This window comes from Engraulis encrasicolus, chromosome 18, assembly GCF_034702125.1.
Source record: "Engraulis encrasicolus isolate BLACKSEA-1 chromosome 18, IST_EnEncr_1.0, whole genome shotgun sequence".
Classification (NCBI taxonomy): domain Eukaryota; kingdom Metazoa; phylum Chordata; class Actinopteri; order Clupeiformes; family Engraulidae; genus Engraulis; species Engraulis encrasicolus.
The window spans coordinates 27,614,504-27,686,592 of NC_085874.1; the positions used below are offsets into that span (position 1 = coordinate 27,614,504).

At 41.4% G+C, this 72,089-nt stretch overlaps 3 protein-coding genes and 2 long non-coding RNA genes across 9 annotated transcripts in view; 2 read left to right on the forward strand and 3 right to left on the reverse strand.

Annotated features, from left to right (window-relative positions):
• The window catches only part of wtap (WT1 associated protein), a 13,610-nt gene extending 11,858 nt beyond the window's left edge, over positions 1 to 1,752 (forward strand). For all 4 annotated transcript variants that reach the window (XM_063223369.1, XM_063223368.1, XM_063223365.1 and 1 more), the window contains exon 8: positions 379 to 1,752. In XM_063223369.1, the coding sequence (XP_063079439.1) occupies positions 379 to 1,160 (782 nt within the window). In that variant the 3' untranslated portion in view covers positions 1,161 to 1,752. The remainder of the gene's footprint in view (positions 1 to 378) is intronic.
• Positions 1,753 to 8,664: 6,912 nt separating this feature from the next.
• Positions 8,665 to 56,064, reverse strand: LOC134469227 (NXPE family member 3-like). Its single transcript, XM_063223373.1, has 8 exons — positions 55,909 to 56,064; positions 49,109 to 49,182; positions 46,976 to 47,353; positions 30,884 to 31,299; positions 29,417 to 29,490; positions 22,551 to 22,754; positions 14,865 to 15,202; positions 8,665 to 9,721 (listed from the first exon to the last, which is right to left on the reverse strand). Exons 1-8 carry the CDS (start codon positions 55,967 to 55,969, stop codon positions 9,527 to 9,529), a joined length of 1,740 nt encoding a protein of 579 aa, XP_063079443.1. The 5' UTR covers positions 55,970 to 56,064; the 3' UTR covers positions 8,665 to 9,526.
• LOC134469229 (uncharacterized) lies at positions 34,720 to 36,895 on the reverse strand. Its single transcript, XR_010038948.1, has 3 exons — positions 36,555 to 36,895; positions 36,122 to 36,196; positions 34,720 to 35,042 (listed from the first exon to the last, which is right to left on the reverse strand). It is a non-coding gene; the product is annotated as an uncharacterized LOC134469229 (long non-coding RNA).
• Positions 37,233 to 41,808, forward strand: LOC134469228 (uncharacterized). Of its 2 annotated transcripts, none has more exons than XR_010038946.1 (6): positions 37,233 to 37,599; positions 38,384 to 38,508; positions 38,613 to 38,701; positions 38,950 to 39,066; positions 40,116 to 40,204; positions 41,688 to 41,808. It is a non-coding gene; the product is annotated as an uncharacterized LOC134469228 (long non-coding RNA). The 2 variants fall into 2 exon arrangements; XR_010038947.1 differs by having other exon boundaries at positions 40,121 to 40,204.
• A 14,945-nt stretch (positions 56,065 to 71,009) lies between the features above and the next one.
• LOC134468546 (mannose-binding protein C-like) overlaps positions 71,010 to 72,089 on the reverse strand; it is a 3,211-nt gene continuing 2,131 nt past the window's right edge. The window contains exon 4 of the mRNA XM_063222454.1: positions 71,010 to 71,672. Within this exon, the coding sequence (XP_063078524.1) occupies positions 71,284 to 71,672 (389 nt within the window). The 3' untranslated portion in view covers positions 71,010 to 71,283. The remainder of the gene's footprint in view (positions 71,673 to 72,089) is intronic.

The window sequence follows — 72,089 nt, forward strand, 5'->3', positions numbered from 1 at the left end:
ATCAGTATGTACAGGGCTAAAGCATGTCAACTACATGTAAAAGTGTGTTTCGTATCTGCTTCACCCTCCCATCCAAGCAAGAAATAAGTTTACCGCACACTTTCTTGACTTTATGCTCGTTTATTTAGAGCGCTCTAGATAAACGAGCATAAAGTCAAGAAAGTGTGTGGTAAACTTCTTCCTTTTGAAGTATTGAACACTCCTGCGTTTACCAGCACCTAGAAGCTGTGCAACTGTGGAACTTTGAACTGTTGAATATACATTTTGAAAGTGTTAATGTTTTGGGTGTTGATATTTATCTGTGTTTCTTTCCTCCGTGTGTTGCTTCCTTCCTGCCCTCTCTGCCTCCCGTCCCTTCCACACGCCTGCGGTGCGCAGAGCTTAACGACTTCATCATCCAGCTGGACGAGGAGGTGGAGGGCATGCAGAGCACCATCCTGACGCTCCAGCAGCAGCTGAAAGAGACGCGACAGCAGCTGTCCCAGCAGCCGCAGGGCCAGAGCAGCGCCACCGCCACCACCGGCGGGCCCAGCAGAACTGCACCCCCTTCCCCCTCCACCTCCTCCGATCCCGGCAGCCAAACTGAGCTGGCGAGCGGCGGCGGGGGAAAAGATTGCGGCAGGGTGTCCAACGGGCCGGCCAATGGGAGCGGAGGAGGAGGAGGCCAGCGAGGCGGTGCGTCCTCAGGAGCGGCGGCGCTGTACAGAGAAGGCGGCAGCAGCAGCGTGGATGAAGACTTCCCTCCCTCACCATCGGCCATGTCCAGCCCGCCGCCGGGCGAGTGCTCCAAACTGTCCAACCACTCGGAGGAGGCGGCGTCGGCGGGCTCGGGTTCGGGGGCCGGCCAGGTTGCCGGGGGTGACAGGCTGGAGCGGCAGCTGAGCGTGGGCTATGAGAGCGTGGACTCCCCGACGGGCAGCGAGGCCTCGGCCGCCCTGCACTCCAACGATACAGACTCCAACGCCGACACGCACGAGGCCCCTGCCGCTGTCGCCAAGGGCAGCAGGACTGCTGGGCCGCGCCACGCTGCCGCCTCCTCCTCGGCCTCCGCCGCTGCCGCGCACAACGGCCTGGACTCCATGGCAACCGCCGCCACGGCTGCCGGCAGCGCCACACCTACCACCACCACCTCCTGCTCCTCAACAGGCTCTGTTTTGTAGTGTTAACTCGCTTGTCATTGGTGTTCCCCCCTTTTTTATACTTTACACGTTAAAATCAACCCACGTTGGCATCAGTGTCAAAAGAGATGCCCAACATTCATGCTTTTTCTTCCCTCTTCTGTGGCTTCTCAACTCTTCTTCATTTCTTTTGCTTCTGTTGATGACAGCTGTGGAAGGATAGTTCAGTTGGTGTAAGCAAGTGCTTTGATTTTAAAAAAACGTTTTCTTTCTTCCTTTCTCTTATCTGATGTCGTCGCAAAGATGGTTGATCACCACTGGTTTTTACTGGCGTCGTGTCATCCACTCATTAAGAAGTGATGCCACTTCATATTATTCCACTGTAAGGTTAAAAGTCATGAGGCCACTGGGTCTAGTGTGCAGTCGTGCTGTTCTGGTTCTGTCTGTTTCTAGCAGTCGGCTCTTAACTCTTTCTTCATGACGTTCCCCATAATGCCAGAGACTATTTTGTTTGACGTGTTTTATTTGTTTTTGTTTTTTGTTTTTTTGTTCAAAGACATGCTAAATTCAGTTTATTCTGATTTCAATCCTTTTCATGTACTGACCAAATATCAATAAATAATTTTAATAGGAAGCCAGAGTTGCTCATTCTATCATAGATCACCTTGAACTATCAACATTATCATACATTGCTGAATATCATTGTGTATTACCAAAAATCTGCGTTGGTCTATTCCAGTGGTGTAGTCTACTTTTTTATGGTGGGTATACAGTATATTTGAGCATTTTTTGAAGTGGGTATACTGTATATATTTGTGCTATTCAAAACAATGGATAAATCAAGATCAATCAATTTTAAGTGGGTATACTGAAATCCCTGACATTTAGAAGTGGGCGTACTCCGTATAGTTGTTTCCTGACTCCTCTTCAGCGAAATTTCAATGTACACCACCAGATGGTGCCATTTCATACAAAACGGTTGAATAGCTGCCAACAGGTTTTTTGCTCTGGTTTTCTACTGTAGACCATAAAACCTACCCCCTGACTAAATCCCAGCACCCCGTGCAATCTATGGGATATTCTCCTGAAGTTTTTGATCCCTACAGAGCGTTATGGTTATGCAGCCACCCCTTGGCTCCATTCTGAATTTCAGGACCCATTTTATTTTTTACAAAAGTTAGTTTAAAGGCAAACTTTTGGGCAGTGGTGGCTACTACAGCAATGGACCACACATGGACACACAATGACACAATCCACCAGCTGCATTCTATTATATATACCGGTATTGTAGCCTATATTGCCAGAGTGCGATTTGTCGGAAAACCAGAAGGAGGGATATGTTTCAGATTGTAAGCAATATCAATGGAATTACATTGAACTGTGATGAAAAAGTGGCGATATCAAGACCAGAAGGGGGGGACAATCCCCCCCATCCCCCCCTACAAATCGCACCCTGTATATAGCACCTGTGGCAGCCTATAGCACCAACCACAATCTCTCTCTCTCTCTCTCTCTCTCTCTCTCTCTCTCTCTCTCTCTCTCTCTCTCTCTCTCTCTCTCTCTCCCCCCCCCAAAAAAAACCTGTTCCATGGGAGCTACTATTGCAATTCATTCAGTGAAAGCATGCACCCCAAGGTAGGCCAATCATAATTTGCACACTCATTGTGGATTAACTGATCATTTGGGCTGCCTCGTGTAACCATCCACACAACTACGGCAGGTGAATAGTATAGGCTATTGTGACTCCAATCACGATGACGGTGCACCAGGTTGACAAGATATTCATCGTTCAAAAACAAACACAGTACCATGCTATGAATCATTATCACAGAGGGAATGTCAGCAAGTGTCCTTATTATTATTATTAATAATAATAATAATACATTTTTATTTTAAGTGCCTTTCAAGATACCTAAGGTCACTTTACATAAAAACAGAAGAAAAAGAAAAGAACAGTAGAAAAAGTAACAACAGCATCAATTAAATTATACATCACAACTAAAAAATAGAATAATTAAAACATAAAATAAAAATAGTTGTACAAGAATAAAGTAGTATACATAGGCTATGTATATCAAATAAAATGAAAATAAAGTAATAATTAAAGGAAGTGGAAGTGCATGTCTGTGGTGTAATGAATATGCAGTGAGTGAAGAGGTGCGTCTTAAGTTTAGATTTAAAACTGGACAGTGTAGAGCATTGACGAACTGACTACGGGAGCACATTCCATAGTTTGGGGCCAGCAACACTGAATGCCCTGTCGCCCATGGTGCGCAGCTGTGTGGAGGGGATGGTAAGGAGGAGTGTGTCAGTGGAGCATAATGTGCAGGCGGGATTGTATGGGGTGAGGATACTTGTTATGTAGGAGGTGAGAAGAATTTTGAACAGAATTGCATGAGATCCGCATAGCGTGCCAGGTGAGGCCACCTCACCTGTCAAATGTATATCAACAGGCAAAGATCATAGGAACAGCATGCCATAAATCAGTCGCAAAATGACCTCAGGCCAGGTAGGCTATGTGAGAGGAAAATACAGTACCATAAGTGGCATATATTGTGTTCTGTGTACACGCTATTCTGTAGGTTTAATTAAGGGTTACTACAATCAGGGATGGGCAAAGATACAGTTACATGTATTTTCAATACAAATACAAAATACTCAGCAAAAAATGTTACATATAAGATACAAAATACATAACTGTAACAGTATCTAATATTGAAATACAATATTTTGTATTTTCAACAACACAAAATACACAACAAATACAACAAAAGCCATTGTGTACTAAAACTACCAATTTGACTTACACAATGAAATTAATTGAATAATTAAATTCTGAGAAATTAAATGATGATTAGAAAACAAACAAAAGCTCAAACAAGAAAGAAAGAGGCCCTGCTGTAGGCCAAGTAATCATCCCAGTGGGGAAAACACAAGACCAAAAAGTTGAATAATACTATATAAGGGAGATATACTGTAGGCTGTGTCATCATAACTAATTTTTCAAACAGCTTCGCATTCCAACGTTGGCGATGAGGCCGGTTTATGAGGCCTGCAAATAAGAACATCTCTCAACTGGTCACCCTTCACTCTTGACACAACGTTTAGGGGACTGTTTTTCATTCACCATCCCAATTGCAAATGAGACAAAGACTTTACAATTAACCCTTATGTTGTGTTCGGGTCATTTTTGACCCGTTTTCAAGTTTTAGTGTGGAAAAAACACACTTTCCTTTATTTTCTTGGAATAAGGCTTCATCTAATCCTCAGTCACAATCATTTCAATACAAAAAATTTTAAAGGTCCAAAAAAAAAAAAAGTTACATCTGTGGTGTTCGGGGTCAAAATTGACCCGGCATAGATTTTTGGTTGTTGTATGCATTTCTGAAAAGCTGTTGGTTGCCCTTTGCCCATACACTACAATACGTCATATCTCCTGTTGTGAAAGGAGTACAGATGTATTTCTGGTGTCTACTCATATGTTTTCACGGTCAGGGAATCCATTTCTGCATTATATAATGAGATTTTTTGCACATTTGTTTGCAAAATACATTTTTGCACATTATTTTTTCCAAAAAATGTATCAAAAATTCATAATGGCACCCAAACATGTAGAACTGGTCTTATACTTTATATAAAGTTGATGTGGCAATGACATAATGGTCCATGTTCATGGCATAGGGGATTTAGATGAATAGTGTGACTTTTTTCATGTTCATTGAGGTGTTCATTTCCAATATCTTTGCATTATATTGGCGGAATAGCTGTGATTGACAGAATTGTTATTTTGTGTATTTACCACACTAAAATCATATAAATATTGAAAAACACCAAGTCAACATGTTTAAACACTGATTTTATGCACTGAAAAACTAATTAAGTTGACATTTGGTCTTTATCCTGCTATAAATCTCTTTGGGTTGGTTTGGATCCGAACACCACAAATGCCACTATTGATGATATTTTTTAATATTAGAGAGAAACTAATAAAATAAATTTGGGGGTTGTTGTACTCTCATATCAACTGTAATACAAGGACAACATAATCACTAATTTTATCACTTTATGAGGTATTAATAGTGAATGTATGCAGATTTTGATAGTTTTGGTCATCAAAAACGATTTGCATAATGTAAGATAAAAGACCTGTAAAGTCAAAAAGATGAATCCATAAAGTAATATTCATGGATATGAATACATACCAAGTTAACCATGAGATGAAAAACAAAATTTGATGATAACTAGTGTGTTTAGGTATTTTATGGCTGAGTTTTGTTATCACGGGTCAAAAATGACCCGAACACCACAAGTGTATGCAGCTTATGAACACAACACAAGGGTTAAGCTGTTATGAGATATTTAAATGTAATGCTGTTGTCAGTGATGTCATCCCGACATATTACTTCCTGGTACGAGGCCACAAGCAGAAGTGGAGGAAGCAAGGTTGCATATTGGAACGCACTTTATACAGCTAGTTTTAAAACAATATGCACAGGTAATATCTCAATTCTACACAAAAGGCCCTAAATGGCAAACTGAAAGCAAGTTTGAATGACATGGGGAAAACATTAACACCTCATTGAGGAATGAATTAAATGATTAGCCAATCACCTTGAAACAAATTGAACTTCCTGTTCAGTCAAGGCTTAAGAAATCCAAGGCTGAATCTCAAATGGTGCACCTGTGCACTTTAGTGTTCATGTTTCAGTGCGTATGCCGTATTAGTTACGCACTGAAACATAGTGCCCGAAGTGCACAAGTGCGCCATTTGAGATCCAGCCCAAGCATGTACCTCCCATTCAGATAGGGGCATTCATATACTTTTTAACCTACAGCACCATCATGTGTTCATATTGTGTATCAAGGATTCAAGGATTCAAGGATATTTATTTGTCATGTACATAGAGACACTTTCGTGTCACTTGTAATGAAATGCATGGCCGTTGCAAAACAAGTGTGCAGAAGAAGGGTGAAGAAGAAATAAAATAAAAATAAAAATAAAAGGTGTGTGTGTGTGTGTGTGTGTGTGTGTGTGTGTGTGTGTGTGTGTGTGTGTGTGTGTGTGTGTGTGTGTGTGTGTGTGTGGTGTGTGTGTGTGTGTGTTCAATCAAAGTAATTAGGAGGAATTCAGTAAGCAAATGGCATGAGGAAAAAAGCTCTTTCTCAGTCTTTCAGTTCTAGCTCTGTGACAGCACAGTCGCCTTCCAGATCTCATTTTTTTAAATAGTCCATATCCTGGGTGTGACTGGTCTTTGAGAATGTTATGGGCCCTAGATAGCACTCTCTTTGTGTATATGTCTTTCACAGCAGGCAGAGGTTGACGAATACAGCGCTCAGCAGAGCGCACTATCCTTTGTAGTTCTTTCTGTTCACGCACTGTGGCGTTTCCGTACCAGGTGATGATGGACCCTGTTAAGATGCTCTCCACTACTGAGGAGTAAAAGGCTTTTAGGATGGGTGTGGAAACTTTGAACTTTTTCAACAGGCGCAGAAAGTACAGTCTCTGCCTGGATTTCTTAATGATGTTGTGTGTGTTGTTTGTCCATGTTAAGTCATTTGTGATGTGAACACCAAGGTATTTAAAGTACTCTACCCTCTCAACTGCAATGTTGATAGTAATAACATTCTTTAGTGTAATAACATTCTTTAGAACAAAGTATTTGTATTTGTAGTTTTGTGAAATACACAAAATACTGGAGGAAAGTATTTTCATACAAAATACAAATACATGTTATTCACTTATATGAAATAAAAATACAAAATAGTATTTTGTATTTCAAAATGTATTTCAATTAGATGTAATAGCAATACTGCCCATCCCTGACTACAATGTACTGTATTTCAGGAGACTGACTAATGAGGCCATGCATGAAGAGAAACCCGTTCCTGAAGAAAGAGATGGTAATCTGGACCTCTGTTTTGAACCACACCCATGTACAGGGGTTAGACAAAATAATGGAAACACCTGTCATTTTAGTGTGGGAAGTTTCATGGCTCATGTCGACCAGCCTGTCGGCCTATCTTCTTTAACTGCACATTGCACCAGTAAGGTGAAGTGAGAAGGTTCAATTAGCAGGGCACAGAGCACAGTTTTGCTCAACATTTTGCAAGGCACACAACATTATGGGTGAGGTATCAGAGTTCAAAAAGGAGAAATTCTTGGTGCGCGTGCAATTGTTCCATCTTTGACCGAGACGTCAAGTCTTTGTGATTTATCAAAAGCCACAGTGTCCAAGGTACGTGTAATGTCTGCATACCACCAAGAAGGATGAACCACATCCAAAGGGACTAACTGTGGATGCAAGATAAAGCTGACATTACACACATAATTGAAATTATATTAACCATACAGTACACGCTTAAATACATTTAGCCAAAGTTAGATCACCCACACACACACACACACACACACACTCACAAAGTGTCCAGGCATCTCAAAAAGTCACTGTGTGTGGTCCAGAAAAGCTGTGGATTCACAAGTTGCCCAATATGTGTTGCTACTCCCCCCTGCACACACACTGTCAGTGCAATAAGTATCCTAGCTAAAGCAGATATGTTGTTCCTGTTTTTTGGGGTACTTCACCTTTGCAGCACAAACTTGTTTTAATGCCTTATGCTCTGCCTTGGAGAGTGGCAAAATATGGGGCTCTGAACAACTCCTCACTGACTACAAACCAAGATTATTCATTACTATGAATAAGGAGAAAGGTACTGTAGTTATCTGGAAGATTGGACAATGTTTCTCTACAGCCAGAAATGGAAAGCCATAGGAATGGTCCTTGTGAAAGATAAATGTGGTTTGTTAAAAAATGTTAAAAGGCTGAGTAAAGGATGGTAAGAATGGTAACAGGACCCCATTTACTATAAGAACATTACAGAGCTGATAGTGCTGCCTTCTTCATGGTTCCTTCAGTGTATACCGGTACTTTTCACAATCTAAATGCTCATTCAATGGGTGATGCATACAAGGCTTTCCTGTACAATCTTCAGAAATAAGCTGTATGAATAGTGCAAAAAGCACATCTGCTAATTGCTAACAAAAATAAAATAAAATAAACACTTTGGGAAATTATACTGTGGTCAGATGAGACTGAGCTAGAGTTATTTAACCATAACAATGGGAGGTGAAATGACCATACCAATCTTGAAATTGTATGAATGGATTTGAATCAGCTAGACAACTAACCTGACTGAATTGGATGTGTTCTGAATAGAATAGTTGGCAACAATTCAGTTGTACTAGACAGGACTTGTCTGCTTGCTTTCAGTGTTCAAAATGATTCAATCTCCACTGATATTAGAAGTTTTTTGCCAGTTTGACTTTTTATTTCTGGTAGTTTGTAATCAGATCAATTAAGGAAACTAGACAAATGTAACTTAACAACAATTCAACAATTACAACAATATCGATGATTAAAAGGTATTGCAGCAGGCCTGAGAAGCAACTGCCTCTCATTTGCTTTAGGTCATTGATGAGAAAGGAGGGTCAATAAATAGTTGTTATATCCAGCGTTTCACATACTTAACATACTGTGTTCAATACACCATGAAATCATACATTCTTTTTGCAGTTTTAGTTTGAGCAGAGTATTTGTGTATTGTTGTGAATTAGGTGAAGATTAGAAAACATGTCCAATATGTCCAATTCAAGTAGAAATCCGATTTCCTAAGGGTTCACACACTTTTTCTACCCACGGTATATTTTGGCTCTTTCAAAAAGTGGCTGATATGCAAATAGTACTCCCTATCTCTGTCTGTCTTTTCCTCTTTCACACACGCACACACACACGCACACCCACACACACACACACACACGTACGCTATGCAGAATCCCAGTTTCCCCTGAAGCAATAAAAAAGTATTTTTAAAAAGTTTGCTTTTGGCTTTGGCAGTGGCTCCAACAGCTAAGGCACTGACTGTGCTGTTACCGAGGGCCAATTCCCACCTGAGGTCATTTCTTGATCCTCCCCCATCTCTCTCTTTCACCCGTCTCCTGTCAAACTCCTAACTTTCCTTTCAAAATTAAGGCAGAAAAGCACAATAATCCTGTTTTTTTTAGTTTGCATAATGTTTGTTGGATGTGGAGTAGACCATTTGTGTGCAAATGGGTCAGTTGTCCCGGAATTGGGCTGTCATTACATTGTATGCATTGGGTGAGTTGGGGCCCTTTCAGATGGCTTTGTCCTGGGCCCGGTCAAAGCTGTCAGCCAGTGGCTGTGATGGCTGTGTCTCCACTTGGTTCAGTAAAGAAAAAAAACATGCACATCCGTCTCAAAAGTATTCTGGGTCCAGGACCAGCAAAGTGACATGAAAATTGAAAATAAAGTCCGCGCACCAGACTCAAATGAAAGCAATGAATAGAAACGGGAGCCTGGTGTGCGGACATTCTTTTCAATTTTCATGTGTCTTCACCTGGGGCACATAAAAGAGAGGAGGATGTCCACTTCGTTCTTGATGATGACCGGGGCTGGATGGATGCCCTCCGGGTTGGAGTGGCAAGCCGTCATTTGCCACACGTCAAGAATGTACACCCCCACGTCGCGGAACGCTTCCCGCAGAATCCCATCCAGCTGCATGGAGAACCAATCGCTGCCGTAGATATCCTGTGCAAATCACACATACACACACACACACAGGTTGCACAGGGTCAGGGCTCGAGCTGTGGGGGGATGCCATCCCCCCTACAATGAAAGTGGTCAAAAACCATCCCCCCTCAATAGAAATGGTAAAAAATCATCCCCCTCTAAAACCATTGATCTATAGTCATTTATAGGCTATACATTCACATATTGCGTTAAAATTGTAGTTTTAACAACTGTATTTTCAAAATTTTCCGAACACCCAATAATCAGCATCCATCCCTGACCATCCCCCCCGGTTTGATTTTAGAACTTGACCACTGCACAGGGTTACATGTTATGTGTAGTTAACAGTGTTTTGTGTGTGTGTGTGTGTGTGTGTGTGTGTGTGTGTGTGTGTGTGTGTGTGTGTGTGTGTGTGTGTGTGTGTGTGTGTGTGTGTGTGTGTGTGTGTGTGTGTGTGTGTGTGTGTGTGTGTGTGTGTGTGTGTGTGTGTGTGTGTGTTTGCTCAACAGTCAACACTGTACATGACTGTGTGCTTCCTTTGGAAACGACACATATCACATGGAAAGCGTATTGTAAAATCATACACAAGTTTTAAAGTTTTCAAATAATTCTAAAAGATTTTTATATGACAGTGAAAACACATCTACTCCTGACAGTGAAAACAAATGTACTCCTGAAAGTGGCCCATTTTGGTATTGTCTCGTACAGAATTTTTTTAGGTGAAACTAGTATGAATTAAGTACAAATTGTATATGGCCTTTACAGATAATGTGTATGCCACAATTACTTTCTTTGTATGCTTCATAAAGGATATAATTAGCCAAACAAACATTTTATGAAGCATACAAAGACAAGGATTGCATCATACACATTATCTGTCAATGCCATGCACTTTATTCATTTACCTAATAGTTCTGTATGAGAGCCTGTGAAATGGTCTGGATCGATGACCCTAGGTAATAGGCAACTAATCCTGTGTGAAAGCCACCTTATGTAAACAGGTCTGGTTAAGTGCATGGAACGCACATTATACCTAAGCTCTCCGCGCTTGCAAACAATCTTTAACGTATTGTTGCCTAAAGCACTTGCAAAAAACATCGACGTTTAGGTCGTGGTACAGTCAAACAATGGTGAAAAACGTTTAGGTCGTGGTACAGTCAAACAATGGTGAAAAACATTGATGGGACTCGCCCCGTTGGCTATCTGACCCTACATGATACCTACAGTATTATGCAAAGTGCTCCGGTCATTCTGAAGCAAGTATGCACACTCCATAACACATGTTGCATGAGTTATTTAACCCCTGAGCAAACACACACACACACACACACACACACACACACACACACACACACACACACACACACACACACACACACACACACACACACACACACACACACACACACACACCTATGTTATAAACTATAAAGCAAGGGAAATAGGTAAAAATCTTGGGGTCCTCATTGACAGTGACCTAAACTTCAACAGTCACATGAAAGCTATTACTAAGTCTGCATTTTATCACATAAAAAACGTATCTAAATGTAGGGGCCTGATGTCTAAACATGATCTGGAGAAGCTAATACATGCCTTAATTACTAGTAAGGTTGATTACTGTAACAGTCTTTTTACTGGCCTCCCCAATAAGACCATTAAACAGCTTCAATTGGTACAAAATGCAGCTGCAAGGGTTCTTACAAAGACAAGGAAGTTCGACCACATTACTCCAATTTTAAGATCGCTGCATTGGCTCCCAGTAAGCTACAGAATTGATTTTAAGGCAATGCTACTTGTGTTTAAATCATTAAATGGAATGGGACCCACATATCTACTGGATATGTTTCAGCTGTATGCACCGACCAGGTCACTAAGGTCAACGGAGAAGAATTTGCTGGTGATTCCAAAAGTCAAAACAAAGTGTGGAGAGGCAGCCTTTAGCTTCTATGCTTCAAAGCTTTGGAACCAGCTTCCAGATGACGTAAAAAATGCACCCACTATTGATAGCTTTAAATCTAGACTCAAGACAAAGCTGTTCTCAGATGCTTTCCCCTAGTTTAAATTACATATCATTCTTTTTTATTATTATTTTTATGTTTTTCAAGGTTTTATGTTTATTTATGTTTTATTTTATTATTATTTTTACCTTATATTTTATCTTAATGTTTTAAATGTTTTTTGACTCTAATTCATTTCCTTCTTTCTTCCCTGTTTCCTTTCATTTACATTTGTTAACTTTGTGAAGCACATTGAGTTGCACCTGTGTATGAAATGTGCTACATAAATAAACTTGCCTTGCCTTACTGTCACCAAAATTGTAATGTCTTAAGACATAGACATTACAATTTTGGTGACAGTAAGGCAAGGTCTTGTCATGTAGCCTAAATCTCTCTCTCCCTCCCTCCCTCCCTCCCTCCCTCCGTGACTGAAGTGGCTCTGCTGGAGAGCACGTTCAGCAGTTGAACATGCATTAAGCAGTTGAACGTGCTCTCTCTCTCTCTCTCTCTCTCTCTCTCTCTCTCTCTCTCTCTCTCTCTCTCTCTCTCTCTCTCTCTCTCTCTCTCTCTCTCTCTCTCTCTCTCTCTCTCTTTCTTTCTCTCTTTCTCTCTTTCTCTCTCTCTCTCTCTCTCTCTCTGTCGTTAACCTGTCCACAGTTGGTCTTTATTTACATTCCTCCCTGGCACTATATTGCAACCGCCAATACTAATATTTTAATATTTTATTTCAACAGTGTTTCTATTATTTATTTTAATTTGTATTATTTTAAAAAATATATATATTTTTTATTATTATTATTAATTATTTATTTATTTATTTGGGGGGGGGGGGGGGGGGGGTCCTGGCCCGCGGCCCGCGGCCTCGCTTGCTCTACATTATTTGGCCCTTGGGAAAAGTTAATTGGAGACCACTGTCTTAATCTGTTACTCAAGGCTCTCGGCACTGTCATAGCAATGTTGTTATGATGTAGTTGAGTATTTCCAGCAAATAGTGAATAGGCCCACCGGCTACCCCATCTGCAAGAGGCTACGGCACAGAGCATGCATGTGGTGTGTGCTGTGCATGCGTGCACGCCTGCACAAGAGACACAGAGCGACCAAATCAACAGGTGAATTATGAGCAAGTAGTAAATGAGCCGTGTAAACACCTCGGAGGGTAAAGTGCTCCTTTGAGATCCACCCCGGTCTCTTTACGCGGCACTACACCATTAATTCATAACTTCACTCTTAGAGATTACCTCTGTGCCAGCCCAGGAGACACACACACACACACTCGCACACACGCACACGCGCACACACACACACACACACGCACACACACACACAAAGAAAAATAACCCTACAGCACACATGCTGAAAAATACACACACAGAGGGTCATCGCAGGTGAAAAAGTAGTTCAATTTAGTATAACTGAAACACAACTGAAGTGTACTTAGCATGTTAAAAGTGCACTCGTACCGTTTGTGCTTACAATATGCTTATTTAAAGTGTACTTAAAATTAGATGTACGCCTAATTAAGTTGCCTTCAAAGACAGTACACTTAGCCAACCATATAGTGGACTTGGAAGATGTTTGGCTGAATTGTATTTAAAATAATATACTTATAGTGTTCTAATTGTGAACTTACTAAAAGTGCACTATGATTATATTTCACCCAAATGCCTTCGAAGTTTGATTTCATGAAGTGCACTTTAAAGTAAATCATATTGCTATTATACTTTTTCTAAGTGCACCATATACTTCACCCAAATATCTTCAAGGTGTGCTTACACAAAGGGCATTTAACAATTTATCACTGATAATAGATTGCAATTGTACTTTTTGAAAGTTAACTACTATTATACATCACCCAAATGTCTTCAAAGTGTGATTTATTTCACAAAGTACTTTTTTGAGCAATTCGATCTCTTGAAGAAGGTCACTAGACTGAAGTGTCGCTATTACATGTAAACGGTAGGGGTGTACATCACAGCGTCCATGGCAATACGATTCAAAATCGATATCTTATTATTTGATGTGATACGATTCAATTATTTTCGATAGGCCTATTTACAAATGCCCCACGATACGATACGATTCGATTTTTTTTCCAATTACTTTTCCACTTCTATTAAGTTATTGGGCAGGGGCCAGCAATTCGATTATTTTCGATACTTAAGAATGCCCCACGATACGATGCGATTCGATTCAATAATCAGAACATATCGCAATATATCGATACTATTTACAGCCCTAGTAAAAGCTGCAAATGTGGACAGTGTGCAGGAGCTTTCTCCAACTTATACCATGTGACCTTCCCTATCATGACACCCAAACTAGAGGTGTGTCGGTCACATTGAGAGTAAATAGAATGGAGGCCAAAATTCTATTTCATTGTTGAAGCCAAGTTGGAGCCAAGGTTGGACCCAAAAAGACCAAAAAATGGCCAAATCCCATTCATTCCTATGAGAGACATAAAACCCTGTATCTCCCTTAAATGCCACTCCAGGGGGATCATTTTTCGCTCAACTAGTAGGTCCCCTTGCTCTCCAACTTACCAGGGTGGTGATTTTTTGTGGTGATGTTTTATTTTAGAGAGATATTAAAAGTTAAATTGACCAATGAGCATCAGAACATGGTTTGATTGACCGTTAGAAGTCTTGTTGTTGTCCAATCAGCACCTGCGTTTGGCGTCGCTAAGGTGGAATGTAAGTTGGAATGTTCCCAAATCTGGCTTCAAAGCGATGAATGGCAAATAGCGTTGATTTGGCGTCCATTCTATTTACTGTCAATGGTCGTTCACGAACGAGCCGGTTCTTTTGAACGGCTCCCTGAAGTGAACGATGGGAACCGGATCACAGCTGGGGGAGCCACTCGACTGTTATTTCGTTCATTTTCCATTCATTTTAAGCACGTGACCTCAACCAGAGTAATTCAATTTGGGGAAAAAACACAATTGTTGGCCTTAAAGAGTGGCAAAAACGGTCTTTAGAAGCAGGAGAATAATCAGTTGTTGTTTGAACAAAATCACCTTGAGGTGGAGTCAAAATATTACACTCTAAACACTGAATAAATAATTTAAAAAGAGCCAGTTTTTTGAACGGCTCTTTGAAAGGAACGAGCCACTGAGATCCGGATCCCGTCAAAGAGCCATAAATCCCATCTCTAACCTAAATGTTTACCTTGTAGCCCGTGTTGGCCGTCTTGATGACGACTTTGGTCCCTGGCGCTCGCCTCAATAGAGCCACGACTGCTCGCCGAACAAGCGCCACCCGGTGGGCAAAGTAGGAGAGCGGGTAGTTGGTGAAGTGCGCCCACATGTTGAACACAAAGACTGTCTGTGGCCCGCCCACCATTTCGTCCAGGACGTTGCTGATGTACTGGAGCGACGTGAACGGAGTCTTGCGGCAACGCAGCGGGAGGCCATGTGCGCGCCAATGAAGGTCAGCGTTATTCTGCACGTCCACTGCCATCAGTGGCCCCACCTGGCCCTCAGTGTGGAGGTTCATACGCTTCAGGGCTGTAAGGGAAAAACAACAACAAGGAAAACAATGTACATTTGTGATAACTATACTTTATCATGGGCTAGCATTAACGGAGCAGTCCTGCCAATTTCAATATGCTGTTCTGTTGTATTGCTCACACTGCCCTTGACTTGTCAGTACCTGGTGATGCTGCATCTTTTTCTCTCTGCCCTTTCCGAGATATGAGCTATTCTAATGGGGACAGGTGTTTGTTTACATTTAGAAATCTTAACATAGGCCTACTCCAAATGTTTTCCCAAAAGGTATCGCTGTTTGCTAGTTGTCTAGTGATGTTGCATAACCTTTTGGATGTTTTTGGGAATAAATAAAAATGTTTTTTTTAAAAATGTAAACAAACACCTGCCCCCATTACAATGACCAGGATCTTGGAAAAGGCTGAATACATTTTTTTTTTAAAAATCTGAGGTACTGACAAGTCCAGGGTAGTGTGAGCATTACAACTGCATGGTGAAACTGGCTTGAGTTATCCTTTAACGGTGCTCTTGGGTACTACGAAACTAGGGCAGGATACAAGTGGGAAAGAGAGAAGGGGCAGGGTTGGGAAATGACCCAGGCCGGACTTGAACCTTGGCCCCCATGGGAAAGAAATTAATTTAGGCTACAGCACTGCACCCGCTAAGGGGTATTTTGGCCTTGGGTGTTTTTTTAGGTCAGGTTTGGTTTGTCATCAAATTTTTCCAACCATGATGCAACAATAAGCGCATACGACTTTGTTGCGAGCGTCGACGTTGCGCAAGGAACGTCAGCGAGAACTTGTTGTCACGATGTGGGTGTTATTAAATACAGCGCATTTGCAGTCGGCCACAAATATGAACGAGACGATGAGCTCGCACCGGTTTGCTCTACTAACACACCACGTGTGAGGAGTGGGGGGACAGGCTGCAGTGAGGAGGAGCTGAAGTGGGGACCTGCGCAAACTTGTGTAGAGGTGTGAGACAAGACCCATATACACACGTGAGTGAGTTGTTGACCAACCAGTTCATGGGCGCGTGACCTCGGAGGCAGTCCGCCGACGAGCGTTGAAGGGGATAAGCAACTGCAGAGGTTGCAAGATCTGACTGCAGCCGCATTCATCCCGCGATAGTTTTACACCATGTGACATGTCACCTCGTCAACGCAACGTCGACGAAATTTCGAAGTTTGACAGGAAATCTAACCGTCATGCAGCATTTTCCATCCAGGGTGCATTGCTGTCTAAATGTGCATGCATGCGTTGACACATCTCGAATGCACCTAATGACAGGTCACTGCCTGTCTCCACAACTTGAGCGAGCCCATTCATTGATTCAATATCCTGACTACCATACTCATGAACGGCCATCCGGGTACTTTGCTCTTAAATTTGCGTTACGCCCCTTTATGGGTGAAAACAAACCGAATGTCTCATTGACTTATATGCTACATCGGCTAACCTAAATGAACAGATTCCATGCTTCAGCCACGGCTGTTTGGCTATATTATTTGAACAGCCGGCAACACAACACGTTTTCGGCATGTTGCGCGTGAACAACGCTTGTCTACATGTCCGTATCTTTCGTTTATTGAACCCCAACATTACCAATTGACTTGTATGGGTTGTTTTCCCCCATAAATGGGCGTAACGCACATGGAAAACGTCACGCCGTTCATGAGTATGGGGCACCTAAGTCACGCCCTCTACTTCCTGGTTCATGGGACAGAGGGAGTAAAAAAATGATAACTGGGCTTGAAAATTAGTGATTTTTGGATTTGTGGTGCATAGGTGGAGGTCCAAGGTTTGGATTGGTGTCAAAAAAACACTAATTTTCAAGCCCAGTAATTATTTTTTGACTCCCCCTGCCCCATGAACCAGGAAGTAGAGGGCGTGACTTAGGTGCCCCATCGTGAACTGAAAAAGGCCACAGTGCATGCAAATCTCTGTAAAGCAAGGCAATTGCATGGGCCACTATACTGCCCTACAATATCAGAACGCAGTATCTTGAAAATGGTCGAAAATGGGTTTAGACCGGAAATTGGCTTTAAAATACCTTCTTTTTCTTGTGTTAAATTTGTTTGGCCCAACTTGGTCCTGTTTCGGAAAAAAACGCAAAAAACTGATTATACTGCGCTTTTTGGTTTTAGGAGGCTACGTGTTACTAGCCAAGAACGCAGTATAATGCGAATTATACTGCACTTCTCCATTGACACCGTGGTTTTGGTGTAGACAGTAATACCACAACAGAGCGCAGTATAATGATTTTTCAGCTAAAAAGTAATGAGAATGTTGGTTTTTTTGCTTTTTTCTTGTGTGCATAAATTTTCACCATAAAAAAGTATTATATGGAAGTGTCATCACCACTTTACCTCCAACACAGTCGCGTGGACAGAAAGGAAACTTTAAAGCCTTTTTTCTCAGTTTGGCATTTTGAATTATACTGCGTTCTGAAATTATAGGGCAGTATTGCTACACAGAGTTTGAAAAACTTCGCCCCCATCAACAATCTTCCAATGTGTCATTGATTGGGGCCAGACAAAATATTCACATTTAATCTCACATTTAGTCTGGCTTGCCAGGCTATGAGTCTGCCAATGTGTGTTTACATTCGGTGGAGAAACAAGGCTACAGTACAATAGTCAGATTGCAGACATTGTGCCGCAAGTGCTTAACTGATGCATTGTTTGTTTGTTACTAATTCAGTCATTGTAGCTAAATTCATTCCCACACGCTAGAAAGAAAGCATTGATATCGTATTTCGCAGAATAGGCCTATTGGTAGGTTTGCTCTCGCAAAACTACCAGCGTTCTGCTGCCGCGAGAACAAGGAAGTAGCGAGACGACCAATCACAGCGCCTTTTCTCTGTGACCTTCGCAACCCCATCCGATGTGCAGTCAGGATTTTTTTTTAGGTGCATGATGGCGGACGATGGCGCGGGGGGCAAGGTCGCGCAGAGAGACATATTTGATGGACGCAGAGGTTCTGCAACCGTCTGCACAAAAAAAGCATAAATTAGGCCTAAGCTACATGCACGGTGAGTCTATGAAGTATAGATAAAGTCCCTGCCTTTGGAAACTCTATTGCAACACTTTCAGCAGTTTGCCATGTAAAAGAATGGAGAGTCCTTCATATAGCCTTTCATTGAGGCGTGTCATTGAGGCCTACATGTCTATTCAACTTAAGCAGTAAGACGCCATGGGTTGCACTCGATTGATATCGGCCAAGGGGAGAGGGGCACGACGAGAAGCGGAGTGCCGTGAACGTCCCCTTGCCCGTTATCAATAAAGCGTAACCCACGGACTCAAGTGGCTTATTGCTTATCTAACAGTGTTACACTGGGTCTAACTTGGATGCGCATAGAACCTTCATTTGAAAGGTGTAGGTTTGGTTGACCACAGCTATCAGCCAATCAGAATCGAGAACCGGACCGCACAGTGTTCGATACATTCATTCATGTCCTTCTCTGTCGACTGTACATGCTATATTCTTGAATCTAATCATTTATAGCCTATATATATTATTTTTATTTTATTTTTCATTTTTGTGTCACAAGTGTTTTGAGACTGCGGAAGAAAGTTGGAAATGAATGGTCTCTTCGGACCTCTTCAGAAGGTGGACTTGTCAATCAGGTCCAGTCATATCAAATCAAAACAAAAGTTGTCTAAAACAGATCTAAATGTTGTTAATGTATTTGCTCAAGATGCACAACAGTCAGTACACCTAAATATATCAATATAATCAATAGGCCTACATACATCTTGATGAAAAGTCTTGGCAACGTGCACCTCCCACCTGTGACACCTGCATTGTGGTTTTTCGCACCCTTGAGTCTAGTTCTCCATTTGCTTGAAGCAACAGCGTTGTGGTTGTGTCACTTCTATCTCTGCTAGTAGCACACGCCTTTACCCTAATATCTTGTCTTGTTTTGCACAGAATCATTGTCTAAAAACTGTTTAGCTTGGAAACATGTACAATTCATGCCTGAGTGTTTGCTATGCAGTAGGCTACATGACTTGTAGTCTCGACTGTTGCTGAGGGGAAATGTTTTTGTCTGCGAGCGTGTAGGCCTAATGTGTCTACTTTTCCATTTGAACCCTCTTCAGATAATCTTATGTAGCCTATGTTTGTTCTTTCACTTCACATCTTCAAATTGTTAGCACAAAGTTGGCTTGTTCTGTTCTTACTTAGACAACAACAAATTCTTCGTCCTTTGTGCTTTATACATGCAATTTAACTCTTTTTACGCTATTCATCACCAAAATCCACCACAAGACCATGGTTAATGATGACATTGCACTTTCAACTACAAGTATGATTATTATTGTATTTTTGTTATTATTATCATTGTTGGAGCTATAATCTTTTCTTTTGAGTAATGCTGAAGTTAATGTTTAATTGGTTTATTGTTTTTAATGATTATTTTGCTAGATTAATTATTAGTATTTTAGTATTGTCGTAATTTTAATAATAAAAGATAATTCTTGTTACTTGTTTAGTTAGTTGCTTTGTTTTAGTCATTTTCTTTGATTTATTTGCTGATATATTATTTGAACACTTGGGGGCGATAGTGGGCACAGGTACACCTGTATATAGGTAGGAAGTAGGTGGTGATCTGTGTAGGCACCTGGGTGATGGGCATATGGTTTTTTTACCAGAGCGAGAGATTTGAATTGCTTGAAGAAGGTCAGTAGACCGAAACGTTGCATTAAACCATGCAAATGTGAACAGTGTGCGGGAGCTTTCTTTGATCTAACCAGCGCGAGAGATGCCATGTGTTTGCTCAACTGGAATAAAAAAACAAACCACCATCAACTCAAGAACTTTGCCTGGAAATTGGACTTTGTCTTGCCTGCGCACATTACCTGCCCATGGTGCCTTAAGTATTCCGTTTGATTTAAGTTTAATTTGATTTTGTTTGACAAACGGCCACTGCAATCATTATTACTATTACTATTTTATTATTAAGCGGGCTTGCGGAGCAAGGACCATGCAGAGCATGGCCCTTGCAGAGCAAGGCCCGTTTATAGTAATCTCTAAGTCCTGTTTTATTATTTATTATTATAGCTTGGTCTTGTGCAGGGGCAGTAAAAATAGAAAATGGATCTCCTCCTAGGCCTTTCGAGATAGAGACACCGTTCAAACACTAAAACGACCGGCTCGGCTCGGCTTGGAGATCGCGTACAGTTATAGGCTTCTCCGTGTCTCTTGTTGTTTTCCCGTTTTTGGCGATTTTGTGAAAGCCTGGGTCTCCATTGAAACTATGGTGGAACCTTCATGAACCAAAGTTCCGCCACTCTAGAGATTAGAGTGTAGGAGGCTTTTTCGGTCATAAAACATCAACACTTTCACCTAGAAGTTTAGTTGACGCGTTGTTAGCGAGCTCTATGGGATGTCTCCAAATTGTGAAAGTTTCATCTCCCAACTCCCAATACTTTTTAAATGGCAGGTTTGTAAAAAAAACAGGCCTGGCTCTATGGAGAATCCCAGTCTTTCGAAAAGTGCATTTTTCAAGAGATCAGCGCATGTCCCACACGGAGGTCCATTTGTGCCTGAAAAATTTAACCTATAAACTTCATTCAAAGACTGTTAGAGAGATCACAAGCATGACTCCGATCTGTGAAAAGGACACGTGCCAACTCCTTTTAGTTTTTTTACAACGATGTTGTAAAGACAAAAAACTCATTCTCATTTTCTCCCCAGTTTAGAGCTCAATACTAACTGTCTTTCAGTCAATCACAACAGGTGCAGCCAGTGAAGGGTTCCATTTCAACTGTCACTGTCTCAAGATTCTATTCTTAACGAGCAGGTGCGAGCAACCATTCTAGAAGTCTATTGTTCAGCTCTGCAATGCAATGTAATATAGTCTTGCTGGACTGTGCATGACAATTAGCTGCTTGGCTTAGTGGTAATGCATGCCGCTGCATTAGAGATATGGAGGTTGAGGGTTCGAATCCCATCCGAAGCCATGTTGATTTTCTAAATTATATCATATGCAGCGTTCCTTGGCCGACTTAAAATGCCATGTATATCATTTAGTATGGATGGCAAATGTGCTGAATTACAGATATTGAGGTTGGGGGTTCGAAACCCAGTCAAAGCCATGTTGATTTTCAAAATTATATCATATGCAGTGTTCCTTGGCCAACTTAAAATGCCATGTATGTCATTTAGTATGCATGGCAAATGTGCTGGATTACAGATATGGAGGTTGGGGGTTCGAACCCCAGTCAAAGCCATGTTGATTTTCAAAATGATATCATATGCAGTGTTCCTTGGCCAACTTAAAATGCCATGTATGTAATTTAGTATGAATGGCAAATGTGCTGAATTAGGGATATGGGGGTTGGAGGTTCGAACCCCAGTCGAAGCCATGTTGATTTTCAAAATGATATCATATGCAGTGTTCCTTAGCCAACTTCAAATATCATGTATTGTATGTCATTTAATATCAATGGCAAAGGGGTTGGATTACAGATATGGAGGTTGTGAGTTCGAATCCCGCTCGAAGCCATGTTGATTTTCAAAATTATATCATATGCAGTGTTCCTTAGCCAACTTAAAATACCATGTATGTCATTTAGTTTATCCCCAAAACGCAGAGCTACAACACTTTCAAGATGGCTGAATCCAAGATGGCTGAATTGTTTGGCCCATAACTTCTGACTGGGTGGATGGAGTTTTTCCAAGATTTCTTTTAGCTTTGTTTTCTCAATAGTACTTTGTTTCATCTCTGCCCCCAAAGGCAAGCCCGCTTCCAGCATTTTCTGTGAGAATGCATTTCTAGTTATTATTGTTATTATTATTATGGTGCTGTTTGCAACAATGTTCGCGTGCATTTACAGGTGCATGTCTTTCGGTCATCTCCTCTAAAAACAAACTGTCCCTGCATTGTGGTTATTCACCTTGAGTCTAGTTCTCCATTTTCTTGAAGCAACAGCAACGGCACATAACTTGCAGTCTCGACTGTTGCTGAGGGGAAATGTTCTTGTCTGCGAGCATCTAGGCCTAATGTGTCCCCTAAAATAAGCTCAGTACTTTTCCATCTGAACCCTCTTGATATAATCTTATGTATGTCTGTTTGTTCTTTCACATCTTCAAATTGTCAGCACAAAGTTGACCTGTTCTGTTCTTACTTAGCCTATACAACAAGTTTTTTGTCCTTTTTCAATTATGTGCTTTATACATGCAATTTGCTCTTTTTACGCCATTCATCACCAAAATCCACCACAAGGCCACGATTAATGGTGAAATTGCACTTTAAACTACAAGTATGGTTATTATTTTAATTATTGTTATTATTATATTATTACTATATTATTATTATGGTGCTGTGTGCAACAATGTTCGCGTGCATTAGGTGCATGTCTTACTAGGCACAGATGAAATCAGGTAATCGAACCACTGTCTGCTGGTGGAGTCGCCCATGATATATACGTGTTTGTCCTTCAGGCACTGGGTCGTGTCCTTCACAGCAAAATGGCGGGTGGCACACACAAACGATGTCCAGACGTTGTTGAGGTAGAAACCTGCCGGTATCGGAGTGGACAAACCGGGACCGCACAGATTCTTCGCTCCTAGGGAGACAGAAAGAGACTGCATGTGGGTGGCATGTAGAAACCTAGAAACCCAGTTGCTCCCACCTCCAACAATCTCCCATTGACAAGCCGAATTACTGTTGTTAAATGACCACTTCAGCCATTTTTAATATGCTGTTATACTGATCACGCTACCCTTGACTTGTCAGTACCCAGTGATGCTGCATTTTTCGACTCAGCCCTTTCCGAGATTCTAATGGTTGCAGCTTTTGTTTACATTTTAAAATTATTTACATAGGTCTACTCCATATTTTCCCAGTTTCCCTGTTTGCTACTTGTCTGCTGATGTTGCATAACCTTTTGGGTGTTTTTGGGAATAAATCAAGATGTTTTCTTGAAATTTAAACAAACAGCTGCCCCCATTACAATGACCAGGATCTCGGAAAAGGCTGAAGAAAAAAAAATTCTCACGTACTGACTAGTCCAGGGTAATGTGAGCATTACAACGGCATGTTGAAATTGACAGAAGTTATCCTTTAATCTAGGACAAATTCTGAGGCTGAAGCAGGAGCCTCTGCTGCAACAACACAAGACATTTCAGCTGAAGAATTTTATGAATATAACAGTAGCCTCTCATCGTAACAACATTGTTATTATGACAATACTGAGAGCCTTAAGTAACAGATAAGCAAATTGCCATCACGGAGTGAAAGATATAGAGGTGGAGCAACAGGTGGAAAGCCCGACGGGGAAGTTCAGTTCAGTTCAGTTATGGTTTATTTGAGTAGGGACAAATACACATCATGTAGGCTGTACAACAACCTAACAGATAAGTATCACAGCATTTGTAGCCATAGGCTAATTTCCAATGCCCGTCCCTAGAAGGGCTTTTAAAGTAAAATATAAAAAACTGTTTTTAATGTTGTTTTAAAATACAACCTATCCATTCATCCAACCCATTCATCTAATCTAAGAAGACAATATACATACACATACCTAATCCACTAATTAATCAATTTGATAAAACATGTACAATAGCATCCCCCCCATACACACATAGTCAACTGCCACCCACCTCCCTCACACACACACACACACACACACACACACACACACACACACACACACACACACACACACACACACACACAGAACACTTTGAACTGCCCCCCCCCCCCCCCCCCCCCCCCCCCCCACATGATTACATACCTGGTTGTTTTTTAGGAATTCCTTCATCTGACACCTGAACCACCCATGACTGTGATTGACCTTGAATTCTGGGGGCAAACTATTCCATAAATTAAGACTTTTAATTAAAAACGAGGACTGACCATAGGATGTTTTACGGTGGGGTATCCTACAGTTCCCTGCTACAGCCCCCCTGGTAGACCTCCCAACTGCCTGTATAGGTTGGGTTAGGTCACAGAGCACTTGAGGGGCTTGACCATGCAGGCATTTATATATCAGGTTGATATTTGACAAAGCAATATAATTTTCAAAGCTCATCATGTTCAGGTCCCGCTGAACATCGCAGTGATGAGCTCTAATTGGCCTTTTAGCTAGAATTTTTAAAGCACGATTGTACAGTCTCTCCAGTGGTCTTGTTGCTGTGAGACCTGCCTGTGACCATGCAGTTATACAGTAGCCAAGGTGAGAGAGAATCATTGAATGCAGATATATATTTGCTGCTTCAAATGATAAACAATCTCTAATTAGTCTAAAAGTGCATAAGTTCAATCTAACTGTTTTGCTGATCTTCTTTATATGTTTATCAAATCTAAGATGTTCATCCAATATCAGGCCAAGGTATTTAACCTCTGTAACCTGATTGTCAAGGATACTAATGTTTAAGATTGTGGACGTGGTGCGCCTCCCAGAGGAGAAACACATTGACACGGTTTTACTTACATTGAGTGCTAGACATGACCTGTTCATTTAATTTTTGTGAGACTGCAGCCGCTGTTTTACCATACACTCTAAGAAAATTTCCCTGCAAAATAACGGAAGTTACTGGCAATTATATTTACCTGTAATTCTACTGTTATTTCACACCAAAAATCAAATACAGCTCATTGCTGTTTAATGTATCACAGTATATAATATTTTTTCAGCAGCAATTGAACTGTTAAATAACAGTACTCTACAGAACGTTCCCTGGCCATGTTACCACCCCACCCTCCCATCGTTCACCATGACTGGAGTGCCTTGAGCATGATACTATGGCGCTATGCTGTATTGAGAAAATGGTTTGCGGTGGTCATTTGAAAGTGTGGGCATGCATAAAATTTCAGAGTACGCAGTGCTATGTTACAATGATAGTGTGCAAGGTGGGCTTTTTACTGTATCTCTTGATGAGCCAATGATGAATATAGCATTGGTCAGTCTTTAAAAAATTATTTTGCACCAAGTAGCACAGCAAACAAGCAGCACTACAAGCTCTCAAAGCAATGCTTAATTTGCAGCAGGCACATTATATGCAACAATGCCACAAATAATGCCACATACAGCAAGCTTTCACAAAGAGGAAAGTGTGCAAGCATGTAAGCAAGCTTGTAGGCAAGCTTGTAGGCAAACAAGTGCTAAACTGTGCCATGCAGGCCAGACAGCAGGCAGGCAAGCAACTGAAGTGTTGATAGTCCAGATTTATATACAGGTGCAAGAGTACCATGTGACCAGAGTCATCAGGCCCTTGGCAGGTGACGCCCGTAATTGAATAATGGCATAACAGCCCTACTCAGGTGAGGCCAGGCACTGATTAGCAGATTGGTTTAGATGGGGCTGCTTGTTGCAAGAGTGTTACAAGTTCTTAAAATGTTTCAGCCATTCACACTTTCATCACTATCAAAATGCATGTGCTACTCACACTTTGCAGCATCAAGCACTTTTTAAGTATTGTAGTTTCCTTAGAAATTGTTTCATCATGGTTGATAGTATCAGATAATCTTTAACCAGTCAGAATGACTTCAGTTCTTCAGGTGGTATTGAAGTTTGATGGTGATCACGGACAAGTGGAGGATGAATGGGTTTCAATGGTGCTGCCTAAAATAACTTGTTATTTTCTAGAGATGCACCGGATCCGGTTCCGGTTCCGGATCCGTCAGGATAATAGAGTTTTTCACAGGGTCCGGGTCCGGCAGGATCTTAAGCAGTGGATCCGGTATCCGGCATGTTACCTAAAAATCAGGGTCTGGTGCATGTCTAGCCTAGGCTTTTCAGTCTTTCACAACCCCAATCACTGCATGGAGTGAAATCCCTTTGGAAGCGGCTATTGCAGGCAGTGTGGCAATAAGCCAATGAGTCTAAAAAATAGTTTGCGCCAACGTAATAAAAAGGGCCCACGTGTGCGAGTAGACTATATGTTTCAACCCTTTTGTAGGATCCGGTATCCGGTTCCGGATCCGGCAGGATCTTATTCAGTGGATCTGGTATCCGGCAGGATCCTAAAAATCAGGATCCGGTGCATCTCTAGTTTTTTCCACAACGGCAAATACTGCTATTGTGCAGTACTTACTGTTTATGCTCAATATGTGACTCAAAGTAATATTTTCACAGTAGTTGTCTGTTTTTTCGAAAAACAATAGAATGCTGTTGCAGAATTGCCGTAAATAAACAGCTATTTGTTACAGTGTATGCATATAAAACAGCATCGTCTGTAGGTCGTTTTAGACCTTTGAACTGCAGTGAACATTTACATAGGCTACAAATGAGATGTCAGGGGAAATTGCTGGATTGTTAAGAGGACTAACAAAGGGACTTTGGAAGAAAGCTTGGGCTTGGTGGTTGTGTCTGTCGATTGTTCCGCCTCTGCTGACTGTTATTATCAACCATGATGAACTCTGAGGTGGTATATGGAGCGAAAAAGTGAACCAAAATGTGTGTATTCACAGAAAAGAAATCTGTGCATATTTGGGATACGTGTGCGTCTTCGGTTGTAGTTGTAGTAAAATAAATATTTGCAAACCCTAAATATGATTAAATTTGTACTTATAATGGGTTGTTTGTTTGATATTTGTCCAGATATGAATTGAAAATTGACATTACGAAATTAAACATTTCACAAAATTAAAAGTGACGAATTGATGAATTTCAATTAGTGAATTAGCCTGGTGAACCAGCGCCACCCGCTGGACGGCAAAATGTTTTGTCTACGGGTGGGTCTGGCCTCGCATAATGATTCAATGAATCTGGCAAACCAATTACAACGCAAAGATGTGTTTTGAATCAAAGTGGGCAGGTTTTTGAGGGAAGGTTGCTCTCATCAACAATCTTCGGATGTATTATGCATCGAGGCCAGACTAAATTAGACATCCACATTTAGTCTGGTTTATCAGGCTATAAGTGAATGTAATTTTTAATGTTTTCATGGCGATTCGTATTTGGACAAACACACAATCCATTATAAGTCCAAAAGGACTCAGTTATAAGATTTGCAAATTTATTTTACTACAACTACAAGCAAAGACACACACATATTGCAGAATACAAAACTTTTTGTCCACTTGTTTTGCTGCATATTGACAACAGAGGCAAGATGCAAACTAGAACAGAACAAACAACTGTTTGTTTTTAACACTACTCAGGAATATTCAAGGTTTGTAGCCTCTTACTGCAAATGGGGTCGCCGGCGGGCCTATTTACTACTTGCTGAAAATATTCAACTACATCATATCAACATTGCTATGATATTACTGAGAGCTATAAGTAACAGATTAAGCCATGGCCATTGCAATTTTGGTGACGGTAATGTTATAACATAGGCTCTGCGCAAAGGGGTTAATTAATGTAATTCATTAATTTATTGAACTGCCCTGCCCTTACAGCTAATGGATCAAGATGACAAGACTCTACAGTATATGCCTTTTAAAATGTGCATTTATATGTGGATTGTGGAACAGTGTCATGCAAGACAATTTTCTGTGCAAACAGACAATTAAGTCTTCTTTTCTTAGATGTGTGTTTAGTATAAATGAGGCACAAACTGAACACTGTATGTACTCTGACAGTCCTATCATTAAATTGTTTCTCAACTGGAAACTTTACAAGCTCACATAAAGCCTATATTTACACAGCAGATCGGATAAGCCTAATTCAGATTTTATGGTCATGATCATGGTTATGGTTTATGGGAGAGTTTTATGTACGGTAGGCCTACTGTACATACACAACACGCCATAGAGTCTAGCCTGGGATTGGGGCAGCTCAAGCATTAGTGTAGTAAATAGTCACTGTATATATATATTATATATACTGTATATATACAGTATACTGTATATCCACATGTGTAACCACAGCACCAAAATGCAACAGAAGAGTGGATGCCACAGAAAGTCTGATCGCATTCAGGTGCTGTTTATTTACTCGGTGTGGAGCTCTCAGTATGTTTGTGTTTTCTGTGTGTGTGTGTGTGTGTGTGTGTGTGTGTGTGTGTGTGTGTGTGTGTGTGTGTGTGTGTGTGTGTGTGTGTGTGTGTGTGTGTGTGTGTTATAGATGTTAGACCATAAAGTACATTATGACTTTGACTCTTCCTCCAACTAGGACAATGCTTGCAGGTATAGGTGCATAGGTGCATCTATTAAGAGGGAAGCTTACTATAGCTTCCCCAAAGTTGTCATAAGAAAGAATTAAAAGGAACATTTAAAATCATGTTTTTTTTTATATCCAGGGATGGAGTGTGGTAGGCACACACAAGGAAAAGAAACAGGGTATCAGTTATATTCTGCTGTGTATTCTTCTAATTGTAAATATTAGTCTTAATTTACTATCATTATTAACCACAATCCACCTTCAATATGAAGACGGGAAAATGGCATCAGCAAACATATGGGCTTAGGATTCTATTGAGGATGCACCGATAATTATGCACAATGGATGAAAGTGTGATGGCTATTTGGGACTGTAGGAGATGTCTCTCCGTATTTCCCTTCCTGCCTGCAAGCCTACTCATAACAATGGGATGTGTTTGCCAGGGCAAGTAATATATAACTAACATTCTGTTCAGGAAGCATGAAGAGTTTGCAAACGGAAAACTGCCGATATTCTGTGTGAAACCAGAATATTCCCCGCTAATATGCTCAGTGGCGGGCAGTGAATATCAGCGGAGCAGGCTGTCTGAAGGGCTCAAAATGCACAACTTTTTATAGTGTTTTTACCAAAATTTTCTTACAGGGGAGCATGCCCCCCGGACCCCCCTACCACAACTGTTTCTCCAATGATGTCCAATGATAGACACGCCTACAGTAGCCTATCAGACTTATTACCTGGCCCCCCAAAGGCCTGCCTGCCTGCCTGCCTGCCTGCAAGCCTGCCTGCCTGCCTGCCTGCCTGTCCGCCTCCAGTGCTTTGTGTCGAATGCAAGTGCCGCTAGTACAAGGCAGGGGGTCAGGTTGCCATCTCTGATTGCTCCTGTTAGAGCTGGTCTACTCTGCACCCCTAACCTTGCTGTGCCATCGGGGTTTTATATCAGAACAAGATAATAATAATAAATAGCTCAAAAAAGTACATTGTATTGAACTACTGTATGTTGTAGCCTATTTCAAAATTCAACAAATACAGCAAATAATGGATATTACTGTACTACTGTCATTTAAAAAAAATGTATTTGCACTGTTGAATAGTATTTGGTACTCTATTTGGAAATACATTTTGGTATTGTGTGGCCATTTGTGGCTGTATGGTGGTGCATGCATGCAGCAGTAACATACCCACAGTTGCATTGGAAGCATTTATGGTGATAAGACGAGGGTCTGCCTTCAGCCACTTGTTCACCACCTTTCGCCTAAAGAAACACAAAACACAGGTCTTTTTAGAACCTTTTTTCCCCCACAAAAAGGTCACACATGGAAACTCACTGACTGGAGTAGAGAATGGGACTATAAAACTGTGGGGTGAAATCTGTAGAAGAGGACCAAAGCCGAGATAATGGAATTCATTTTAAATAAATTCTGGTGATTCCACTGCATTTTTGTGTTGAATGGTGTTCTCTGTTCATATATTGGTGTCAGCCTTGAATTGCTACTGCATCAGTAATTTCAAATGATTGCAATTGGTAATACACATGCTGCTCCATATGATGGTGTCTTGTCTTATACAGGACTGGTAGACAAACATAGCACTTGTTCATCAAATAACTTTAGACTATTAAACATTATTTTTTATTTTCTAGCAGCAGCAGCACAGTCGTTAGCATCAACAGTCTGTCTACACTGGGATCGTTTGTGATGGCACAGGCGGCAAAAACCTGCACAGTGCACAGGCATACAGTGAAATTTCAATGCATTCTGGTTAGGATTTGCGCAGCATGTGCAGGGCCAGATTAAGATGTCCTGTGGCCCCTGGGCTACATGTTGCTGTGGGCCCCCTCGGAAGGCAAATTTACATAGAGAGTGTCATAATTACGAGCTAGGAATTAAGGTTGACATGTCTACCAACTGTACTCAACACGACAGATTAATTTGTCAATATTGCATCTTATCACAATTCTTTAATCTTTCCCTTTTGGTCAATCAGGGCCCCCTGGCAGGTGGGGGTCACTAGGCTGCAGCCATATAGCCTGTGTATTAATCCGGCCCTGGGCATGTGGCCTCTCATCCTGGGCCAATATGTGTTTAAAGCCGGGCTTACACTGTGCAACTTTTTGCCCGATTTTGCCACGATTTGTCGCTCGCACAACTTTTTTGGGAGTCGGGCCGATTTCTTGCTCAATCGCAGGTTAATTGTGAGTCTCACATTGTGTAGGCCTACATGGGTAACGACAAGCGATTTCACCTCACAATCGTGCAATCGTAGGGTCGCAAGAAAATCAAAACTGTTTGAAATCCTGGTCGTGCCTTGTGAGTATATCGCACAGTTAAAGCAGTGCTACGACCCGATTTGACTACACATACACTACACATGCACAAATTAATAGAGCCGTGCGATTCACTCTCATCTCCACCTCAGGTGCGTGCATGTTCCTTCCTCTGCAGACCCGGTCATGTCGCACAATAGGAGCATTCGGCTGGCATCCGACTGTCGACTCGTATAGTTGGATGACGTGAGTCATGAGATGCGAAATTTTAAATTGTGAAATTCTCTCGTGCAGTGTGAGCAGGAGCTTAACACCCACGAGTGAAAATATTGCACAGTGTATGCCCGCCTTAAATTGCACAATGCTTAATTCTTTAGATTACCTGTCCATGAGCTGCTGCTCCAGTGTCGTCATGGTTTTGGCGTAGCCGCCAGCAGAGTGGTACATCAGGGCGTCGCAGGGCAGAACTCTGGGGCGGCGGCACTGCCATGTTAATCCCGTGCGGACGTCTCGGTACTCACAGTTCTTCTGTTCTCCCGGTGACAGCACCACTCCGGCCCACTTGACGTTACACACAATGCTCTCTTTCACCTCAGTCCCGTTTCCATCCTTGCCCACAAAGAAGCCGTAGAAGTAAATCCGGTTTGATTCCGTTCTCCGGTGACGCTTCAGGACCTGCACCGCTTCGCTGGAGTGAATGAGGCGCACGGCCACCGATGCCTTGCCCGGCCATGGCAGGATGAAGCGGGCCGAGTATGTGCCATTTTGGTGGTCCAAAACCTCTCCAAACACACTGGCCTGTCATCCACATGGAGGCAGAAATACAATGTAAATCGAAGGGAAGAGGATATACCACATGTAGAGTGTGTGTTCCAATCTTGGTTGCCATACAGTAGGCTACAACAGTGGTCTCCAAAGGGATGCCCACAAGCCAGATGCGGCTTGGGCATGGCACGCATGTGGCTCCGTCATGAGGTTGGAAACAAATGGTAAACCTGATCTGAATGCTGTGGACATACCGTCAGGCGATTTGTTTGGTCATCAGCTTCATTTGAGCTACATAATTTGGCCCTTGGGGAAAAACAATTGGAGACCACTGCAGTACAATCTAGAGTTGGCTACATGGACAGTGGGGTCAAAAACGAGCGTGGTGATGAGTCCTATGACCTTTCTGAGAACAGAAACTCACTGCCCACACAGCAAAAGTACACCGTGATGGATCCGCCCCGGAGTCCACCGTCCGGAGGCCATCCTCCGGAACGGATCCGGTAAACGGGGGCGTATCGGCGTCCACTTGCACGCCGCCTATCATCCGACGCGGAGGCGTGGTGCGGACTCAAAAGGGACCCGTTTGTCACCCGCAACGGATCCGCGTGCAGAAGCGTACCTCCGCAGTGAGCCCGGTTCGGAGGCGCGACATCCGATGCGGACTCATTCCGTGTCCACTTATTGCATCCGTCACGGTTCCACTACTTTTTATCAGTTACGGACCCATTCCGGACTCATAGATGTTCCGGGCCGGGACCATTTTGGATCAGTGCTCATAAAGTTACTTTCTTATTATGCTATAATCCCAATAAACGAACACTAAACCAGTTAACCGTTTCAAACAGCATTTAGATTTAATTCTACAGATAACACAGACCTGGCCTAGACACCGTTTAAATAAGAACCCGAAAAAAACACAACCTGACTAAGAACTTCACTCATCATGATTTTTTATTTATCTTGACATTATTTTTCTGTCTCACTGTCATGTTGAACAATCGCTGTCGTGGCTGCCTTCCTTCCCTCATGCCTCATCAGTCGACGGGGAAACATCACATCAGCGCTCCCATCTGAAAAGGCAACAGAGCTAAACTTAGAGCTTTCATTTAAATTTCGTAAGATGGCAATCAGACATTGCATTGCATATGGAATGGACAACGCTCTTTCACATCTCTATCCCGTGACAGTAATGATGTTGAACATTATAAGATGTAGGCCTACTTACTCTTGGTCGTAAAAGCCGGGAGGCAGGCGGGCATCACCGTAGCAGGGTGGATTACAGCTGGCTAGCCCTGTCCGACCCAGAGGTAATTCCACCTGTTTACTGTTGCACAAGATTAAGGACAAATTCAGATATTTGTAGCCCTACCACGGACACCTGTATCAAACTATGAGCCCAGCTACTTCATTCATTCACCAATGATGGACAGCATATGGGACGAGGGCGCAGTTCATGGCCATCCATTAATTGCTAATAAATAATTAGCCTGGATTTCGTTAACGTGAGGAGAACATGATGCCACCGCTTTAGGATTTGTACCGTTATAAACACAGTTGGTTCCAAACCTGTTGAGAGCATCATCAATCCGTGTAAAAGTGTACCATGAGCCAAATTCAGACCAATATAGCCGTTTCATAGGAGTATTTGAACACTTAGACCTACGTTTAACTTTACACAAGTTTGCTTCAGTCAACCGGTTTGCTAGTAACTGGCTAGCAAGCTAACGTAAACAAGGCTGTTAAAATGGGCACAATGTTGATAATTTTTATTCAACTGCACTTCCTCCATGTATCGGATGGCATCATATTTTAACAGCATTTAGGAAATACTACAATAGCCAATGTAGTTCTCCATGTCTTTGAATGAATGAACTAGCTGTCTCGTTTTGAAAACAACTAGGGTTAACTTACACTTTTAAAGTCATAAAACAAAATCCTACGAAATATCAATAAGCATTGATAGTATAAAAGCTTCAGATATACTTTTTGTACCTTTGTGTATCACCTAATATAAATAAATCAATACTTACTGGAGAGCGCTGTTCGGTCGTGTCTGCCCCAACAAAAACTATAGCTATTACCAACGTCCGTTAGATTTTACAGCTCGTCCGCGTTTGTGAATCAGATATGGATGCGATTATGGTCCCCGTTTTGACGGTAGAATTTGGGGCGGCGCACGGTGGCGACCCTGATCCACCAAGTGGAACCCAAAGGAATGTGATACTAATCCTTTTTCCATCCAATTCTGAAGCGACTTGTACCTTGTGTCGATTTTATTTAAAGCGACAAAAGTCGCACCAGAACCGTTTTCCATCAAAAAAGTACTTGAAGCGCATTGAAGCTACGTCACAATGCCTCTCGTTAATCCACATATTTCTGTCGCGCTTGGTCGTTTTCCATCCACTGCGTCGCTCTTTTAGAATGTTTGTGTCAAAAGAAAAATAGACTTTATCGCGCGTGAGAATATAGCCTTGACCGACAAAACAAGATGGACAGTCTACGTGTCGTGTTATTAATAATCAATATACTATCCGCAATAATTGTGATCAGGAAAAGGATGACAGTCCGGAGAAGGCGACTCGCATAGCCTAGATGTGCTTTTCACTAGTACTCGCAGGTCGCTAACCTGGCAGCACCAGGTGCCGTTTGTGGTGGGAGATGGACGTGCCAACAGTTTATGACAGATTTTCGAGTTAGCAAACATCTGTTTCGAGAGAGGCTATGTGTGCTTGTAGAGCCACATATGAGGCCTGACCCTGCGAGCAGGGAGAGCAGAGGTGTCGTTGGGGAAACGGGTGGCAATAGCACTTTTTAAGTTAGCTTTAGGCACTACAAAACAATTGCAATTTTACAAACAGCCCCTGGCAAAAAAAAGTATGGAATCACCTGTCGTGGAGGATGTTCATTCAGTGATTTTAGGTTGTTTTTTTTTTAACAAAAATGATGAATCACAGACCCGACTGCCTAGTCAGACAGACACAGAGCCTATGGCAGGGCATACAGGCCATCACAGACTACAGTAGGCCTAGACCCGTGAGAGCAACACCTCCCCGGCCTCCATGGCCAACCCCTGTACCTGTCCTGTCTGAAAAGGACTAGCTAACATCAACTGAATGAACATCCTACATGACAGGTGATTTTTTATTTTGTCTGAGGTTGTATGCCTATCACATGGTAAAATTTGCAGTCTCAAGTCAACACTGCTTAGAGCATATGGTCCCACTCATTTTAGTGTTAATGTACTGTTGAATTAACACTTGAAGAGTTGAATTTAACATTATAAAGCAGAGGAGAAGATCCTGAGTCAGCTGAGGAGGACACTGAGGCAGCGGCAATAAGAGATACCCTGATGCGTCACCTGATGCGTCACATGCATTTGTGAAAGACCACAGAATTCACATCAAGTGAATATGTATATTAAAAACAAACATGGACATTTTTCACAAAAATGCATTTAATAAATATTCATAATTAGTATTAAATATTAAATAACATTAAATGGTAAGCCCACTTGGCTGCTTGAAGAGGCAATGGGCGGGTTATTCTGATGCTCCAAACTGGCGCTTGACGGACGTTCTCAGAGAAGTTAGCATCTCTCCATCTTCCTCCTCCTGCCTCTTGCCTTTTCAGTAAGTCCGACAGCTGCTGACTCTATGCAGCTAGTACAGACTTTTTCTTCAGTGGCCTGCGAAACAGGCGACTACCTCCTGCTGCAGCTGGGGTGGGGCCTGGGGGCTCTGAATCCTCCATGGTCACTTGTCCACTGTAGTCTTCTATTACATGAGGAAACACATAAAATACAAACACATTTAATTAAGTTATCCGAGACATGGTATTACACTAGAGGTTTTTTTTAATCCAAGTTAAAGGGTGTCAACTAAGCTTGAACATATTAGCCTGAAGTAAGCGTGAACATATTCAGTTCCAATGATTTAATGGATATCAGTGTTAAGAATATTTTGAAGCTGTTTATCAAAATGACACCTCAACCTCTGACAAGAGAAAAGTGAGTACACCCCTATTTGAAAATGCATAGAAAGGTCTTCAGTGAGGCATGATTTGGTTCAGTGTCACAGTGCTTTGGACCATTTCTTGTGGACTGATAAGCCCAAGATAAACAATTTTGTTTTAGATGGTGTCAAGTACGTGTGACAGTACCCAAGTGAGTAGTTTGAAGACAACAGTGTGTTTTGCCTCTAGTGAGGCATGGTACTGGTACTGACATGGTTTGACATGAATGCTGCCAACATTTGGATGCTTACAATACAGGTAAGTTAAAGTGAATAAAGTCCTAAACACTACTTGTCTTCTGTTAAATTGAATAGTGAGAGCGTAACTTTTCGACCCTCAGGTCTTAATCAGGCAAAGTGCATCCTTGACAAGCAGAAGGCCTACCAGCACTATGAGTACCAGTGATGAAAGAAGTGCAGGGCATAGTGTCAGTGTCAGACAAGTCACCTAGAGGCAGTGACCGAGGCAAAAGGTTACTCCAGCAGGAGACCTTTTGCATATGTACTATTTAAACATGATGTCCCCCAATGGTCTTATTGAAGATTTTGACATCAAACCATTCTTGTACATCTAAATTTAACAAAAGAGAAGCAGTGTTGCAGATTTTATTCACTTCACGGGACTATTCTATTACTCTTTCACTGGATTAATCCTTTTATTGTCCTGCACCTGACTCTTTCTGGGCATTTTCGCATAGGGGTGCCGGAGTACTCACTTTGGTCAGATGTTGAATTGTTTAAAAAAAAAAAAAAACAGAGAAATGTGTAGGCTACTCACTTTTGTGATACACAATATTAGCATGAATAACATGACATTCAAAAGCATGATGATCCTGACTTACCAGCACCCTCTGCTTCCTCATCATCCCCTTCATCCTCTTTCTCGTCTTCCACACCAGATTGGTCATCAGGGGGAACTATTTGTACAGAGCCAGACGAACAATGTAAACAGTGAGAAATCGTTTATCAGATCCATAGCTTCATTAGCAAAAGTCAGTCCTCGTCTTTCTGTTTACTTAGCTACTGCGCTATGTCTGTCTGAGTATCGTGTCCTGTTTGATACAAACATATCATTACTTGTGCGAGCGATATACGAGGGGGGGAGATTACAAAGTAGACCTAGAAGACATTTATGTAAACAGCTGTACTACCTGGAGTCTTTTATGTGACACCTGAGGAGGGCTATCTATTAGCAAGTTTACAGTAGCAAGTTCCCCTTCGGATAAAGTAGCCAGGTTAACACTAGCCTACATCAACAACAATTAATCCACTCACCGGTGCTGTCAACAGCAGAGGACCTCGCAACCACGACCGGCCTGGCACCCAGTAGCTAGCTGGTCCATTTCTTCGAAAAAATCAAAACAGCGTTTTGCCCCAGCCCCATTCCTTGACGCCTGCCTTTTCTCGACCAAACTTAGCTTTCAAATTCTCGCGCATATAATAACAGCACTGCGCATGTACGAACTTCCTACGTCGCTTTAACGCTTTTCCATCAATTTTATGTCGACTTATCTCTAGCCAATCCACCTTTTTAGAGCGATATAAATGAGGTCGACAAAGCTGGCGTTGAAGCGACTTAACCGCTTTTCCATCACTTGTGTCGCATCAACTTTTTAATGCGCACTATTTTAAAGCGACTTTATATTGGATGGAAAAAGGATTAGTGACACGGATGTGGTGACTTGAACGCGGCTCCGCATCGGAGTCCTCTGCTGTGTGGGTTTACTATCACAGCATAGAGTATATTATCAAAGACTACCCCTGTACAGTGCGTTTCTATTTCATTTGTATACTAGCCTAAAAATAGTGTAGAGGACAGTAAATACGGTACATGGGTGAAAGGAAATGTACGGTTTGCATTAAACTGCAATCTCTCATCATTACTGACACAATACAAAGCTTGATGCCTTGTTCACACCAGTAGCGACCAACGTGAACAGACAGCAATTAGATTTGGGCCGGGTCCGTTTTCAAGTCAGCAGATCCGCATAGCAGTCACAGTCATTTTGCCGATCAGCGGCAGCTCCGATCCGGACCAGTAGTTTGACAGTCAGTTTTGAAGGCTCCTGACGGAGGCGGGCCAGATAAGCAATCCGGACGCGCCATAATAAAATAATTCAGTCCGATTTGAAGGCGCGTGGCGGGTGCGGGCCACATAAAGCAATCCGGACGCGCCAAAACTGAATTTGTTCCCCAACTGTCACTTTGGAACCCTCAGAGAGAGAGACCGTTCTTCAGTTTACCTCAGCTGAACTCAACTATCCGCCTGTGTCGCGTCTCGTCCAACACTGCACCGTCGTGACTTGATCATTCAATGATGGTAAGTAATTATTTAACTTAATACTATGGTAGAAGTAAAATACACTCACACGCCGTCGCCACTACTATTTCAGCGTTTTAGTCCAGTGAGTTAATTCCTCTGTTGTGTCGTGAAATGGCTTGGCCGAGCACTGAATCATAACACCGCAGCATCGCGCTAACTTGCTGCTGTCTTTGTGGCTGGCGGGCTGTGGCATCATAAGCTTTTGATGAACCCACTCAAAATGTGTCATGATCGGACTATTAGAGTCAATTTTAGCGGCATTAGCAGTAATGGTGATAATCTTTTATGAAGCTAACATCCCAAACATACCCTATCAACACGGGACAGAAACAAAGGTAGTTTCTAGTCGACTAGCACTACTACCGGTAGTTCTGTAACTAGGACCGCTGTGATTTGTATAACATTCGCCAAAAAAGCTAGGTAAAGGTGCGAGTGTGATGTACATGATGTGTTCGATTATTTTCAATCAATTTCTGATGGCTTAATAATCACCGTATCCATGTTGTGCCGCCGACAGCAAACATTCTGTGTTGTGCTATTAGCTCACCATGAGCTGAATTCATTTGACATCACGCAGTTTGTAACTCCTTGATTGTTGTAGCCTATTTACACAAATCCTAAATGGTCGTATTGTTAGTTTAATAACTGAATTGTGATATAGGCTATAACATGAATTAGGCTTCATCAAAATACTGTGAATTAAAGCTCATGCATGCATGTTGTATGCAAAACGTTGAAACTTTTTTTGTCTTTCTTTTCCTCTTTGCTTTGGGTTGGGTAGAATTGTACGGTAGGTTCAGCCATTCCTTGATCGACCTGACACCAGATGTGTATGAAGCAAGCTGCCTCTGCATCAAGTGAGGGAAGAAGCCGCCACTGAAAAGCTTTTTGGACTGTCATTTGAAGGTATGAGCCGAGAGTTGTAAACATGAATGCCAATTGTACTAGGCCTATATATTTTCACAGTGAATAACTATTATTCATAATTATTTATTCTTTTTCTGCTACAGGACACAAATGAAAGGACAGGAATTCTGCTCTGCGGCGTTGGTCTCACTATTTATTCAAGAAGCCCTTGGACACCGCCAGAATGTATGAAGTAAGTTGTTTTTATGTTATGCATTAAAGCCCATGCATGCTGGCACCCCCCCCCCCCTCTCTCTCTCACTCACACACACACACTTGTTGTACTGCACTCAATAAGAGCTTGCCTGATGCTGTTGTTTGGTGGCCTGAATGTGCATAGAATACCTACTGTCTACTTGAATAGGTTTATTGTATGTTCTATGTATTTCTATGACAAACTTTCAACCTTTTTGTGTTTCTTTTTCTTTTTGCTTTGGGTAGAATTGTAAACAGTAGGCACAGTCATTCCTTGATCGACCTGGCATCAACATCGCTCGATGTGTATGAAGCTGCAAGTGAGAGAAGAAGCCGCCACTGAACACCTTTTTGGACTGTCATGTGAGTGTATGAGCTGACAATTTAACTTCTTTAACTGTTGATCCTGCTGAGACATATGTAAGTGGCTTGATAATGTCTCGTTTACACTAATGTATGTCAAGCTGGTCTCAGGCTAACAAGACTACCATGAAATCTTATAAGTTTTGGACAGACGTCTCAATTTCACCATTGTGTTGTGCCATACTGGACAAGTATTACTTGCTCAGTTTTGACAACCTAATTCTATATTCTGCTGTGCAACTTGTGCACAAAATGATTCACAATTCTGCTCCACCACCTCTGAAAACTTTTATCCATCCTTGCTCTGAACAAATTAGCAGAACAACTAGATCTACCACCAGAGGAAATAGTAGCCTCCCAAGCCGGGTAACAGCATACATTTGCACAATCTGTTTTTGCAGAGCAACTAAATAATGGAATGCCCTTCCCACCCACATAAAAGGCATTACAAACTTTTATTCATTCTCACTTGGAGTGAAGAAATGGCTTTCATGTACCCAGTCTGGTCACCACTAATAGTTTTGCACATACCTGTTTTGACACTGAGCATATGGTAGTTTTTGCATATGACATATTTTAGTGTGTGTGTGTGTGTGTGTGTGTGTGTGTGTGTTTCAGGGCTTTTTCTGAACAGGGAAATAGGGGCGCTCCACCCTCATACCTCCACGGGTGCTCCCTCATACTTTTAGAAATATATATATATTTGAGCACCCCTAGTGAATTTCTCAACCACGGGGGGAGACACCCTCCTTCACCCCCCTGCAACCTGCCATGATGCTCCCTCATGCCAAAAAATCCTAGAAAAAGCCCTGTGTTATATGTTTTCTTACCTGCCCAGGGAATGCAGATGGAAATTAGCTTTTAGCTATAATGTGGTGCAGGTCATCTTTTTTTTTACTATGTAACTAATGTACTTTGCACATGGTCCCTGATGAAATAAACCAATAAACTAAACTAATTGTAAACATGGATGCCAATTGTACTAAATATTTTTACAGTGAAATTCCAATAACTATTATTCATAATTATTTATTCTTTTTGTGCTGTAGGACAGAAATGAAAGGACAGGACTTCTACTCTGCTGGGTCGGCCTCACTACATATTCAAGAAGCTCTCGGACGTCATCAGAATGTATTAAGTAAGTTTTTTTATGTTATGCATTAAAGCCCATGCATGCTGGTGTGCACACTCTCTCACTCTCACTTACTCTCTCTCTCACACACACACACACACACACACACACACACACACTTGTTGTACAACACTTAACCAGAACTTGCCTGATGCTGTTCTGTGGTGGCCTGAAAAGTGGATGGAATACCTACTGTCTACTTGGCTAGGTTGACTGTATGTTCTGTGTACGGGGTCATGTTCCCACAGCCCATTGGTCCCACAGCTTATTCCTGCTGCTCCATGTTCCCTCAATTTTAAGAAATTATTCAAATATACAGTGCACAGCAATAATGAGTATACCCTTGTTGAAAAGTAACATTTTGAACACACAAGTTATTCCCAAAACGCTCATAGAGTAAGTGTAATACAACATCTTTTGAGCTTACATAAGAAAATTAAGGCCAATTGTATAACTTAAATGACATATTTGCCCATTTTTGTGAAATTATGCTGGTGCAAAATTGAGTACACGCCTATCATAGTGTCTGAGAAGGGGCCGTGTTGGCCTGAATTGTCTCGAAATTTAAAGGGATTAAAAGGGAGGTCATTGTTGTGCGTTTTATCTTTGCCTTGCATTTAACTTTTACATTTTGAGTCTGCACCTGGCTATAATTGATGTGTGTGAGATTCGAATGAAATCCTATAGGGAGTATCATGATCTGTTTCAGTAGATACAGTACATGTTGACAAGCATATTTCTTTTGGTGAAATTCAGCTTCCTACTGTTGATGGCACCCACACAGCCCCAAGCCATGCCACTCCCACTACCATACTTGACTTTCAGCATGAGGCACTTTCCTTTGTACACATCGTTTTTTACCACCACACATGTTTACATGTTTGACACCATCTAAAGCCAATTTGTTTATCTTGATGTCATTAGATCAGAGGACATGGTTCCAGTAACCCATATCCTTAGTTTGTTTGACTCTGATGAGACCATGATAAACAAATTTGCATTTGATGCTGTCAAGCATGTGTGCCGTTGACTGAAATGTTAAATACATCACAACATGCCGTGATTAAGGCGATTACATTTCTAACCAAATATTAAACATTGACATGTTATTTAGAAAGTCGAGAATTTTAACTGATTTGATATGACAATATGACCCGTTTCTTTTTTTCTGAAGAGAATGGTGATTTCATCACAATCTTCTAATTTTGTGAGTTACTTAATTCATGGTTTCTTGAAGCCAAAAATATGCAAGAATAAACAAATTATTGGCATAGTTTAAAATGTGGGTCGTCAATCTATCATCTATGAAAGTGTAATATTATTGATGGAATTATGGAAATAAATAAACATTTTCATGATATTCTAATTTTTTGGCCAGCACCTGTATGTGTCAGTTCATTCACAATCGTATGTAATTTGTGCCTGCACATACATCTGCATTAAGTCTAACGTTTCCCTTCTGCTTTGTGTGCTTTTTAATATCTTACAGTGTGAAGAGGCAACAAGGGAGAGATGAACGCTATCAAAAATGTGGAGATGGATCTGGCAGCCGACCGCTTTGGCACACACCCAACAAGAAACAAAACAATAAAGAATACTAAAATGCATAATTTGTAAGCAGCTCATTTTTTAAAAACATTGTTTGCTCTTGCTTGAAGGTGCACTGTGTAAAATTGTGGCCAGAGTAGTTATTGCATCTATGGTGCTCATTGAAACTGTGCTGTCTACTGCTAATTTAGATTTTTGCATGAATACCAAAGTGTAGTGAGTTTTGCAGCTAAAATGTCTATTTCTGGAAATTCAAAATGGCGGACCATGGAGAAGATCCCCCTTTTCATGTATGAAAAGTGCAAATTTCCCAGTCATGATGTTGAATACTTTGGTGGTGGTAAATATCTGTTAAAAAGTTAACATTTGTGAATGGGCATAATGAATTCTGGAAATGAACAACAAAAAATATTCCACGTCCACCTTTAAAGGGGTATGCCACTATTTTGGGGCTTAATACAGTTAAAATCGTTGGCCAGGGTTTATATAGGTGGTAAAGTGTCTTATTTTTCATGTAAGCCGTTGTCTTCTTTTAAGACAAGTTAGAAGAGGAAGCATGTCGCTAAGCTAGTGAAAGTCAATGGATCCGTGTAGCATGTAGCAATGCTACATGGATGCATTGACTTTCACTAGCTTAGCGACATACTCCCTCTTTTAACTTGTCTTAAAGCAAGACAACGCTTCACATGAAAAATAAGACACTTTACCACCTTTATAAACCCCAGCCAACGATTTTAACTGTATTAAGCCCCAAAATAATGGCATATGCCTTTAAATATCCCTTTAATCCGGATCAGGCCCAGATAAGGTCCGGATATGGGCCAGATGAGCCCCAACTGTGTATTACGGATCAGGGCCAGATCATGGTCAGATGCGTATTACGGACCTGGGCCAGATCTGGCCCAGGTCGGCCACAAATTCCAAACATGTGTATCGGACCTGGGCCAGATCCATTCTGGATCCATAATCCGGACCTGTTCCAGCTCAGCGCCATTGTAAAATAAGAAACCGGGCCAGACCAGGATTGCGGACCTGGCCCAAGTGCCTGCCAACATCTGTCACAGATCTGGGCCAGACCCATTTTGCTGGACGGAAGTCGACTTCTCTATGGAGGGTGCGCTACAAGAGCTACCAGAGCGAATTCGCCAGGGGCGAAGCTTCCTGAGCGACCAGAGCGAATTTTAACGATAAAAAGTCAGCTAATCTTATGGTAACTAATGAGCTATGATGCGGTTCAGCGAAAACCAAATGGGATGTTCATATCAACGAATGTCCCAGGATGTGAAGCTAGAGCCGTTATGTGATTAGCTAAATCACACATGTCAATGTGGCGTCCAGAGTGAATACAATACAGCGAATTCAAGGCGAAACTTCTTCTGCTACCTCCGCTACCAGGCAGCGTAGTTCGCTCTTGGTCTGAACAAGGCATGATTGGATTATCCAGGAGTTGTGGACCATCTTGAACTTCATGTGAATTTGCCAAAAAGGTACACTGTGCAGGAAATGGTCAAAAAATGTACTGCAACTATGCTGCTCATTGAAACTGTGTCGCCAATGCCAAATTTGATTTTTTTTATGAAAGTTTACTGAGTAATAAACAAATATTTTCTAGTATGGCCCAAGTACAGTCATTTCTACAGCTAAAAATTTGCCATTTCTGGAAATTCAAAATGGAGGACCATGGAGAAGATCCCCCTTTTCATGTATGAAAAGTGCATTTTTTCCAGTCATAATGATCTGCTTAGAATTTGATGGTGGTGGAATGGGTAGCATGAATTGTGGAAATAAACAACAAAAAATCTTACACAGTGTACCTTTAAAGGATTCATAATGGAATCATTTATCATCTTTTCTGACAATTGTGCGTGCAGGGTGGGGGTAGAGGGGATAACAACAACAATGCAGTGAAGTGAAGTCATTCCAAGCTTTTTAAAGAGTTGAGTAGACATAAGACGTAAGCATGTGGTGTTATGCCAACTTCTTTGTTATTAGTGGGCTCTGGCCGATTGCAACTATACAGTAATAGGTACTACTGCCACCCAGTGTTTGGGCGTCTCTTTTACCTGGAAGAGTACGCTGTCAAAGTCTATGAATAAAGACCTCAATAATTAACATAACATAAAATTTGGTACCCAGCCACTAGGCCTAGCAACTGATTGTAATTAGTCCCCCCAGCAAGCAACGCCACCCCAAGTAGCACACAGCGCTAGTCTACTTCAGAGTCTGACTCCACCCATTAGCTAAACTTGTAGTACATATTTGACCACAAATCTTTTAATCCTGTGGTGCAAACGCACTGAAAATCAATCGACATGCACACAAAGTTATGATACCGCTGAGAGAGTGTTCAGAACACAAATTCAGGTCATGTCATTTGTTTGTGAAAAATAACAGTGTAACACATTTTTCCTTGGCTGCACGTGTGTGTTGGTAATTCTCAAAAGAAATGATCTATTTCTGCCAGATATTTCCATAATTTTAGCACTGCAACCATGTGGATTCAAACCTGCGTGGCTCCTTCTTTCCCATTGTTGATGCAAGCGAGAATACCACTAGGCTATGTGATAAAATCTGCCCTAGAAATTTTCAGGGAGTTGACACTTCAACAGGTGAATTTCCAAGAGGAACCACTACTTTATTATCCAAATATTTTACAAATTAAACCTCGGAATGAAACGAAATCCAGTCAGCATGCAGATAAAACTACATTATTGATGCAGACAGTGTCAGATTCTAATGCCACGGCCGTGTTTTTTCATAAAGAAATTACAAGGTATGTTCGTGGAGGAAACATCTGAGACATGACTCAGCAAAAACAGAAGGCTGTGTCATCCAATCAGAAGGGCTATTCCTCGTTTTCTCTTGTTGCTTCCATGCTCACGCACTGTAGAGAGGAGAAAGTAAGTATCCGTGTGGATACACGTATTTCAGCTTGAAGTAAGTAGAAACGTGCAAAGTAAAACGGTCAAACTATGCTAACATTCCAGCAACGCTGAATTGCAGTCTGGGTCAAAATGGAATTAGAACTTGCAACCACCATAGCCATTACGCCAAGCAACTAACTGCAATCAGGTCCCCAGCAAGACAATACACTCGCCTCCAAAAGAGTTGTCGCCTATCCATCTGTTTGGAATAACAGCTAATAACCTGACTTTCAATTAATCACTTGGCTTCAGAAGTCACTCATATGAAAGCTACAACCCTCTCGAAAGAAAATGAATGAAACATGGTACAGATACAGCTCTTATGACGAGCTGCATGCATGCTGCAGGTGTTTGATGGCTTTTATCATTGATTATTATATGGTTGTGACGTCATCTGTCGAATGCTCCATTCATTTCAACGGGGCTCCCCAACGTTCGGACGTCTGTTATTTTTCGATAACGGACGGGTTGGTCTATAACAGACCGCTGTCAATGGCAACAGGACTTTTCACTGCTAAAGCGACTTTTCAACAAAACTCTAATCAACTGCTGTGATAGACAGCACCCGTTGTCCTGGCTACCGCTGTCAATGGCAACAAGACGTTCACTGCTAAAGCCACTGGCTTACAAGTCAGTGGCTAAAGCGAATGTTTCATATCACTCCGCAGGGGGTCCGGTCTTTTGTCACTCTAATCAGCTGCTGTGATAGACAACACCTGTTGTCCTGGCTACCTAGCTGTTGCCTAGCGGTGTTCCACAACGGCACTGTTTTGTTTTGCGCAGCAACAATCTTAACATTAAATAGGTCTAAAGAAATGTCCCCGCCATGTGTGAATCATTTAAGTATATCCATATAATAAGCGTGTTAACTTTCGGCGAGTCGGTCGCTTTGTGGAATAGCAGCACTTCAGAGAGAACAAGACCCCTCCGCTCCGCGTCGGGGTCTAAAGATTCTCTCTGTCGTGCTGCTATTCCACGGTAGCGACCTTCTCACCGAACGTTAACCCTTACTTAAATCATGAAGTTAAACATGTATTGCTCTACGAATAGCGAATATATCAACATCTGTCATTGAACTCCATTGATTTTCATTGTGTTGCTTTCTATGATTACAATGACCCTAAACATACACCTAAGGCCAAAGCTGATTTTCTGGAGAGGTGACAGTTATTCAGTGATTAAGTATGACACCCAATCTGCGTATTTGAAGTGTTTTGAAGTGACTTATCTGCTCATTTTCACATTATGTTCGATAGGCGACAAAACTTTTGTCTTGTGAAAATCTGCCCTGTCTGTGTTCATTAAAGGGTCAATCTGTCTTTGGTGCATGAAATGTATTTTTGTACATACATTTTCATTCGGGAGGGTTGTAGCTTTCATATGAGTGACTTCTGAAGCCAAGTGATTAATTGAAAGTCAGGTTATTAGCTGTTATTCCAAACAGATGGATAGGCAACAACTCTTTTGGAGGCGAGTGTACACTGTATGTAATTCCCTAGAGGTGTTCTACAGCAGATGTCAAGAATCCTATTCAAAATTTGACCGTTGAGAATTAAATCCTCAATTGGTTTTGGCTACTGACAGTTAATGTTGTACAGTTAATGCACAATACCAAGTCATTCAGTGGCTCATTTTTTAAACTGCTTCTATTCAAAAATTATAGAGAGCTGCCAGGTGAAATTCAGAATTTCAAAGTCAGATTCTAGACCTCTCTAACAAAGTTTCAAGCAAGTTTGTAGGTGAAAGTGTTCGGATTTCATGATTGACCTTTTTTTCACTCTACTGTCTAGCAGGGCTGGGCGATATGGAAAAAAAAACTATATCACGATATGGATTACTTTATATCACAATAACAATATATATCACGATATACCACAATTACATATGTTTTCAGTTATTCTCTTTATTTGCTCTTTATTTTTTCATGTCGCAAAACAACCTTTCTTTAAAATGGATCTTTTTATTCTTATTTTTACAGTTACATGAACTTAGAGTGTGTATTGTGACAAAATGAAATGTAATGAAATGATATTCAATTGTATAAAATTGATAAAATTACTATCACGATATAAACGATATAGGAGAAAGGTCACGATATAAACTTTTATATCACGATAACGATATATATCATATTGCCCAGCCCTACTGTCTAGAGTGGGTGACATCATCAGCCTGGAACATCAGCCTGATCATTCCACCCATATACCTGTATATCAATCCACAATAACACAAAAAACCTGACCCCTGCCCATCTCTTGAGTGAATTGAAAAACATTGATATACAGAAGAATAAAAGTGCAGTTACCTTTAATTTGTTTGAATATACTTTGGCCTGGAAAAAGTCCCCTCCGTAGCCTTTTGACTGACCAGTAAAATCTCTGGCGAAGATGGTGGCGTGCAGCTCCTCTCCCACAGAGTAGCTCTGCTTGAGGTTGTCGATAGTGAAGGTGGACCGGTACGGGCTCGTGCTCCTGTTGGCAGATGTGACCTGGCTCTCGGGTCCACCCCAGTCGATAGCCTTCAGCAGGTGCTGCCACTCTTCCACACTGAGGCCAGGGGGCGCCGTGGAGGCCAGAGGTGTATCACCAGAGGGTGTCTGGGTTCTGTTGAGGTGCTGTAGAAAAGGCCTAGGAAGGGGCACATGGGCTGTGGTTCTGTCTCCAGAACGGTACGACCACAGAGCCTAAAGAGAGACGGACTTCAACAAACCAGCAAATTGTCTACCTCATCTCCTTCGTTTGGCCCTCACAAACATGACATATTTTATATTTTATGGTTGGAGTTTTCACCTGTAGCCCACTAAAACAGTTTCAGCTGCTGTTCAAAGCAACTGGACAACTGTTTGGATATGCCGCATTTGTAAGAACATTGTTATTCTTCATTAGGGTTGCATAGAGTATTTTCTGTGGTTACCGTACATGATTATTTGTGCAAGATGGACATTTGATATGAACATTATGCACCCCATTCATTTTGCTCTGTAAAATCAAGAGGATAGCATGGGGTAATTAAGAGCTATCACATGCAGAATTATCTTGGACCTTTTCATCTGCAGGGGTTATTTTTTGTTGTTGTGGACTGACCAATTCACAGAAACCAGAGGAGAAACCACCTTTTTTTCTCAAAGGATATTCATAGAGTTGGAAACATCCGACTAATCATAGGACTAAAAAGAATCGTAAGCTTTATATTGTGTGTTAGGAATTATTTATGTATTATAGGGGATTTTGAAAGGGGTTGTGACCTTGGCCAGGTTTGTAACGTGTTGGAATTTCAATTTGACTCTGCTGTAATCTGTATTGACTGCTTGACTTTTTTGTTTACATATTTCCTGTGTTGAGCGTATTCCTAACCTCCCACAGTAGCCCATAACAGTAGGCCTATTGATGTGGGTTGAGTGTGTGTGTGTATGCGTGTGTGCATGGGTGTGTGTATTCAAGGTGTGCATTCAACTTGCAGTTGTTAATCATTATCACAGTCGCGGTAGTGATCCGGATCACGAACCGGAACCANGATTTTAAAAAAAGATTCTTCACCATTGCTAGCCTAGACAGCCTAGTGACCGCAAATTGAATTGCGGGAAATAGCAAATTTTGACATTCCAGTTTCTAGTCAAATGTTCTATCAAACAGCTTCCTTGGGGGAGGTTTGGACTCTCTGAGTGCATTTCTAGTTCAAACTGTTTTGAGAAATGCATTGATGTTTTGCAAATATTAAGAGAGTACACTTCAAATAAGTAGGCTATACTAAATCCTTTTCCCAGCACAAAAGTACAAAGACACCCTGGGTGTGGTGGGAAAGGTAGGGCATTGTTGAGGAGGGGTCAGTGACTTAACACTTCTAACTGTAGCCTATATATAAAAACTGCACATAATTGCCTTTCGAATTTTTATAGTCATATCTCTGATCCATGTTGACTAAGAAATGTTCAGCGGAAAACATTGTGGTGTTTACAATAGAATATGTAGGCCTACATCAAAATATTTGATCACCTCATACTTTATTGTTACGCTGTTATTGGTCCTGTGCTGTATTTTAATGTCTGTCTTGTTAATGTCAGTCCTGTGTATATGTTTATGTCTTTGCATGGGATAGAGACAAATGTTATTTCAATTTCCTTGTATGACCTGTGCATATGAAGAAACTAACAGTAAAGCTGACTTGACTTCATATTGTGTCTTTCCATCCAATATTTTTGTCTTGTGCAGGCCATGCAAAGGACATCACATGCTGAATCAGAAGGGCCTTAGCATTTTCCAAGGCACTATAAAATGCACTATAATACAGGTAAGTAGGCCTATGTCTATGACGTTCAAAATGTCAGATCCCGCTCTAGGCTAACACCCACAGGTTCACAATGTCAGCTTCTGCCTCTTGCTTTAGGGCCGTCGTAAAGGTATACTCGGACATGTGAAAATGACAAGAAATGTTCACATACCATGACATACAGCAGCACCAATGATGACAGAAATATCAGCCACTGAAGGATAGGCCTACGACCACTTTGGAATGCTAAAACAACAAGTTGATATGAAAATTAGGGTCAGTTTTTGTGAAACTAAGGTCAAAGTCCACTAGTGTATAGTTTATTCATTCACGGACGTTTAAAGCCTAATGCAAGTCACAATTCCCAACAAAAATATAGCCTACAAACTCCAATTCAGATGAAGTTGGGAGACTTGGTAAACTGTGAATAAAATAAAATCAAAATACTAAAGTATTCAATCCAGTCATCAAATTGAGAATAGTGTAGATTCATCATAATAGCTGCTAAAACCGAGAAAATATATTGTTTTGTGCTCATTTCAAATCTGATAACTGCAACATAAGTTGATATTGTACCAGTGAATTGCAATAAAAATCAGAATCAGTTCAAATAACACAAGGAAAAACATTTCAAAATGAATTGTATTGACTGACAACATAAATGTCCAGGTATAAAGTCATCACAGAGAGGCTGAGGCTAATTAATGACTCACAAGTCACTCAGAATTAAAGATGCAAATGGAATAATTACCATGTAGGTGGTGGGCCCAGTCTCATATCTTGTCAGTTCGTTGGAGTTAACGAGTGGCAACTTTATTTTTGCTTATATAACCCCCTGACAACCCATTAATCAATATTTTGGCTGTTGCCATCCTCAAAACTTGCACATTGATTTATAAAAATGACAACAAAAACTAGCCGACCGAGTGACGTCACGTCAATGCAAAGTCAACGAGGCAGAATACAGCTAGCGCGTGCATGCTACCCGGAACCGTCAGATTTCATGGCAAAAAGTGACAAGTTGGGGGGTAAGTGGGCTCACTTGTTGTGTACATGCAAAAAAAAATATTTTTTCTCAAACTTTCAGGAGTGCTCTTTTTCGCTGTTAGTGTTCGACTGTCTGACCATCATTGGGCAACGAGAGATAAATGTCAAAAAGATGACAGGTCTGTTCCCTCAAAGCAATAGAGCAATGAGGTGACGGGGGTAGATCAATTCGCCAAAAAAACTACGTGTCAGTAAAGAAATGCAAGCTGTGTTATTTTTTCCAGTAACAGGAAAATGGTCAGGAATGAAATGCCTACGTTGTTTCAATGATTAGGTGAATTATCTGCCTATGAAAAAAGCCCGATATGCGGATAAATATTCCCTTTTCAACTTTGAGGGGCGGAGACTTCCCATTGACTGTGCATTATGTGACGTCACCCCCAGTCTTTTTTATTTTCGTTATTTTTTAAGATCAACGTGCAACTTTTCAGCGTGGCAACAGCCAGAATATTGCTTTACATATTGTCAGGAGGTCATAATAGAAAAATCAAGTTGCCACTCGAGAGTGAGAACGAAACTCATTTTCTAAAGGAGCTACGAAATCTAGCCCACCGTCTAATAGTTATTACATAAAGCTTTTGAATTCCCTTTGAATCATTTGATTGTGTGTAGGCCTATACTAGGCTATATTTTCTACTTTCATAGCCTATACTATATTTTGTACTTTTTCTGAACCGGGACATAGGGGCACAACACCCTCATACCTCCGAGGGTGCGCCCTCATGCGTTTTTGTATTATTATTATTATTTTTTTAAATATATAAATTATGTTTTTGATCGCCCCTAGTAAATTTCTCAATAACAAGTCACATAACCATAACGCATCATTAATCCACAACATTCTAATAATAGTAATGATCTAATAATAATCTAAAAGTGCTAAATGGTCTAAATGGAGACATCATCGCACTGTCGCATTGATAGTTGCCTATCTACTTTAACTTTACTGCACGTCTGTGCGAAACATCGCAAGCTCGTTGATTATGACGGCAGAGGTCGAGGGGGACACCATGTCTCGAACTGAATAGTAGCCTAGATTAACAAGCCCAGATTCTCCTGTCTCAATGCTTGCTGTGTGATAATTGTATAATCTAGGGGAAATAAATCGACATCATGACCTCTATCGTTTACAGCTTTTCTCACTTCCTCATTGCACAGGGAAGGCACTTCAACTACAACGCCGTTGCCCACAAATTTAAACAAGCAAAATCCGAGGTACGGCTCGTAATATATATAAAAAAAGAACACAGGCCATCGACAAACCTACTCACTGATTGGGCGGCTTTGTGCCGTTATAATCCATACTAAAGGATAAGCTCAGAACATGAATTGAGGTCGGCCTATGCAAAAAAGTCTGTTAATTCCATCTCCGATCCTCCAAATATCTCTTCCATATAAAGATATTATTTTTAAAAGCATGGATAGATAAATATGACTTTCCTCAAATAAACATAGGCCTATATTAATTTGAGGAAGAAGGTGAAAAAGAACTCCCCATATGTCTCTCAATGTAAAATGTGTTTTGAAATACCCGGTAATTATGTCTTAAAATCAGTTTGGACAGAATCAAGTAGGCCTCAGTAATGGTCCAGTGCTTTCATTCCTCCATCATGTGGTATGGATGTATACATTGCATTGATATCAAAAGACACTAAATACATGTCCTTGACTCCATGACAGAGGTCATGTCCTCTGTATTTTTTTTCAGTAATGTAAAATTTATCTATGATGAAAATTGATACGTATATGATCAACAATGATAAAATCAGTCTGTAGCCTAGCCTATACGCCACCCCCATTTAGCCTCAAGGCAGTGATTCATGAAAACAAACTTATATTAAGAGTTTGACTGAAGTGTTTGAAGCATTCTAAATGTAGGCTACAGTATGCAGTACAACACACAGTATTTGACCTCTGTATTTGAAAATATCTGGTTACAGCCCTGCTCGTCTCCCAGAGGGTTAATGTGATGTTAACAATGTAACCGGTGTCTTTAGTGAAAGAAGGCAAAGCTTCTGCCAAAGGGCTGATAAAGTGATCCAAATAGGTCTTGATCTTGGATAAAGTGTAAAAAGTTGAAATAAGCAGGTGTTCAGTGCGTAAAAAGTCTTTCCTGGAGACGTGTCCTTTTCCATAAAACATTCCATTAGCTAACTGTCTTAAACATTCTTTTATAGTCAGTTTTGTTTAGGCCTACTGTATAACCACCGTAGCTCCCCCCTTATCTGCTGATTTAATGACAATAGACTCGTCTTCTTTTAAATCCTTCAAAGCATTTCTCTCCTCTTTTGTCAAGGCTTTTTTTTAATTGTAATCTTTGTTTTTCTTTGAGTCAAGTCAAGTCATTGTCAAAAATCTATGTAACGGGGTTAGCACAGAAGTTTGAAATTGCGTTTGACCAGTCTCCAATGTGCAGTTTGACTAAAAACATTTAAATAAGACATTGACAATAATCTCTCTCTCTCTCTCTCTCTCTCTCTCTCTCTCTCTCTCTCTCTCTCTCTCTCTCTCTCTCTCTCTCTCACACACACACACACACACACACACACACACACACACACACACACACACACACACACACACACACACACACACACACACACACATACCAGGCTTGTACGAAATTCCGAATTGAATTGAGAATGACCCCAAAATTCAAATTCAATTCTTAAATTTCAAAATGAATTGAATTGAAATTCTAAACAGGAAATGGAATTGCAATTCGAATTGGAATTGCAGGAAACTGAATTTCACAGAATTTAAATTCTAAGAAATTCAAAGCAATGACATAATAAGGACAGTATTGTGGTGGCATGGATGGTCAGTATCACAAATACTTCTAATTAAAATAGGCTACATTTCGAAATAGAAAGTAGGCCTATTTCGCATTTTGTATTTCATGTCAGTGAATTACAAGTATTTTAATTTTGTATCAAAGTAGGCTACTTTGCCCCCTGTATTTTGAATTTTCAAAATAAAAGAAAATACAATAGCCTACTTTCTCCTGAACTATGCAATTACATAGTAGGAACACTAGATGGATCAAATAGTATGTAGGCCTAAGTGGAGCTAGTAGCTATATTGGAATGTACAAGTGTTTGTCTGGGAAAGGTGAAGGACTCAAGCTGACAATCCAAAGATTGACAGTTCAATTCCCAGGTAACATTGGCAGTTGACTACCTGACTACGAGTTATTAACGAATAACCAGCCTCAACATTCAGAATTATTGAATAGGCCTAAATGTTATTGGATCGAAAAACACCACTCTTATGAAGTGTCACCAATAATTGAAATTACCATGCAAATGACCAAAGGTGCAACCGAGATTGCTAATGCTACACCTTGCAACACCCACAAGATGGCACTCTAAGACCACAAATGGTGCATTAGTGACGCTCTGCAAGATACATGGACATAATTTACAAGATGTGCTTTCTTGTTTATTGAACTCACATACAGACTTTGACATATCTGTGCCATTTTTAAGTTGTGTCAAGTAGCCCATTGTTTATATAGCCTTCTTTATAATTACAAGAACTGAACATTATTGTTTGTTCAATGACTGGAAATGATGGTTACACAGGCGTTTGTGTGGTTTAAAATAGGCCTACCTTTTATTGTGTGAGTGAATTGAATTATTATTTTTGGTCTTGCCATGCAAGCCATTATTTTGTAGCGAAAGGAAATTCAATTTCCCTGCCGAGACTCGAACCTGGATCTTCTGACATGCAAAACTGGGACTCTAACCGCTACACCAAATAACCAGATTCTTTGTATGAATGTCAGCACTGACATACCTAGTGATGGTCACAGTTTCTGTATTTGAAAATGCAAAATACAGTATTTTCATTCCTGAGCGAGCCTGATGACGCACTGAGGCGAAACGCGTTGTTCGCTCTAATAAAACGAGCATAAAGTCAAGAATGTGTGCGGTAGACTTCTTTCCTTTGAAGTATTGAACATTCCTGCATCTACCAGCACCTAGGAGCTGTGCATGGAACTCTGAACAGTTGAACAGTATTTTGATTATTGATACAGTTACTGTTGTGTATTTTGTAACATTTTAGAGCTGGGTATTTTGTATTGTATTTGGAAATACATTTAGTTGTGTCTTTGCCCATTCCTGGGTGGTGGTAGATTCAAATTCAAAGAAACTCAAAGTAATGACAAAATAGGAACACCAGATGGTGCTGTATATTTATCAGCATGTGTCTATTCCCGGCACTGCAAGGTGGGTGGGAAAAGTGAATTATAGCCCCCTTAGGTCACCAGTTGCGCTGCTTCCTATCAGTGCTTTAGGATTTAGGTAGGCCATTATTTGACTGTCAGTTTTTTTAAACTTCCATTTTGAGTTAGTTTTCTAGTTGCTGTAGACCCTACTGTTGGTGGTAATATTTACACACATGTTGGTACATAAAAAATAAGTGTGAAAGTCATCTGTAGGCCCTGCATAAGACTAATGGCATTATACATGCAACTACTGAAAATCACAATGGGGGCCTGCATGGTCTATACAACATTTACTTGTCATTGTTATATCATTTTGAATGCCGGATACATTTGTAGTTAAATGTATTAGCAATATGTATTTTGTTAACACTATTGTACTTAATTACACTGTTATTGTTGTATTTTATTGTTTTGAAAACACAAAGTTTTGTGTCCATCCACTTCCTGAATTGCAGTGACTTTCAATTCCATTTTGAATTCCATTTCCTGTCATTCAAATTCAGTTCAATTCAACATCCTGTAGGGGTGGAGTCAATTCAATTCAAATTCAATTCCACTTCCTGAATTGAATTAAATTCAGAAATTCTGAATTTTGCACAAGCCTGACACAAACAAACACACACACACACACACACACACACACACACACACACACACACACACACACACACACACACACACACACACACACACACACACACACACACACACACACACACACACACACACACATAGCAGCAGAAGTACAATCAGTGGTCTTAGTAGTAAAGTGAAAAGTGTAGATCTGTATACAAGGTGCAAGAGTAAAGGGCCAGTGGCATGGTGAAGAAATGTTCATGGAACGTTCATGTGGTTTTCTTTAGCGTGTTGATGAGTCTGATGGCTTATTATATCAACAAGTTTTGTCAGAGGACGCGCTCAACTTCTTGGAAAAAATGAATGTCTTTGGGTGCGCGATAAAAGGTATTAACTGAAAGAAGAAAAATTCGCACTCACAAACTAAGTCTCATTATTTATTTATAGATTACCACCATGTCCAAAAGCAAACACGTTTCGGCTATCAAGCCTTCATCAGTGCATCAGTACTGTTCAACCAGTTCACCTTCAATTTTTGCCACATAACAAGGCCGATTAGCATTTTCTACTATGTTCTTACAGGTTAACTCCATCATAATGACAACCTGGTGACAAAATGGCTGTCTTGTGGTCAAGACCTGTCCCATTGTAAACAATAGGCAGAAAGGGCAACACTGCAACACATGATGAAGAATACACCTACCATTTGAGCTGTTGAAATCATGTCCATTATTAACACTGTTTTTCAGTAAAAATGATCTCACTGGTTAATGTAATTAATTGTTAGGTGTTGTCCTTTGTTTTGGTCTTTTTCAACATTTGCTTTATTTTATTGCCCCTGTCCCAACTCCTTTGAGACGTGTTATTTTTTCATATTCATGAAAATTCCCCAAAACAATATTTTTTGTCAGTTTTGACAGCTGATATGTTTTCTTTGTACTATTCTCCATATATAATTTAAGAATCAGATGTTTTTTTAAATGACATTTAAATGACAAATTTATTATTCACAATTTACCCAGTGTCCCAGCTTCTATGTAGTTGGGGTTTGAAGTTTTGTTTAGCTTTTACAATATCAATTTGATTTTATGATCTTGAGGAAAGTGTTATTTACTTACGCCAGAAATGTTTTATCCTTTGCCTCTGGTAAGTAACTGAATCCACGGAGTCACTTTTCATTTTTAACTACAATTGTGCACTTTGTCCTAAAGTCACAAAAACAGTATCCCTTACTTTAAAAAGAAAGAAAATGTGGTCTATGCGTTGTGCTCTCTTTCTTTGCCTAGCATATTCCCGAGATGACTGATATGATCTCAATTCACATCAAAGGTTGTCTCCTCTGCTGTTGTTAATCTGAACCCAGGTGCTGATAGGCAGGCGTTGGTGCAAATAGGCTAGACGTGTTGTTCAACCTATCACTACATGACGTCGACCTTTGGGCAATTTCTTGCTTTCTGATTGGTTGATTTTCCCATTTTTGCCACGCTGTATTCTAAATAGTCACATTACGCCTGACTTGATAACAGTTTCGATATTTTTGAAAATTGAAAAACTATATTTTAACTACTTTAAAATTCATGCAATGAAAGACCTCCTACATTGTCTGTCTGTCTGTCTGTCTGTCTGTCTGTCTGTCTGTCTCTCTCTCTCTCTTCTCTCACATGCGCGCGCGCGCACACACACACACACACACACACACACACACACACACACACACACACACACACACACACACACACACACACACACACACACACACACACACACACACACACACCATTCTTGTAGATGTCTGCCATCCACTGGCCAAAGTCAGTTAGGACATGTCCTCTCATGGTCCTGCAGAATCTGTACGGTTTGCTACATTTACTCTGCTATTAGTCTGACTTCAATACAGATGCTTCAGTTGTTACATGTTCAAGGTACAGTCTGGATATTTCATATATTCATTTCGTATACTATATCACACATGGGTGGTGCTAGACATGTTGTGAATTGAAAACATTTAGTGCAGCCATAGTGTGTGTGCGTGAGTGCCAGCATGTATGCACACACATAGGTGCAGTTGAATTTCCTATAGTGGTTAAACAATACAGTTACATACTGTACAATAGCCGCAGGGCAAGGCTGAGCCCACAGAGCTAATAGTAAAGTAATTCACCAACAACAGTGATAGCACACATGCAGAGCAAATATACAGTTTAAGCACGGCCGGCTATACAACCATTCGAGCAGAGATCACATCCCCAAGAAGGGCACAACAAGGCGCCTGAACTAGCACCGCAAGTCATGAGGAATCAAATGAGAAGTCCACTAACCGTATCTCAGGCCATTTGTGAAGTGTTTACGAGAAAAACAGAATAAAATCAACTTTAAGCCTTGTGGTGCGGCGCTGTTACGAATAGCCGTGTTTCTCGTGGTTGGGTGACGAAAGGGGGAATTGACAATTGGGGCAGTTTGGTTCTGGGGGGAAGAATAATGCGGACGGACGTCAACAATCAAACGTGAGTAAAGGCTAACTGGAAACGACGGTAATCAAACATTTCAAACAAGTGATTTAGGGTTAAGTTTAGGGTTAGGGTTAGGGTTAAGGTTAGGATTAGGGTTAGGGTTAGGGTTAGGGACAATGTTGGAGGAAGGGAGAGATGGCATGAAGCTGACACAACGACAGTGCTCCCCTCCCGGAATGCAGCTGCTCGGGTGGTCTCTCTCTCTCACTCGATCTCTCTTGCCCTCTCTCTCAACCACTCTCGATGACAGCGCGCGTTGCCCAACCACGAAAAACGAGGCTATATCGTAGTGCCACCACGAAGCATACAGTTGATTTTCCGCGAGACTGGGCTCAGTCCACAGGCCCTGTGGGCCTGACCAATACCCCACGGGATTTGCACAGATGTAAAGGAAAATAAACAAATCAATAAAAGAAACCACAGACAATGAAATGACAAAATGAATCAAAACACAAATAATGAAATAAAAGAAACTAAACACAACTAATGAGATAGTGAGTGGTAAATTCCCACTTGCTACCACTTACTACTACTTAGTTAGGGTACACTATGCCTATAGTTGTTGTGTTCTGCGTGTGTCACACATGGGTGGTGCTAGACATGTTGTGAATTGAAAACATTTAGTGCAGCCATAGTGTGTGTGTGTGAGTGCCAGCATGTATACACACACAGGTGCAGTTGAATTTCCTACAGTATGGTGGTTAAACAATACAGTTACATACTGTACAATAGCCACAGGGCAAGGCTGAGCCCACAGAGCTAATAGTAAAGTAATTCACCACCAACAGTGATAGCACACATACAGAGCAAATATACAGTTTAAGCACGGCCGGCGCTACAACCATTCGAGCAGAGATCACATCCCCAAGAAGGGCACAACAAGGCGCCTGAACTAGCACCGCAAGTCATGAGGAATCAAATGAGAAGTCCACCAACCGTTTCCCATTCGTGAAGTGTTTACGAGAAAAACAGAATAAAATCAACTTTAAGCCATGTGGTGTCGTTACGAATAGCCTCGTTTCTCGTGGTTGGGTGACGAAAGGGGGAATTGACAATTGGGGCAGTTTGGTTCTGGGGGGAAGAATAATGTGGACGGACGTCAACAATCAAGCGTGAGTAAAGGCTAACTGGAAACGACGGTAATCAAACATTTCAAACAAGTGATTTAGGGTTAAGTTTAGGATTAGGGTTAAGGTTTGGGTTAGGGTTAAGGTTAGGGTTAGGGTTAGGGACAATGTTGGAGGAAGGGAGAGATGGCATGAAGCTGACACAACGACAGCGCTCCCCTCCCGGAATGCAGCTGCTCGGGTGGTCTCTCTCTCTCACTCGATCTCTCTTGCCCTCTCTCTCAACCACTCTCGATGACAGCGCGCATTGCCCAACCACGAAAAACGAGGCTATATCGTAGTGCCACCACGAAGCATACAGTTGATTTTCCGCGAGACTGGGCTCAGTCCACAGGCCCTGTGGGCCTGACCAATACCCCACGGGATTGGCACAGATGTAAAGGAAAATAAACAAATCAATAAAAGAAACCACAGACAATGAAATGACAAAATGAATCAAAACACAAATAATGAAATAAAAGAAACTAAACACAACTAATGAGATAGTGAGTGGTAAATTCCCACTTGCTACCACTTACTATACTTAGTTAGGGTACACTATGCCTATAGATGTTGTGTTCGGCGCGTGTCACACATGGGTGGTGCTAGACATGTTGTGAATTGAAAACATTTAGTGCAGCCATAGTGTGTGTGCGTGAGTGCCAGCATGTATGCACACACATAGGTGCAGTTGAATTTCCTATAGTGGTTAAACAATACAGTTACATACTGTACAATAGCCGCAGGGCAAGGCTGAGCCCACAGAGCTAATAGTAAAGTAATTCACCAACAACAGTGATAGCACACATGCAGAGCAAATATACAGTTTAAGCACGGCCGGCTATACAACCATTCGAGCAGAGATCACATCCCCAAGAAGGGCACAACAAGGCGCCTGAACTAGCACCGCAAGTCATGAGGAATCAAATGAGAAGTCCACCAACCGTTTCCCATTCGTGAAGTGTTTACGAGAAAAACAGAATAAAATCAACTTTAAGCCATGTGGTGTCGTTACGAATAGCCTCGTTTCTCGTGGTTGGGTGACGAAAGGGGGAATTGACAATTGGGGCAGTTTGGTTCTGGGGGGAAGAATAATGTGGACGGACGTCAACAATCAAGCGTGAGTAAAGGCTAACTGGAAACGACGGTAATCAAACATTTCAAACAAGTGATTTAGGGTTAAGTTTAGGGTTAGGGTTAAGGTTAGGGTTAGGGTTAGAGTTAGGTTTAGGGTTAAGGTTACGGTTAGGGTAAAGCCGGGCATACACTGTGCGATATTTTCACTCGTGGGTGTTAAGCGTCTGCTCACACTGCACGATGGAATTTCACTGTTTAAAAGTTCTCAGCTCACGACTCACGGCCTCACACTGCGCGAGCCGACAGTCGGATGCGAGCGAAATGCTTCCACCGTACGACGCGACAGGCATGTTTCCCCGGTCTGCAGAGGAGGGAACATGCGCACCTGAGGTGGAGATGAAGTCGCGCTCAACAGCAAATCGCACGGCCCTATTAATTTGTGCATGTGAAGTGTCAAATCGGGTCGTAGCACTGCTTTAACTGTGCGATTTACGCACGAGCCACGACCAGAATTTCAAACCGTTTTGATTTTCTTGCGACCCTGAGATTGCACGATCGTGAGGCGAAATCGCTTGTCGTTACCCCATGTACACTGCACGATGCGAGACTCACGATTGACCTGCGATTGAGCAAGAAATTGGCCCGACTCTCAAAAAGTCGTGCGAGTGCCAAATCGGGGCAAAAGTCGCACAGTGTAAGCCCAGCTTTAGGGACAATGTTGGAGGAAGGTAGAGATGGCATGAAGCTGACACAACGTCAGCGCTCCCCTCCCGGAATGCTGCTCGGGTGGTCTCTCTCTCTCACTCGCTCTCTCTCGCCCTCTCTCTCACCCACTCCCGACAACAGCGCGCGTTGCCCAGCCATGAAAAACGAGGCTATATCGTACTGGCACCACAAAGCATACAGTTGAAGTTCCGCGAGACTGGGCTCAGTCCACAGGCCCTGTGGGCCTGACCAATACCCCACGGGATTTGCACAGATGTAAAGGAAAATAAACAAATCAATAAAAGAAACCACAGACAATGAAATGACAAAATGAATCAAAACACAAATAATGAAATAAAAGAAACTAAACACAACTAATGAGATAGTGAGTGGTAAATTCCCACTTGCTACCACTTACTATACTTAGTTAGGGTACACTATGCCTATAGATGTTGTGTTCGGCGCGTGTCACACATGGGTGGTGCTAGACATGTTGTGAATTGAAAACATTTAGTGCAGCCATAGTGTGTGTGTGTGAGTGCCAGCATGTATGCACGCACATAGGTGCAGTTGAATTTCCTATGGTGGTTAAACAATACGGTTACATACTGTACAATATCCACAGGGCAAGGCTGAGCCCACAGAGCTAATAGTAAAGTAATTCACCACCAACAGTGATAGCACACATGCAGAGCAAATATACAGTTTAAGCACGGCCGGCTATACAACCATTCGAGCAGAGATCACAGTACACTATGCCTATAGATGCACACATGCGCGTGTTTGGTGCATAGGCCTATGTGCTGATTATTATTTTAATAACAAACGCACTTCAACAATGCTGACAATATGAATGCACCACTGCAATATGCTGTGCTGGAATAGTGTAATGCTGAAACGTATAATAAAAGGCTACTCATCCGAATCTACTTAAAAGTGTGTTGAAATGGCGGTGCGTTTGATAAAAATCAATATCGGAATGGCGGTGCGTCGGAATGGCGGGGTGTAACCGAAAACTCATTATTAACCATATCCATAGTTTTTGACTGATGTAGCTAACAGACTAACAGAAAGACGGATAAATAAAAAAACAAAAATGATCCACCTATTGCCTCAACCCCTAAACCCGCCCATTTCAACATTTTTCATGCTACCACAGGATTTCTAGTCTTCTAGTTCCTGTTAGGGTAGCCATTCTGCATAATTTAGCACTAGAAACTGCCACTAGTAACGGCACCGCCCTTGTAACCTTGGATCATGGATAACCCCAATAACTAATGCAAGAGGGTGCTAGATTTCGGAGCAACAGCATTATCAGTAGGCCTATCTCCAGACAGATGGTATCCCTCTTGCTGACATTGACATCTCGCCATCACCACAAAAAGGAGATAAAAGGGAAAACAGACAGTGAAAAGGTAGGTAAAACAGAAAGAATATGTTTATTTTGTTAGGATACATTTTGACATGATATAGTCGAGTCAAGTCAAGGGCAGTATACATGCGTATATGTACAGCACAAAAAAAGTATCAAGAAATTTGAATGAAGTTTGACAATTACACAAGTCAAAAAACAAAAATAAAGCAATGACAGGGAACCAAAAAAAAAAACCAGCCGTCATTTTTTGCTTAGACCAGCTCCTCTCGCAATTTCATAGTATATATTGGCATAGTAGTGAAATTACTTCAAGCATCTCACGGTTGAGTTTTGCAAAATGTGTTCAATAACAGCGCTGGAGACTTGATACCCAGAACCTTGTGCTGATCAACAAGCCTGTCAATTTCCCCTCATCATTCCACTTTTATACACAAGTGCCTCCCCCAAGTTTGGGTCATGAAAGGTGTCTTTCCCCCAGGCCAAATCCTTTGGGCATGTTTATTTTAAAGTTATGCAAGGGTGCATTTCTCAAAACCAAAGTTGCTTACTCCATTAGCTACTTTGTTGTTTTCAATGCATTTTCCCATTGGCAACTATCGAAGTTGCTAACAGGCTACTAACTACCCTTTTGAGAAATGCACCCCAGAGGTGTTAAAGCTCTGCACCTTTGGGATGTGAACAAAGCCATGCACACTAACTCTATAGCAGCCTCTAGTGGTTCTTTTGAAATCTTGCACTATGATAAAACTGGTCCATTTAACGAGATACTGACATTGACTTGGAGATAATGCACAAATCTACTGTACATCTACTTGTCACTTTTTAGGAACAATTAATCACAGATGCAGATGAAATCCAATCAAGTCCAATCAAATACCCGGTAAACGCATTGCTAACATTTCAAACTACAAGTCCACTGCCAATTTGTTGCGCCCTCCAAATTGGGGGCTGGTCCCTAAGGGGGAAAAAGGACAACAGCAACAGCATCAGCCTGAGGTCTGTTGACCCAGTGGGAATGCCCTGTATGCCAGATTACCAGTCCAGCCCTGTATCCTGTGTTAAAGTCCTGTAGCCCATCCAGAGACCACGGCCTTAATGCTGCACAAGTCGTTCAGGGGATGGGATCATCTGTGGTATAGCAAAGACATAAATAAAATAAAGTTTCATATGCAGAAACAGACATGCTCATAGATAATCACTTTAAGTCAGGTTGAGACAAAACCCAAATTAGACAAATAATGGTGACAGCGGTACATTTTAAAAAACAAACAAACAAAAAAAAACATTGAGGACCACTCTAGTGCATACAGACAAGGCTGAAAAGGCTCTAAAAATATTGGACATTATTTTTTAGATTAAACGCCAACCAGAACTCTGGAATTATGTGTGAATGTGTGTATACCAGGAGTGAAACTTAAAAAAATATCCACCAGTCACTGTGCCTGTAGATTCTAAAATCTACCAGTCACTGGCAATTTTTACCAGTTACCATTTTTACCAGCATACTCAACCGTCCCAAACATTGTAATGCCAAGTTAGATAATTTTCTGATCAATACTTTACAATACTATAATTCCGCATTAACCCGGGCGTCAAGGTGACGGGTGGGTTGACATATTTCACCCGCCAAAGGCCAAATTCACCCGTCATTGGCAGGTGGAAGGGTGCTTATTTCCATCCCTGGTGTATACCACTCTCACCTTTACGTGCCTGCTGATTTCTCTTCACCAAATGACAAACTCCAATGATGGCAGGAACCAGCAGCACTAGGAAGAAGATGGCCAGTCTGATAGGAGTCTCTGGAAAACACACACACACACACACACACACACACACACACACACACACACACACACACACACACACACACACACACACACACACACACACACACACACACACACACACACACACACGCACACAAACACACAAACACGCACAAGCATGGTACAGTATATCATCAACTATGTGTATGATGAAACATAAGACTTAATGGTAGAGTAGAGTAGAGTAGAGTAGAGTAGCTAACTTTATTGATCCTTGGGGGGAAATTAAGGGTATGAAGGCGATATCTCTGTGGTGAAGCTATGTAATATCATAAAGTATAATAAAACATGTTGTGTTTACCATATGAGGGTGGTATCTCTGTGGTGTAGCTAACAGAGGCCAGGAGCTTTCCTCTGTCAGACAGCTGGCATGTCCAGGACCTCCTGGTGACAAAAGGATTGGCAGCGCGGAGCCTGTCAGTCAAGCTAATGGAGCAGGGGGACTCTCGACTGGCTGCTCCGCTCCGCACAAGGCCTCCTTGCCCCTCCACCCAGTCCAGCTGGAAATGACTGGAGCCCGCCGCAAAGCGACATGCCCGGTAGGAGTGCAGGAGGCACTGCAGCATCACGTGACCATCTTCCACTGGATTGGTTACATTTAAGGAAACTGAGAGAGAGAGAGAGAGAGAGAGAGAGAGAGAGAGAGAGAGAGAATGTCCAGCACAGTAAGTGTAGAGATAATTGATGTCTTCATACAACAAGTGGTAAATAGCATAGTCCCTTGTCCATGGTTCTCACGCAGATGGTTGTTGCGAGCTCACGAAGTTGAGCGAAGGGTCTGCGTGAGAATCAGGCTACATACTTCCAACTAACACTAGCACTGTGAATTAATACGATTTTTACAATTTTGATTTCATTACGTTACATTACACACACACACACACACACACACACACACACACACACACACACACACACACACACACACACACACACACACACACACACACACAAACACACACATTGACTTATTTATTGTGAAGAGGTTAGGTATCGCACTTACTGCTGAGAGTGTACAAATAGAATGTGTTTTCGCTCCAAAAATGTTTGCTTTTATACTGCCGACACACGTAGAGTCCAGCATCCCCAGCGGTGACATTGGCTAGGCGGAGAGAGCAGTTGGGCATCAGGCTCAGTCTCTCTGCTCTCTGCGTCTGTGTTTTCGACTGTACGTTCCCGAGTTTGACTTCTTCAAGCATACGCTCTCCGTTCCTACTGTAGGCCCATGTGGTGGATGCGCAGTCCGAGTATCCTTGGAGCACATTTGCACAGGCCAGAGTAACAGCATCTCCTTCACTGGCGAATCGAAAGTCATCCTGACAAGCACCTGGCAAGAAAAAACATATGTATTCCTTTATTGTTTTAGATATACACTCACCGGCCACTTAATTAGGAACACCTCTCTAGTGCTGGGTTGGATCCCCTTTAGCCTTTAGAACTGCCTGAACGGCCTGCAACAATACTCGTGTGGGCTGTGGCATTCCAACAAAGATAAATTGGTAGTAATTGGTCCAAATTGTGCTAAGAAAATATCCTTATGCCATTATATCCCCAGCCTGAAACGTTGATGTAAGGCAGGGTTGACCCATATTTTCATGTTGTTGATGCCAAATTCTGACCATTCTACCTGAGTGTTGCAGTAGATATCAAGACTCATCAGATCAGGCAACATTTTTCCGATCTTCTAGTGTCGTTCATGGTGAGCCTGTCCAAATTGTTGCCTCATTTTCCTGTTCTTAGCTGACAGGAGAGGCACCAAATGCCTCAAGATTTGATGTGCTGTGTATTCAGTGATTCTCTTATGTATACCTCGGTTGTAATGAGTGGTTATTTGACTTAATGTTGCTTTTGTATCAGCTCAAACCAGTATGGCCATTCTCCTCTGACCTCTGCCATCAATAAGGCATTTTTTCTCACAGAATCGCTGCTCACTGCATTTTTTTTTATTTTTCATACCATTGTTTGTAAACCCTAGAGATGGTTGTGTGTGAATATCCCAGGAGATCAGTCTTTTCTGAAGTACTCAAATCAAGCCCTTTCAGCTTGACAGCCTTGCCATGTTCAAAGTCATTGAAATAACCTTTCTTCCCCATTATGATGCACAGTTTGAACTGCATCCGTTCATCTCGACCATATCTACATGCACAAATGCATTGAGTTGTCACAATAGCGAGTAGAATTAACTCTGAAAATGTTACTCTGACTAAAGTGTGCAATTAAACACTAATTTTAAAGGTGTGACCAAAATGGACTTACTTTCAACTTTTTAAGAGTTAATACTGGAATTTTCATTGTGAGTAAATATTCACTAGACAAAAAAAAGAAAAAAAAATGTTTACGTTTGTTTGGGGCGAATCTTACCTTTCAGTAACATTGTTAGTAGTAGTCCCAGTGTTGTGTGGAGTAGCTTTGCCATTTCCCCTGCTTTCTGAGCTAGACGGTGTGTGTTCACATAAAGCTTTCCAAACACTTCCCATTTCTTCACGACATGACATAATCCAATGTGACAGTCTGAATGTTGTAAGCTCACCCACTAGGGTCATGTTTGGTGGGTTGGAGTGACAACTCATCTTTAACGTCAAAGGGGGAAACCTCAACAACACCCTTGGTGATGTTGTAACATAAACAGAAGTGTGTGGACATCTTCTCTGCAGTGAGCATTGCAGTGATCTAAAGTGTTCCATTTGATTCAGTTTGAGTGGTGAATTATGGTACCGCTGCAAAATTAATCTACTGTGAGAGCGAGAGAGAGAGAGAGAGAGCACATGCATGTGTGAATGTGTGCGACCACAGCAGTCTTTTAGGAAGTGGTCTACCCTTGTACTATGGCTTAAAGCAGGGATGTCAAACTCAGGCTTTGGCCCGCAGAGCCATTTTTTACGGCTCAACGAGATCATTTCAAATGTGTATTTTATAGTTGGCCCACATACCACTACACCATTACATACAATTTCCCAATTTTCTACCTTCAATCACCTTCTAGTATATATAGCCTACACAGTATAGTACCTGTATAGCAGGTGACTTGAACATAAAACTTTGGGAAACTTTGGGAATTTTGGGTCCAGACTAGTGTAACAGCACATACTGTAGCACCTAAGCTACAGTATATAAAGGGGAAGAAATGAGTCACCGGAGCATCTTCAGATGTGGAAAATAACTTGTTTTATTGGGCAAGCGCCAAGAAATAAAACAAGTTATTTTCCACATCTGAAGATGCTCCGGTATGTTTATATACTGTAGCAAAGAGAGATATCCTCCGCGCTCCTGCACTTCACAATCTGGTGCGTCTGCCGGTGACTCCTTTCTTCCCCTGCATTTACCAAGTCCTTTCTCGAGACGCACCAGATTGTGAAGTGCAGGAGCGCGGAGGATATCTCTCTTTGCTACAGTATATAAAGATAGACTATATGATGGGAATGTGTTATTTGGCTAGCTTTACGTATTAAGCATGCGTACTGTATGCATCATTTTAGTGCAATTATGAATACATTTTGAATTTGGCCCATGACTTCATCCCAGATATTGATTTTGGCCCTCTGTGAATTGGACTTTGACACCTCTGGCTTAAAGCACTGTACTCTGTACTGTATTGGTGATATGACAGTAGAAAATAAGGTAACACTTTATAATAAGTAATCCTTTTTAAGCACAAGTTAAGCCTTAGTTAAGCCTTATTTTAACATTAGTTAACCCTTAGTGAATCACGAGTTAGTCATTATGTAAGTATTATTTCTCATTTCTTAATCATTAACTACTACCATTAGTAAATGGTTTGTGTGTGCTGATGTAACTGTTCGCTAAGCAAAGTTAAGCCTTAGTCAAGCCTTATTTTAACATTAGTTAACCCTTAGTGAATCACAAGTTAGTCATTTTGTATTTCTTGGTAATTGTTACATACTGTTAATTAATGATTCGTTTATGGTGATTGAACTTTCTGCTAATCATTAGTAAACCATCATTCAAATGTCAGATAACCCTCCTTCATTTCTGAAAAATCACCTAACCATTAACAAGTACTATAAGGCATGGTAATGGTTTGTAAACTCTTGCTTTAGCATCAGTGAAATCTTATTTAACCCTTTTGTGATGGTTAGTGTGTGATGACTGGTAACATGGCAAACAGTAAGTTGAGGCTCATGTGACTGCCCCTCATGGATGTTTCTGGACATTAACAAATTACTTGTTAAGCATTGCTTAAGCATTGTCAAGGATTTATAACCCATTACTTAAGTATAGTAGTATAGTACATTTTCAGGTTTGAGCCCCGCTCTGCCTGTCTCCATCGTTGTGTCCTTGAGCAAGACACTTAACCCCAAGTTTCTCCTGGTGGCAGGGTGGTACCCTGCGTGGCAGCCACGGTCACCGCTGTGTGAATGTGAGGCATATACATACACATAGTCTATTTACCATTACTTAAGCATATCTGGGGAACTGTTCTAAAGTGAAAACCTGTTAAGGCTTTACAACACATTAACAAATGACTTGTTAAGCATTGCTTAAGCATTATCAAGGATTTATAACCCATTACTTAAGTATATCTGGGGAACTGTTCTAAAGTGAAAACCTGTTAAGGCTTTACAACACATTAACAAATGACTTGTTAAGCACTGCTTATGGATTATCAAGGAGTTACAACTCCTTGCTTGAGGCGGTGGTAGCTCAAATGGTAGAGGAGCCGTTCAGCAACTCAAAGATTTCAGGTTCGAGCCCCGCTCGGCCTGTCTCCATCGTTGTGTCCTTGAGCAAGACACTGAACCCTAAGTTTCTCCTGGTGGCAGGGTGGTACCCTGTGTGGCCGCCACGGTCACCACTGTGTGAATGTGAGGGTGAATGTGAAGGTGAATGTGAGGCATACACGTACACATAGTCTATGTACCATTACTTAAGTATATCTGGGGAACTGTTCTAAAGTGAAAACCTGTTAAGGCTTTACAACACATTAACAAATGACTTGTTAAGCATCGCTTAAGCATTATCAAGGATTTATAACCCAATACTTAAGTATATCTGGGGAACTGTTCTAAAGTGAAAACCTGTTAAGGCTTTACAGCACATTAACAGATGACTTGTTAAGCATTGCTTATGGATTATCAAGAAGTTACAACACTTTATTATCAAGTAATTTGTTAATGTCCAGAAACATCCATGAGGGGCAGTCAGCTGAGCCTCAACTTACTGTTTGCCATGTTACCAGTCATCACACACTAACCATTACAAAAGGGTTAATTAAGATTTCACTGATGCTGCAAGAGTTTATTACCATACATGCCTAATAGTACTTGTTAATGGTTAGGTGGTAGGAGACAACAAAGAGATAATGTGTTTTTTTTCCAGAAATAAAGGAGGGTTATCTGACATTTTAATGATGGTTTACTAATGATTAGCAGAAATCACAATAGTAATCACCATAAACGAATCATTAATTAACAGTATGTAATAATTACCAAGACATACATAATGACTAACTTGTGATTCACTAAGGGTTAACTAATGATAAAATAAGGCTTGACTAAGGCTTAACTGTGCATAGCGATCAGTTACATCAGCACACACAAACCATTTACTAACGGTAGTAGTTAATGATTAAGAAATGAGAAATAATACTTACATAATGACTAACTCGTGATTCACTAAGGGTTAACTAATGTTAAAATAAGGCTTAACTAAGGCTTAACTTAGGCTTAAAAAGGGGTACTTATTATAAAGTGTTACCAAACTATCCCCCGACTCCAGTCGTCATGCATTGACGGTGAAGTGTGCCACTTGTGTAGAATTGGAAAGGTGTATTGTACACATAGGCCTATGTCGATGTGATTGGTTCATGTCAGATTTGGTCTATGATGACACACTTTCATCCAGATCACAGTTCTGTGATGTATTATTATGAGTATTGCCAGCAATGCAATATCCCTCATGAATGCAATATCCCTTATGTCAATTTACCTAAAGCTGAAAACTTGTGTCTAAGTCAAGCCTAAGCAATAATGTTTTGCACTGCTTAAAGCAACTGTGCACTCTGTGTAGTGGTGTGCGTGTGCGCGCGCGCGCGCGCGTGTGTGTGTGTGTGTGTGTGTGAGAGAGAGAGAGAGAGAGAGAGAGAGAGAGAGAGAGAGAGAAAGAGAAAAAGAGGGAGAGAGAGAGGCCGAGAGAGAGAGAGAGTTCCGTATAACTCATCCATTAAGTCCAGACTCATGCAGATCAGTAACACAAGAACTTATCATCACCTTCTCCAGTCTTTCTCTGTGTGTGTGTGAGTGTGCAGTAAAATATATTTTAAGAGATTACACTCAGAGAGTAGCCTACTGTGGAACCAAATATCTAGAAGATGACAAATAGAAATGTTGAGTTAACACGTATTTTTTAATGTGTATGTGTGCCCTTAAATATTTCTACATTGTCTGTATACAGATGTAATAATACGTTGCAGTCAGGCTATGTGGTTACAGATAAAGTAATAAAACAGATCACTTCCCTTTTTAAACGCTCCGTAACTATGGGTGTTATCACGATCTTTCAGTTGCCACACACACACCTATCTAGAGTCTACACAACGTTTAAACGTTACCCTAGTTTAAAAGACATTAAATTGACTGTTGAATTACCACTACTTTTGTACTCTACAAGGGAGAAACAACAAGTGTCCATTTTTTAACCTGTTTGCATGGTAATTAATCACTGAAAAGTGAACTGAATGAGACCATTGTTATTTTGTGTTTGTATATTAGTTTGTTTGTTTGTGTGTTTTGCAGTCTCTGTGCCATGGTTTACCCATGGTAAGCCCCAATCCGGGGCTACTAGCTACTTTGTTGTTAGCCATGCAATTTCCCGTTGGCAACTAGCCAAGTTGCTAACTGGCTAGCAGGTGTGCATTCGGAAAACACACTCCTTGCCTATAGGTCATTCTATCTGCTGAGTTTAGGCTATTTACTAATTTCATTCATGTGCAGGAACGGATTATGACTCCATTGGCCCCTGGGCCGGACAACTATTGGTTTGGGCACAATTTAGCATTCTATAGCTACTGTTAGGGTTAATGTGAATGTAAGTCAATGGGAGGGCCCCACAAAGATATTAAGGTAGGGCTGCGTGTGTGTTTGTGTGTGTGTGTGTGTGTGTGTGTGTGTGTGTGTGTGTGTGTGTGTGTGTGTGTGTGTGTGTGTGTGTGTGTGTGTGTCTGTGTGTGTGTGTGTGTGTGTGTGTGTGTGTGTGTGTGTGTGTGTGTGTGTGCTTGTGCGCACTCCTGCTCCTTCACAGATTCCAACACATTGTCTTTGACTCGCATGCCTACCCTGTCTTACTCACGCAACTCAACCTGCTATGACACCAAGAGAAGTGTTGAGCATCTTTGACTTTTTTGAATATTTTGGAAATAGCCTATCGTCATGGCAGCAGCCTCGATTTTGAAGGTGGGCCCTCATTCCTATCCTTGTGGGGAACTCCCATTGTAATACAGTACAATTTACCTACTGTATGCCCAAACTAAGTACTAACTAACCCAGAACGAAGCAGACAAATCAGAGGCATACGCACACACGCACGCACGCACACACACGCACGCGCACGCACACGCACACGCACACACACATACACCAAAACAATTAACAAAGCAAAAATGTGTTTTTATGTTTCATGTGCACATGTTTATTTAAAGCATGTATAATGCAAATGTTCAACATGTTTATGGCTAATTGTGAAAAGTGAAATGTGAGGTGATTTGACCCTCCCATGTTCACAATACATATTTGCAATAAATGTTCTCCGTTTGCCAATGGGAAATTAATTTTTAGGCACACACACGAGATAATAAATGCCTTTTAAACAAATACACACTACGTAATTGTGAAATCGATCTTTGAGGAAGATGTAGATTTCCTTATTAGGCTCTCAAACATCATGCCATTTCTAATTCACACACAGTCATGTACTTTGCGTCACAGTTGATATCGACCCAAATGCCTGTGTCATAGGTAATGATGCAATCTTCGACTCCTCTTGCGTTGTTTGGGTCCCCACGGTTCCAGTTGGTGAAGACCACATCCTTTTGATCCATGTCCACAAACTTGCCCTCGTGCCTCCTGTCTGTGGCCGCAATGAAGGGGTGCAACCTGGGGTAGACCTTGTGCACCTCGGCCAGAGCCTGGTTCTCCTCCTCGGTTCTCGGGAGGACCAGCTTGGCCCCGACATCCAGGCAGAACTTCACGCCCTCGTCATACGTGCCCACGTTACCGTCCGTCACGTAGTACTTCACGCCAACCTTACGGAAGGTACGGAAGCCAGTGGCTGGAGCACACAATGATACACACTATTAGGTATGCACAGTACACAGTAATACACACTATTAGGTAGTATGCACACACACAGCACACAATAATACACACTATTAGGTATAGTATGCACAGCACACAATAATACACACTATAAGGTATAGTATGCACAGTACACAGTAATACACACTACAAGGTATAGTATGCACACTACACAATAAGTCAGGTGCAGGTAGAGATGGCATCCGCGCCTTTGTCTTACTTGGAAAGTTTTGCTCGGTGCGTAATTCCAAAACAATGATGCAGTGTGACGAAAAGGAGTCGCACACAGGAGCTTGATGTTCAGTGAAACTGTATTAAAAGCCGAAAATAAAGAGAAGCCAAAACAAAAAGTGGGATGCAAACGTTTCGGGTCTAGCCCATCATCAGTGTT

Bases quoted from the DNA above. Each gene is read 5' to 3' on its own strand.
- LOC134469227 (XM_063223373.1), bottom strand. From the start codon at position 55,969: ATGAAAAGTGACTCCGTGGATTCAGTTACTTACCAGAGGCAAAGGATA. The intron at 47,354-49,108 runs GTATGTGAACAT...GTCTCTCTTTAG, and splicing joins TGGTGCTGCTGTATGTCATG to GCTCTGTGGTCGTACCGTTC. The intron at 15,203-22,550 runs GTAAGACATGCA...TTTCCCTTACAG, and splicing joins CCTGATTTCATCTGTGCCTA to CCCTGAAGCGTATGAACCTC.